At 35.6% G+C, this 60,948-nt stretch overlaps 3 protein-coding genes and 1 long non-coding RNA gene across 6 annotated transcripts; 1 reads left to right on the top strand and 3 right to left on the bottom strand.

The window, feature by feature from the left end:
• The first annotated feature begins 1,224 nt into the window (after positions 1 to 1,224).
• On the top strand, positions 1,225 to 7,160 carry LOC120262338 (elongator complex protein 3). Of its 2 annotated transcripts, none has more exons than XM_039270436.1 (9): positions 1,225 to 1,744; positions 2,409 to 2,478; positions 2,597 to 2,769; positions 3,050 to 3,224; positions 3,805 to 3,971; positions 4,296 to 4,515; positions 4,595 to 4,699; positions 5,463 to 5,615; positions 6,691 to 7,160. In XM_039270436.1, exons 1-9 carry the CDS (start codon positions 1,281 to 1,283, stop codon positions 6,844 to 6,846), a joined length of 1,683 nt encoding a protein of 560 aa, XP_039126370.1. In that variant the 5' UTR covers positions 1,225 to 1,280; the 3' UTR covers positions 6,847 to 7,160. The 2 variants fall into 2 exon arrangements, with proteins under 2 accessions (XP_039126370.1, XP_039126371.1); XM_039270437.1 differs by lacking the exon at positions 6,691 to 7,160 and adding an exon at positions 5,790 to 5,948.
• Positions 7,161 to 15,636: 8,476 nt separating this feature from the next.
• Positions 15,637 to 16,326, bottom strand: LOC120260045 (probable receptor-like protein kinase At1g11050). Its single transcript, XM_039267488.1, has one exon. It carries the CDS (start codon positions 16,324 to 16,326, stop codon positions 15,637 to 15,639), a length of 690 nt encoding a protein of 229 aa, XP_039123422.1.
• A 7,307-nt stretch (positions 16,327 to 23,633) lies between these two features.
• On the bottom strand, positions 23,634 to 25,802 carry LOC120262516. Of its 2 annotated transcripts, none has more exons than XR_005536790.1 (4): positions 25,729 to 25,802; positions 25,205 to 25,279; positions 24,618 to 24,843; positions 23,634 to 24,030 (listed from the first exon to the last, which is right to left on the bottom strand). It is a non-coding gene; the product is annotated as an uncharacterized LOC120262516 (long non-coding RNA). The 2 variants fall into 2 exon arrangements; XR_005536789.1 differs by having other exon boundaries at positions 25,218 to 25,279.
• Positions 25,803 to 27,384: 1,582 nt separating this feature from the next.
• Positions 27,385 to 28,045, bottom strand: LOC120260044 (uncharacterized mitochondrial protein AtMg00810-like). The gene is made up of 2 exons (XM_039267486.1): positions 27,549 to 28,045; positions 27,385 to 27,475 (listed from the first exon to the last, which is right to left on the bottom strand). Exons 1-2 carry the CDS (start codon positions 28,043 to 28,045, stop codon positions 27,385 to 27,387), a joined length of 588 nt encoding a protein of 195 aa, XP_039123420.1.
• Positions 28,046 to 60,948: the final 32,903 nt, after the last annotated feature.

Here is a 60,948-nt window from a genome sequence, read left to right as displayed (position 1 = left end):
TGTGGGTGCGGATATGAAAATCCTTATACGTGACCTGAACCCAAACTTAACCCGAAATTCAATTAACAAATAAACCCAATTATATATATTCAATTTTTTTGTTAGGGTTTTTAAATTCCTACTCTATGATGTCAAATTTGTCTATTTTGTGTTGTTTTAAATGTATATTTTCAATTCCTGGTCTATGGTGTTTATTCAAAAAAAAAAAACAATAATTTTTTATTGACATTTTTAATTTTTACTTGATATTTTAATTTTATTTTAAATATTTTTAAATAGGATCAAGGCCAGGCAGGTATCCCAGCGAGTACTCGATTATCCTACGGGTGTGGGTTGGGGTTTTAAAAACCCATCTGGTTTAGGTTCGGGTTCAGGAGTAGGGTAGCGGGTGCGAGTGCGAGTGCGGGTATGGCAAAACCTGCACTCGACCCGACCTATTACCATCCGTATTTCTTAAGGAGGGCATTTCCAATTTATCGTTTACATTAAGTGGTAGATGATAAAAAAAAATTGAAGTTTTTATTTTCATAGAGAGAGAGAATGACGTGGATGCTGACATGAATGTCAACTTAGCATCCTCATTATTTAGACTTACTTATTCACCTACCTATCTATTCCGTCTAAATATCATTATGTATAAAAAAATACCTAAAATAATATATTTATTTTAATTTCTCATATTATTAGTGCTTTAAAAAGATTGGTGTTTCCTATCTACCTTCCAATTAGTTATATATATTTTTATTTCATTTAAATTCAATAATCTAGGAAAACCAAATTATGTATTTTTTTTAATAAATAGTCAACAAGCGCCTCTTATTTAAAAGATTATAAAGGGACTACAAAGAAAAATTTCTCTACTATACAATTGTGGAGGGGGTGAGAACAATACTTGGGCCTAAATATGCAATATAGAAAATACAAAAAAATACTATTGCGAGAGAAAAGAGATTCAAACTCTTGACCTTTTCTTTGTACTCTTATTATATCATACTCTTAGGTTATCTATGGATTACAAATTTTATAAATTGTTCATACTCTATCAACAATAAAAACTAATTTTCAAGCTCAAAATATATTTTTTGTTCTTATTTTTAATTAGTTTTTCACATAATATAAGAATATTATAAATGCAATTCGGAGTTCTTTTTGGGTTAATTTGCAAAAACGTTTCTCAGTTTGGTTATGACTTATGAGTTTGGGTTTCGAAACTAGATGCTCAGCTTCGATCGCAACTCTACATCCAAAGCCCACTTCCCAAAACCCTCACTCTGCCGCCGATGTCCACGCCGGATCACCGGAAGAAGCCAGCCCCTGGCCGGGGCGGCGTCGAGATCCCCGTTGGCCTCTCCGACGAGGAGGCTCGCGTCCGCGCCATTGCTGAGATTGTCTCGGCGATGGCGGAGCGCTCGCGACGGGGGGAGACGGTCGACCTTAACGCCCTCAAATCCGCTGCTTGCCGGAAGTATGGCCTCTCCCGCGCTCCGAAACTCGTGGAGATGATCGCTGCCGTCCCTGAGGCTGACCGTGCCGCTCTCCTCCCCCGCCTCCGTGCCAAGCCCGTCCGCACGGCCTCTGGGATCGCCGTTGTCGCCGTCATGTCAAAGCCTCACCGTTGCCCGCACATCGCTACTACTGGTAATATCTGCGTATATTGCCCTGGAGGCCCTGATTCGGATTTCGAGTATAGCACCCAGTCTTATACTGGCTACGAGCCCACCAGCATGCGTGCTATTCGTGCGAGGTAGCAAAATTCTTGGGTTTGCAATCCTTGATTGTCGTGAAATTTAGTGTGGCTTATTGAGGCAAAAATTATATAGAGGGCTTAGGATTTCCTGTGGAAGTGAAACAAAACCTCAACATATAGTTTGCTGTTATTGATTGTGTTCTTTGCATACGTCTTGTATTTCAGTTTATGTCTTGCTTTATTTGAAATCTTTTTTTTTTTACCCTTGGATATATGAGTCAGGTAGTTTTTCTTGTCCTAGAAAATATGACATTATCACCTTTAGGCTAGTTTAGGGCTAATGTATGCCTGCTTCTTCATTTTTCTTCTTTTTTGTTTGCTTTGCCTTTGATCCATGCATTGTGCACATTATTTAGGTATCTCATGAAATCTGCAAGTGATCTTTAATGGGTTTGTTCAATAGTAGGGCAACTTATAATTCTTGTGTTTTCTTTGTGGGTTAATGGTTACCTTTCAAAGAAATAGTCTTTGTCAGCCCTCTTAATGTATGAATATATGCATTACTTAGAGATTCTCCTGCAAGTGAAATGTAAAATGCAGAGAAGTCCTTTTAATGTATGAATATATGCATTACTTAGATACTATGTGATCTTATTGTCTTTTCTACTGCCAGGTTATTTATTAGCTAATACTTGTATGATTCTTGTTCATATTATTACAGATATAATCCTTATGTTCAGGCTAGAAGTCGGATAGATCAATTGAAAAGGTTGGGTCATAGCGTGGATAAGGTGTGTGTGGTTTGCCTTTCAACTTGCATTTGTTAGGATTTTGTCGTGTAAATTGAGATTTTTTTCTTGTTTCTGCACAATTTGAGTTTATTTTTGTGTTTTTTTTATAATTTTGCAGGTTGAGTTCATTTTAATGGGGGGAACTTTCATGTCTTTGCCTGCTGATTATCGTGACTATTTCGTAAGGAATCTTCATGATGCATTATCAGGACATACTTCTGTTAATGTTGAAGAAGCAATCTGTTATTCAGAGCACAGTGCTACTAAATGTATTGGCATGACAATTGAAACGTGAGTTACTGAATTGAGGTTTCTCATATTTTACTTTTTGGAAATAAATCTTAACAGTGACGAACTCAGGTGAAAGCTTTTCTGTCAATGAGCTTAATACTAATCAAAGTATTAGTTACACTTTCTTCCTGGGCACACATTAAATGGACTGCTGTTACTTTCTCGCATCTGTCTTGTTTACAGGAATAATTTTATCAGTTACTAATCATTATACAACTCTCATGTCTTGTCATTAATTTTCACCATATTGACATATTCTCTTGCTTCTGGTGATAATTAGGAGACCTGACTATTGTCTAGGGCCGCATTTACGGCAAATGCTATCTTATGGCTGTACAAGATTGGAAATTGGAGTCCAAAGTACTTATGAAGATGTTGCTCGTGACACAAATAGAGGTCACACAGTAGCTGCTGTTGCTGATTGCTTTTGTTTGGCAAAGGATGCTGGATTTAAGGTGCTCATACATTCAAATACCTTAAGCTTCCATTCTGTCTGGTTGAATTGGAGTGCAACAACTTAACTTCCATCTAAAAGACTAAAACGGTGTAAATTTTGGATGTTTACTTGTTGCCATATATTGAACTCTGAGATTGTATTTTGCTGTGTAGATAGGATGTTCTCAGAAAGAAAAAGAGATCTTCTTCACTCTTTTTTGCAATTTGTGTAAAAATGATTGTAGACCGCATTTCCTATTAAAAATTTCAGTATTGGATACCAGGCCATTGATTGCACATCAGAGTCTGTTCTAGTGGAGAAATAGGAGATTCTTGGGCAACCAATATAATACTCAATAGCACAATTTTGAAACATGATCAACTGATCCTGAATCAAAATGTTTATTTCTGTTGATTTTTGTTGGACTGAAATTTTATGCTCATTTTTTTAGCAAGTAACTCATATTTGGTGACTGACACTGGGCTTTTGCTTTGCTTCTACCAATAGCACTCACTTGTGGCAATATGCTTGGGTTAATTGTGTTTGGATTAATTTAATATGAAATTCCATTTTGTTTTTCTTAATTCCTTATCTGATAGGTTGTTGCTCACATGATGCCTGATCTTCCAAATGTTGGCGTGGAGAGGGATTTGGAAAGTTTTAAGGAATTTTTTGAGAGCCCAGCATTTCGTGCCGATGGTCTCAAAATCTATCCTACACTTGTAATCCGTGGAACTGGCCTTTATGAGCTTTGGAAAACTGGCAGGTGAGATATTTCCATGAATATTTTGAATCTTGTCATGCTAGTTACCTGATACATGCTGTGATTTTTTCCCAATAATTCAATCATGTGTGTTATAAGCATGTATTTGTGCACTTGATTTAGGTTTTACTTTTTAGGCATTCATTTTACTGTGATAGAACTTGAACCATATATTCAATTGAACAAAAGCTTAACCCTGACAGGCATATACGTAGAATCTCTGTGCTTCCTTGTCCAGTGTACCAATTGATTATATTTCATTTCACTTGGTTTAGTATTTGCATATTGATTACTCGGATCTTATATTTCCTTTATGTTTCCCTTTAGGTATAGAAATTACCCACCAGAGCTCTTAGTGGACATTGTTGCAAGGATTTTATCTATGGTCCCTCCTTGGACACGTGTATATCGAGTCCAAAGAGATATACCCATGCCTCTAGTTACTTCTGGAGTTGAAAAGGGTAATCTAAGAGAGCTTGCATTGGCCCGTATGGAAGATTTGGGTTTGAAATGTCGCGATGTCAGAACACGTGAAGCTGGAATCCAGGTCTTTTCTTGTTAAATGAATTAAACTACGTGAATCATGTGTATCGCTTATCTCTTGACATATATGGACATTAATTCAGGACATTCATAACAAGATTAAGCCGGAAGAAGTCGAGCTTGTGAGACGTGACTATGTCGCAAATGAAGGTTGGGAAACCTTTCTGTCATATGAAGATACACGCCAGGTATAAAAATATTGAATGCTATTACACTTTTCAGTATGTCACAGTTCATACAAATTCGTAGTTTGATTATGCTTGTAGTCATACTTGATTGCTAAACATCTGAGTCATGGTTTTAGCTTACATGTATAATTCATTTTCAACAATTACAATGCTGAAGGTGGTTTTTTACCTATTAAGTGACCTATTTTTAAGTAAATCTACTATGTTTCTCAAAAGACTAATAAAAAATGATCTTTATTTATTTGTAAGGTTCTTGACAAATTTCCACTAATCATGTTATGTACGCTTCTCTTCAACGCAGCACAAGATAATCTTGTCAAGGATAAATAATAAAATGTTTGAATATATGATAAATGCAAAATTTTTTATTACCTAGTGATGTGTTGTTGAAACATGTGGCCATTAAGTACTACAAAAATAATAAATGAAGGTTGGATGAACAACAATGGTTCTAGTTAGCCATCAGTTGCTACAACACAAAATGGGTGTACCTGCTACAGAACTTAGTAAAAAATGACAAGAGCAAATCCATTAGGAAAAGACAAAGGAGTTGAAGATTATTTCACACAGATAGCACTCCTATTTGTTTCTTTCTTCATACTTAATATGCTTAAATTTTTACATGTTTTACCCTTGAGATAATCAACTATCTATGCATCCAATGTTAATGGAGCCAATGCAGTTCATTCTATTTTCCTGTTTCAAGTCTTGCACTGGCAGCCCATTTACTTTCATGAAGCTAAACTGTTGTGCATTATATCAGGACATTCTTGTTGGACTGCTACGCTTGCGTAGATGTGGTCGTAATACAACATGCCCTGAGCTTATGGGAAGGTGCTCTATTGTTCGTGAACTCCATGTATATGGAACTGCAGTCCCAGTGCATGGGCGTGATGCTGACAAGCTACAGCACCAGGTAACTTTGCTAATCCATCCGCAATTTTAATTAGTTCGACTGTTAGGTTAGCATTTACTGGTAATGTCTTTTTGGCAAATAACTAGTGGGAATGGCAATTATGGTGCTAGCATATCGTAGATATATGTTTTTGATTGTGTTATTTGGTCTCTTTAAATTGTGGGTGTACTGCAGCCTATAAATGCAGTTTGTCAGCATATAAACCAAAAGGTTTGTGCGGCTTGTGCCAAACTGAATGAGTGATGAATTGATCAGATGAGTTAATGCAAGTTCAGCTTTGATGGCAACTACTGTCAGAACTTGTCTTTAGGTACTGTGTGTCTTCACTTGCCATTTGGATAGTTTTCAGAACTATGCCATTTTAAATAAGGCACTTCTAATGAGTTGTGTCATTATAGATGCAGTTTGTTAAACTTAAACATGATTTTGCTTTTTATTTGCTAAAATCATTAGTGGTGCATTTGTCCTTCGTAAATTTTGTTCAAAGCTAAGTGCTTGTCATGCACTATTCTATTTACTTTAGTACAACTAAAAATGTGGCATTGGAGGCTAATTAAATAGACACTTGTTTTATCTTTGTTTCACAGAAACTTGTTCTACATGGCCTGACTAATATTTTGTTATGTTATACATTTTATTTTTTGGTGGTCCTCAAGTTTAGGTCTGGCATGTTTTGCAATCTTTTAATCTTTTCAACACAGCTATTCTAATTCGCATATTACAATTGTCAAATTTGCAAATAACCATAATAAAACTGACGGCCAATATATCAGTGTCAGAAGGTACTTTATCCTAGATTTTGTGTTGCTTGAAAAAACTAGGAATTCATTCATGAGCTCAAAAAATTAGCTTTTCTACTCTGATGTTACTTTTCCACTATGGTTTTGGTTCTATATTATCCTAATATGTATTCCTTTAGGTATGTTGAAAGATACCTTTTTAAATCTTATTTGTAACTAACGTGCTTTACATATTTAGCCACTTCACACACCTTAATAATTTATATTGATATATACCCCTGTTGTATTTCTTTTTAGAGTTGGTTCTAATCCTTTGATATTTGCCTTTGTTGCAGGGTTATGGAACACTCCTAATGGAAGAAGCAGAAAGGATTGCTCAAAGAGAACACCGATCGAAAAAAATAGCTGTAATTTCAGGTGTTGGTACTCGTCATTATTACCGCAAACTGGGTTATGAGCTTGAGGGACCATATATGGTCAAGTATTTATGATGCATAATGTATAAATAGTCTGAAAAGAAGCAGAAAGGATTGCTCGAAGAGAGCACGGATCAAGAAAATTAGCTGTAATTTCAGGTGTTGGTACTCGTCATTATTACGGCAAACTGGGTTATGAGCTTGAGGGACCATATATGGTCCAGTATTTATGATGCATAATGTATAAATAGTCTGAAATGGACCCCCCATTTTTTTTCTTTTTTGTAGCTTTAGTTTGATGTTGGCATATTTCAGTTTTGCTCACATTGTTGGTTGAAAGTTGTATAATTGTAATAAACAAGTTTTTGTAATTTATTTTTAATTTTTAATTACTATTCTTACTGATCTAAGCTAGAAAATGGAATGAAATCATGGTTCTTCTTGGAGCTGGTCTTAAATGGCAGGTGCTTTGTTGAAGTGAATAAGGGAGTTTTGTTGCATTTCAGGTGGGAAATGACTTAGGTGAAATTAGGTAGATGTAATTTGTGTAGTTCACCGTTAGATGTTTGACATATGTTATGAGATGAATAAATTTTTAGAAAAGATTAGGGGTATTATAGAAAAGTTATTATATTTTTATATACTCCATCAATTCTTTTTTACTTGTTATGTTTAGGACTTCTTGCTTTTTTTACTTGTCACATTAGAAATTTTGTGCATTATTAAATAATATTTTTTAAATTTACCTTTTAATTTAATGTACTAGTACAATTTTTAATAATTCACAATCAACTAAGCATTAAATTATATACTCTACTAATGGGAGTAAATTTTTTTTAGTGAGTACCTAAGTTTGACCCTATATTAGTTTGAGCACTAACTTTAAATTTATATCAATATGAGCACCAAAGTTTTAATTTCATTTCTCCGGTGGGTAATTGGGGGTTTTTGGTGAATTTTTGGTGATGTGGAAGCCGGAAAGCTTGCGTGGATGCCTTGGGTCCACGTCACTGACTCACCAACTCAGCCACTTAACCAATGTGGCTTTTTTTGGTCCATTTAGGACATACATGCCAGCTTCTACGTGGACAAAAAACTACGTGGACAAAAAAACACCATATTAGTTAAGTAGCTGAGTTGGCAAGTCGGTGATGTGAACCCAAGGCATCCACGCAAGCTTTCTGACCTCCACATCACCAAAAATCCACCGGAAATCCCCAATTACCCCGCTGGAGAAATAAAATTAAAACTTGATGCTCATTTTGATACAAATTGAAAGTGCTCAAATTGATATAAGGCCAAACTTAAGTACTCACTGAATAAAAATTACCCTAGAGTTTTAAATAGAAGCAATTTTGGAAAGTAATTGAATTTTTTATAAAATATAAGTAACCAACTAACTTTAACCGATTTTTTTAATAGGTGTGAATTAGTCAAATGTGATAACTAAAAAGGAACATAAGGAGTATTTTTGTGATGCGTGTCATAATATCAATGGTGAACTACACTAACTATATTTATCTAATTTGACATAAGTCATTCCCTTTCAAGTTAGTATCAACCAAAAATGGCCTGCGTGCTTTGCAAGGGTTGCAAATGTCAGTGATTTTTATTTTTAAAATTCCCAGTGATATATTTTTTTTCCCCTTCTGATCCTGCCAATATTGGCCAACGGTAAGGCACAAGGCAATTGGAAGGTTAAATTTTTGAGGCATGGTGATCGAGGTAAATAATGGTTTGCTCATTTTGTCAAGTAGTAAAAAAAAAAAAAGTCTTATCCTCATTATTATTATTATTATTATTATTATTTTATGTCTTATACCTATGTGTTTTGTTCTTTTTGCTCTTTCTATTTATATATATATATATATATATATATAAAAGACCATTTCTCTAAGGACGTCTATAGATAAAAATTCTATGGATGTCCATTATCAGTCGTTGGATCTCGATTTAACAGGCAACATTGATGAACAGTAGTAACTACAAAAATATATACACTAATCACTGTTTTAAACAGTGATTACTGTTTATCAAGATCCAATGGCTGATAATTGGACGTCCATAGTTTTTTTTAATCTGTTTTAGGACTTATGCACTTTCTTCTTTTTTATCTTCTTTTTTTTTCATATTTATGTTTTTTTTAATTTTTGATTTTTATGTTTTTTTTATACTCTTGTGTGTTCTTTTTCTATTTTTAATGGGAAGTTTTTTCCTTAAATTTAAGCGTTTGTGTGTTCATGCGTGTGTAAATTTTTGTATGTTTTTACTTTGTTTTTCCTTTTAAAATCTAAATAGGCGGTTGTGTATGTTTTTTTTAAAGCTTTATTAATTTGTTGATAATATTAATCTAATTTTATATTTAAATTAAATAAAGTGGTGCAAGACTTTATTCAATGTTAATCCTAATTAATTATTTTAGATAATGCTTTGCATTAAATTTTAGATTTTAAATTTTAAATTGAAATTAATTTTGAAAAGGTGGATAAAACCACGTATATTAAAAATAAAAAGTAACAAAAAGGTACAACAAACTTTCCACTAGTCGTGGAAACAAAAAGGCGAAGGAGCAATGGAGGAACAACGGGTCTCCTCCTAACCCAGAAAAAACACAAAAGCTACTCCTCACCACCGATCTGATCAACCTCAAGCATGGGGGTGCCATCCACCCCCCCAGAACGAGGTCCAACAAACTCTAAGCTGCGCCTGATAGAGGATATAGGATCAGCAAGCTTCGCTCTCACACCTTCAGGAGCTTCCTTCTGATTCGGGTCCTCCCCCCGGAACACAATTGGTCCTCTCACAATGATCACCCAGGGATCAATCAACTTTAAACTACGCCAAACGCTAGAGATAGGAACATCTAATTTCCCTCGTTTGGCTCCAGAGACCCTGGGCTCCAAGTAATCCCAACGGCATTGATTGTTGGAGGTAGCTACTACCAGTTTTGCCCTAGCGATTTCGAAAGACTTAGAAAAATCTATCAAAAGAGTAGCACATGGAAGCATTGGTCCATATAAAACATTTGACAAAAGATCTGAGGGCATATTAGCGAAAGATGCCAATAGTTGGCCAACAGAATGACCCACATCTTGGGCTTCAGCAAGACCCAAATCACCATGGCCCACTGAATCACCCATATCCAAGATGCATGAAGCAGTGTTGCCCTTTTTATCATAAAATGGGCCCACTAGATCAAATGAAACAATTAAACCAACACCAAGTTGAGTTAAACTAATTAAAGAAACATCCGAACCCTCATGCATGTTCAAGTCTTTATGCTCATTTAAAGCGTCAACACTTGTGAGAAGGTTATTCGTTCGCATGGTAAGATGTTTCTTCATTGTCGATTCCTGCACGTCAACTCTACCCAACGAATGAACGACACGCATGCACATGAAAGCATTTCTCCAATGCGTGACATGAGGTTTGATAAAAAACTCTGGCACCGTACAACCCACTGGAAAGCCAATAGTTTTTCCTTTGACGTGCAAATGTCCAATGGATAAACCAACGGTCCACTCCGATCTGGATGCCGACGAGCGGCTGTGGCCTTCGCCATGCTGGGAGGAGCCCTCCACCAGTATGGGAATGCCTCTACGAGGCATGCAAGCACCATCATCACCATCCCATATGTTTCGACAGGAGCTATGCTCCACCGTTGATCGGCCCTCAGCCAAGGGACTAAGACCGACATGCACACCTACATGCTCACCACGGGCTTCCTCTTTCCGCATGAGAATCCTCACTCGCAAATTGGGTCCATCTGTTCGACGCACCGTCACCCAAACGAGAGATATAGCCTCATCACCGCCATGGGTGCAAGGCTCGCCCATCGCCGACAGCCCACTGGGGCAAGATGTTATCCCTCCAGTCACCCCCAAAGATGCATCAAGACGTTCTCCGCTAGATCTCCATGCCGGAGACTCACGAGAACTTCTACTACTAAGGCGAGAGCCAAGCTCCACCGCCCTCTTGGCTTTCAAACATGCTAACGTTGAGCAATTACCGCCGTCGTCTTCCACTGCTGGGATATCACTCGTTAGGTCACCTTTCTCCTCAACATGGGAGCAGTGCTCGACCACAATTGGTATCTTCTCTGTGCTTGTTCCTACTCGACCGCTGTCCGCACCTTTTTTCCCCGCGTGAGAGCAGCGCTCGACCACCACCGGTATCTTCTCTGTGCTTGTTCCATTCTGGTCACCATCCACACACATCACCGTCGCTGAGCGACGACTTGATTCTCCTGGATGAGAGCTAGGCTCGACCACCCTCGAAAACTTCAGATTAGTCGTTGCCGGCGGGCAGAGCACAACCATCCTCGACATCGGTTGCTTCCTTTTTTCACTTGGTGCAATCTCATGCGTGGCTCTGCAAATCGCCGTCGGACAGAATACAAGCTCTTCTCGCCACATCGGCTGTGGAGGGGGAGCACCAGCATGAGGATAATTGGCAGAGACCGACACATATTCTGGTTGTCCATTGGTAGTGAAAATAAGTCTTGTTGCAAGCGACGGCAAGGTTGGCAAACCATCCTGTTCATCCGCCATCCAAACGTCCTCCCCATCTTCATCCTCTCCTTCATCCTCAAAGCCAAACAACCTTAGCATATTCACAGCTGAAATTAATTTTTTCCCCTATCCTTCTAGTGAAAAGGATTATAAATATGCTAGCACCACGGCCTTCAAATTTTGTTTTTGTGAATCCTCTTGATAGAATAGAACACTCGCCCAGTTCTGGCTTCCTCTGGCTATAAAGCTTTCAATTCCGCAAATCCTTGCTCTCATAGTTATAACAGGAGGTGAATGTAAAAATCTCTTTTGATTGCCTCATTATTGTGTATGATTTTATAACTCATATCTATTTATACAATATATTTAGATATCATGTATATATATTCTGTCAATTTTTAACATTGATCACTATAGAGCCTCACACCTTCATTAACTAGAGCTGCGAAGCACAAGCAACATAATTATGGCCATTGAAAAGTGGATGGGCTTTGTAACTTCTGAGCGCGTTGTGCTGGCACCACATGTGGGCTATTCTTTTTTTAATGTATTCAGATAATGTTTTTTTTTTCATGAAAGTGATAAATAAGTTTTGAACCTGAGGTATTTTCAATATCTCACCCTCAGTTTTTTCGCAAAAAATCAAGTATCGTTAGGTTATAAATTTTTTAGTAAATAATTTTTAAAATATAAATTAAATCAAAATTTTAATATATATGTTTGTTAGATTGGTATGAGTTGGATATTTCCATAATTGCAATGTCCCAATTCTAAAATACTTATTAAAATTTGTATAGGATTGATAATGGCGAAATTCATAGTATCAAGGTTGTCAGACCCGGACCGGTCCGGCCGGTTCAACCGAAAAAACCAAGAACCGGCCATGTGGCCCGTACGGGATATCCCCCATTGACCCGGGTATTAAAAAACCCGGTATACGTGACTCGGGCAGTTGAACCCGTGACCCGAGGTCAATCGGGCTCACAATGTTTAATACAATATTTAATAATTTATTATTATTTTTCTCATTAGAAACCACAAAATCGTGTATATTTATTATTAATTTATAATTTATAATCAATAAATAAAATTACAATATATATATCATAAACATACCAACACAAATTAACATTTAAAAATAAAATATATTAATGTGTCATGTAAATACTTTCTAAAAATTTAATTTATTAAGAAAATAAAATAATAAATGAGTGTAATTTTATTATAAAAATATAAAATTAAAGTATTCTAATTAAATAAAAAATATAAGAAAACTTAAAATAAAATAAAAAAAATTCAATTGAGATATAAGAATTAGTGAATTAATTTCTTATTTATTTTAACAAAATCAACCAATAAACAAATAAATAAATAACACCGAGAGAAGTTCGATAATTATATACTAATATATTAAATTTGCAAATATTTAAAAAATGTAAAAATAAATGACATAATTAGAAAACTCCATTGTATATAAGGTCATTATTAACCGACACAAAAAATATAAAAAATGGTGAGTAATATTTAATATAATGTTGTAAAAACACTTTCACATTATAATAATTATAATAATTAATAGTCGCTTTGTTAGTATAAATGACACAAAATAAATGGGTTTAATATTTTTTATATTTAATTATTGACCCATAATTATTATAAATGGGTTTAATATTATATTGTAATAATTAATAGTCGCTTGTGTCATTGATTAATATTTAATATAATGTTGTAAAAACACTTTTTATAATATAATTATGGGTTTAATATTATATTTGCTCATTATTAATTATTATAATATTTTTTATATTTAATTATTGACCCCGGTTCAACCCGGTCGAACCCATTGATCCCTGATCCCTGGGCTTAACCGGGTCATTGCCCGGGCCGGGTCTGACAACCTTGCATAGTATGATGAAGTTAATTAATTTTAATAAAATTCAAATTAACTAATATATATTATTAACATCATTTTTAACCCCATACAGATATAATGGGGTCATTTAATAACATCCTTAATATTATAATCATCAACAATATTGTTTATGAAGATTATTAAAGGACCTTGAATGAAGAGTATGAAAGGGCCAGAAGGAGAAGGCTATCAACACAACAAACACAGCAACCATCAGCATTTGTCCACCACAGCACTAGTCACTATTGGTCATGAAAAATCCTTTGAGTGCCTTTTTTATAACCTTTGACTTTATGAACATGCATGAAATTTTCATGCAATTTTGAATTGTTATAGTTAGAGACGGACCGGGGAGGGGGGTTGGCACGGGCCGTCTTTTGGCCCGGCCCGCCCAAATCCATCGGTTCAGCTGACCCGACGGGCGTGACTGTAAACGCCAGTTGCAGCGGTTACGAGTTGCTGTCCCAACCCTGCAACCCGGCGGGTTGAGTCCTTTTTTTATTTTTAAAAAAAACTTAGATTCAAAGCACCAAAAATTTGAACCCATGACCTTTTCATCCCTCAAACACCTTATCCACCAACCCAAACATTTTCTTTGTTTAATTAAAGAAAGGAAAAATATATAAACATACTTTAAAAAGAATAAAAAATTAGTTTTTCACTTTCTGTTTAATTATATATACCCTTTTAGATTTTATTATTTTTGCATTTTGTGTCAAATTATTTACTTTAATTGTTAGTAGCAACCATTATAAAAAAATGGTATTACTCACCCTTTTTTGTCTTACTCAATATTATAATCCATTGTTTTTATATGTATTACTTATCTCCGTTATTAATATTATTTAAAATAAATATAAAAAAAACATAATGTCATTGATGTGTAATAGTATAACCTTATTGTTAATTTAAAGAGTAATGCTATATGGGACGAATACTTCGTCCGAAACAATGGTCCGAATGACGTGGATGCCTATGTGGCATCCACGTCATCTCACTTTCTCTCACCTCTAAATAAACTAATAGCCAGTGCCCTAACTTTCACATTCTATCTTCTTCATCATCTGACCGCCAACATCGCACCTCCCACATCACCCTCACCATCTCCGACGTAGTCTAACGCCACTGGCACCGTCGCCGACATCACCGCCGCCAACGGACTCGAGATGATCATTAGTGATCTCCGCCACCGCAACCTCGTCCCTCTCAGCGATTGCTCCCCTGATGCCACCGCCCCGCCATCGATGTCGTTATCGCAACCTCGTGGTCAACTCGTCTTAATGGTCGTGGGATTCGATCCATCCCTTCCTTTTATTCCCTCTTGTTGGCAGAGAAGATGAGGCGGAGACGAGATTTGGGGACGAGAAATTTTTCCACCAATGTTTGATGTGCTTTATCTGGCACTCATAAGCTTTCTATGGCCTTGATTCTTTGCCTTGTTGCTTTTGATTGAAACCCTAATGTCAATCCTTGCCCTTTAACCGTAAATGGATTGATTGAGTGAATTGGATATTGTTGTTCTGATTTTTTATTTTATTTTAATTGAACATTTTGGTTTTAAGGTATGAGAAATTGTTAGGAATGATGGAAGTATTCGATAGTTGATATATGAGATTCTGTGCTTACATTGAGCATGGCATTGTTTCAAAAATTCTTTTGGATTAGGTATGAATGATAATATGTTGAGATATTGGATGATGGCCACCAAGGTGTTTGTTCCCCGGGTCGAGAGCCTGGCAAGCAGTGGCATAGACCAAATCTCCACAGAGTACGTGCGCCCAAGTTAGAGTGAGACCATCTCTGCGACGCCTTAGAAGCTGAGAAGAAATCAATTGACGGTCCACAGATACCTATCATTGACATTAAGATGTTGGACAACAATGACAAGGCTTGTGCGCAAGCAGTGCGTCGAGGAGGTGCGCTCGGCTGTTGTAAACTGAGGAGTCATGCAAATTATTGGACATGGCATTCTGATTGAGTTCATTAATAGGCTCCGTGAGGCTGGCAAACGGTTCTTTGATTTGCCGTTTAAGGAGCAGGAGAAGTATGCAAATGACCATTCTTCAGGGATGATACAATGGTATGGGAGCAAATAATTTCAGGATGTGCGTATCAATAGACACTTAGATAGAGTTCATAGGGAGTACTGAAATCACAGACTTTGGATATTGGCAGAATTTGGATTTAGCAAATATGTTTGTTCTTAAGTATTGGCAAACTTTGGATTCAGAAAGATTCATAAATATATCAATAGAAGTCAGCAAAAAACTATATAAACAGAAACACACCAATACAGTATCAAATTAACACAATAATTCAATTCATTGCTTTTAGACTGGAAAATGAGAATTGTTTTCTGCAGAAATTCAGTAAAAAAAATCCATAAAATTGTGAATATTTATGTAGTTTTTGAGTATCAAACAAACAACAAATTAAATTCATTTAAAGAATCCAGAGGGAGTACTGAAATTCCACAAATGTGAAATTCCAGGTCACATATTTCTGCAGAAATTCAATACATGAACGAGAACAGGAGCTAAGGCTCGTATTCCCAATAAACGCCTGCAAAACCGGCCCAAAGCCAGAGTCCCCATCAGCACCAACGCTATGCCAAAGCAAAGACCAAGTCATTAGAGAAAGAGAGAGAAAACAAGCAAGGACGGTGGAGCAGATAGATAGCATACTTGAAACATGGAGCAACGATAGGAGAAAAAAGGAGGAGAGGATGCGGGGAACAACGGCGAGGGCGGATAAATGAGACCGGCCTTCTCTGCTCTGCCTTGCTAATCCGAAGTTTGCAACTCTAGCTCTCATCTCTCCATCAAGCAAGATGCTCGTGCCTTTGATATCTTTGTCATATATGGTTGGCTTCACTCCATAGTGCAAGCAAGGGCTTTGGCAACATCTAGTATAATGTTTTTCCTCTGAGGTCGTAGATGAGGTAACTTTGGTGATCGTGGTCGTCGGTGATGCTATGCAGCAGCTGTGGAGATCGACGAGGTTGCGGTGGTGGAGATAGCTGATGATCTCAACTTCGTTGATGGAGATGACGTTGGCGACGGTCGTGGTGGCGTCAGGGGAGCAACCACTGAGAGGGACGAGGTTGCGGTGGCGGAGATCACTAATGATCATCTCGAGTCCGTTGGCGGCGGTGATGTCGGCGACGGTGCCAGTGGCGTTAGACTACGTCGGAGATGGTGAGGGTGATGTGGGAGGTGCGATGTTGGCGGTCAGATGATGAAGAAGATAGAATGTGAAAGTTAGGGCACTGGCTATTAGTTTATTTAGAGGTGAGAGAAAGTGAGATGACGTGGATGCCACATAGGCATCCACGTCATTCGGACCATTGTTTCGGACGAAGTATTCGTCCCATATAGCATTACTCTAATTTAAAACTATAATCTTTCATACATATTTTTGTATATTTTTGGGTGAAAATTCTAAAATTTTATGTATTTCTAGATATATTATTAACTTAAAATTATAATATTCACCAAAATCCTGATGAATAAATAACTAATAAAATTTTGTTAATAATATATTTTAATGTAAGAAAACTAAATTATGTTAAAAAAATATTTATCATAACATAATGTTAAATAACGGTAAAAAATAAACATTATTATTTTAATTTGTCAATTATATATTTAATTGTTTTTTATAGAAAATTAAATTTCGTATATAATAAGTTTTTTTTCAATTTCCATCGTCTCATGTTCCCTTTTAATCAAATCTATGATTCTTGAAAATATTTAAATTTAATCCTATACTAACACGTATCATCTTTTAAAACATTATCAAAATATTCAATAATAAGCATTTAAAAAAAATAAATTAATACTAAAAGTTTTTAAAATTTTAAAGTTTAGATTTGATTTAAAACAAATAAAAAACAACAATTATGGTCATGATTTGAACTCAAGACTTCATAAACCATTAAAACCAATCATATACTACTCTAACCAATCTACCAATAAATTTTGTTTTGACAAAAATGCTATACTAAAAGCTAGAATCAATAAATAAGTCTTTTACTATTGTAATTTAGTCCCACTTCGACTAATTTCAAACAAATTGCATAACAACTGCTTATAAATTCAGTCACATACCAACTTGTTTGTTATTATTTGTTTTGGATATTTTGTTTTATATTTAAAATTATATTAATAACTTTATAAATTTATAAATTTATTTAAAATATTAAATTTTTATAAAAAACTTGGCGGGTCGGCCCGTGAACCGGCGGGTTCTGGCCCGGCCCGCCGGTTTGGCACTGTACCCGGGCCGGGTCCGGGTTACCCTCCGGTGACCCGTGACTCGACGGGTTGGCCGGGCCGGCCCGGACTGCCGGGTTAGCCAAAGACCAACCCGGACCCGCCGGGTTGGGTCCGGAGGGTCCGATTAACCGGCCCGTGCCCATGTCTAGTTATAGTATATATTCATGCAATCTTCAGAATTTATATTCTCATTTTGGACTTTGTTTCACTTATGGTGTTAGTTTAAATTTGTTTCGTTTATCAATTTATGTGATGTGTTATATCAACTTCTGAAATTAATTAATAGAATTCGTTTCATCAAGTGATTTTCAAAATTTGTAATTATAGATTTAAAAGCTTATGGTACCTGTTTAACTGAAATAATCTCTGAATAAATTAATAGAAAACATTACATTGTCATGGTTGGGGTGACAAAAATAATTTTTCATAGTAAAGATAACTTTAAGATCACCTCTAAAAAAATTATTCAGGATTATGTTGTTATTTTTAAAATAATTTTAAAATTACTTTACCGGTATCGATGTGGCACTTGGGCCCACTATGGCCTGAACCCAATAATGTTGATAGATCATATGAAATTATATATTTAATTTTCAAATTTCTCCAGAGATTTACATATAAATATACAAAATTTTATGATTTATTTGGAAGGTTTTGTTTCCTTAAATGTTCATACTTTCATTTTTCACTTCACTCTTATCTTTATTTATTTTTTTATTTTTAAATTTTATTTATTTTTACAAACAGGCAATAAGTGTCCTAGACCCAATATGAAACATATTGACCACATTCAGTCATACCGGCCATGTTTGCTGCTTGAGGAAAAACATGATTAGTTTAATATTGCCACCATTAATGAAGGATATGTGAGGCATCACCATCTCATCATGCCCTCGACCCAATATGGGACATATTGACCACATTCATATTGGGAGTTAGCCCCAAGTTTATGCAACGTCTCAAACTTTCTTAATACAATCTTATAGATCCAAAATATAAAAACAACACAAAAAATAAATTATGAAAAAGCATCATCAATGAATGTTTTTATTGGAAAAAAATAATAATAACATTGATATTTGCTAACGACATAAGATTGTAAGAATAAAGACCAAAAAAACACAAACTAATACTAAACTCGTAATAGAAAGCTTAGTTACATCTCTCCAGTCTATTTTTTTTTATAACTTGATGCATATTCTCATATCTAACTCTCGTGATCTAAAAAATTAAAATAAAATAAAAAAAAGGGATGAATTTGACAACTTAGACCAAAACAAAAACCAATACTAAACTTGTAGCAGAAAGCTTTGTTACAGTCTCTCCCGTCTATTTTTTTTTATAACTTGATGCATATTTCTCATATTTAACTCTAATGATAAAAAAAGAAAAATAAAATAAAATAAAAAGGGATGAATTTGACGACTTCGTAAGTTCACAACCATTTAGGCATTGTTTGGATTAGCTTTTCAAAAAAATGTTTTTTTTTAAGTTTAGTAGAAGTGCTTCTCCAGAGTAAGTGAAGCATTTTTTTATATTTTTATTTGTATTAACTTTTCTGTATAAACAGAAGCTGTAAAATAAGCTAAAACAAGTTCTTTTTTTTTTCTTAAAAAAGCTGTTTTTCAGTTTTTTTACCGCTTCTGTTTTTGCAGAAAAGCCAATACAAATAATTTTTTTTGAATCTAGAAGTGCTTAACTTATAAAAAAAAGCTTTTGGGTTTTCCAAAAACTAATCCAAACAAGCCCTTAACCAATCAAATGATGCATGGTACACAACAAAGTTATATAATCAATATAGATGTTATGATTGCAAAATTATGCTATTTCAAGAATTACATTTCATCGTAGTATAACAATTTAATTTGACAAAATAAATAACACGTAAATAAAATAAGATTCAACTTTCAAAATGTCAAAATCTTCTTTTAAATACTACACCTATGAATTTCTCATGAAATACTAGAAAACATAAGAAATTTCGCAACACCATCACAATTCTGTAAATACACAAGTTTATGCCATATGAACTATAACCATAATTATCCCATTGACAAGGGTTACATTACATGATTAGTTAAATTAAGAGGAACTTGCCTTAATTCTAGTTCATAACTTAAAACCTTAAATCAAATGGAAATATAATCTAAATTACGTAATAATTACAATTAACATTGAGATCTAAAGAAAGATGTACAAATTGTACCTAATAGAATCTAATTCTTGTGTGCATTATCAACCCTCAAATTAATGTAAGAATTGAGCAGGTGTATGGTTTGACGGAATGGAATGGAAGTCATTACTTACACTGTGTAAACTCTTGTTTGGGTGTGGAGTGATGGAAGTGAAGGAGGTATGATGAAGGAGTGAGGATGTTATGGAGAAGGAGTCACATTCACTTGAATTTTGAGGGGATTCTTGATTCCTTTACAATAAAATGACAATACTACTCTTGCTTTAGCCCACTTTTATATATATATATATATATATATATATATATTAACCAAATTGTAATTAGTTATTTATATTAGTTAATTAATTGCTTATTATAATATTAACAATAAATTTGGACATTAATTAATATTAATAGTTAAAAAGTAATTATTATGGTTCAAAATATATTTATTTCAAAAATATATTTAAATTAGTAATTAGTTATTTATTATAGTTAATTAATTATTAATTAATGATATTAATAAAAAAATTGAGATTTGGTGACCTATTAAAGTTAAATATTAATTTATAATAATTAAATCACTTTAATACTTAAATATTTAAAAAAAAACAATTGACACAACTCTCATTACTATATATATATATATAGTGACATTCATATAAAGGATATAATAATCATTTTATCATGCTTTCCCTTTTTTACTTTTCACATTCCCAATAAACTACCTCTCAAATCCTTCCAACCAAATATAGTTTTCATTCCCATTACTTTTGCAATCCCCCTCATTATCATTATTTTTCCACCCTTCTCTATTCCATTCTTTGCAACCAAACACCCCCTGAAAAAGAATAACATTTAACGGCACACAAATCTTGAAATTCAAAATTTCTTTAAAATTGTGCAATCCCAGAGAACCGTATCAAAACTACATGGAGTAGAAAAGGGGAAAATATCACCTTTCTTTTCACTTAAATATATTTAATAATATTATTATTATTTATTATGACTATATTACCCTTTTTTTATTGTTGATATTCTTAGATTTTTGTTTTATAAAATATTATTAAAATAACAAACTAACAAACAAAACTTTTTTTTTAAAAACAAGTCGGACCTCAAAACTTAAAAAAAAATATGTTGCACTATTACATGTGTTACAAGTGACCTGAGGTTTGCACCTCATGTTATTCATGTTCTACGTACAACTTGCTAAAACAGGATCTATTCTTCTTCTTCTCTTCTTGTTCGAATTTCATTTGATAATTAATACCTTCAAGTAAAAAGGAGTGAAAAAAATCATTTTAGCACAAACTTTCTCCGCTACTTAATTTTGTTCTCAAATATCAATTTGGAGTCTTGAATAAATTTTTTTGGTAGATTACCAAATTTTACTCTTATTTTATTTTGGGTTCCATACTTCAATTTAAATCAAAATAGTTACGCAACTTTAATTCCGTTTCAATGGGAGATTACCCAATCGATTCCGGCCCATGTTTGGTGATAAATGCTTGAGTAGACATATTTTTTTATATGTTTTACGTGCATTGAGCATCATTTTTCTATTTGATGTTCTTTTGTGCAATTAGATTGTGAATGTCTTGAAGGGAGAAAAGGAAGCAAAGATAGGCTATAAAGACACATTTTGGGAGTTCTTGTTCAATCCAAGGATCAAGATACAAGAGGAGCTCATGAACATGGAGGTGTGTGCCAACTTCCAAGAGGATTCAAGCCAATTTGCTAGTTGAAAAGGCACAAAGGCAGTCACATCTCCATGATTCTTCTCTTTGTGAAGAATGCAAGACCTTTCAAATGATGAGTCGACGAAAAAAGATCTTATAGCCTACCACATGGACGTGTGCCTGACCATGTGACCCAAAGAGAAGAGTGTTTGAACCGTGTTTATGAAGAGGACCGCAGCTAAGTACTGTAGCAAAACATTGTAGCATTTTACTGCAGCAGTATTGTAGCAGAAAACTATACACGTGACTGCATGGAAATTCCTGTAGCTCACGCAGGCTCGTGGAAATTCCACTCGGGCACGTGGAGGCACATGACAGATGTAGTTTGTGCTTATAAATAGCCCTCTTGCCCATATTCTTTGATATCTTTTGTGTAGCTCTTGAGGTGTGAGACGGCTAGGGTTTGGAGAGGAGGTTTTAGTGAGATTGGGGACCGTTCTTCACCAACTTTGATTGATCTTCTCTTCGTCATAGCATCGAGGGGGCCTTCAGTAACCTAGCTTTGGAGGAGGATTCTTCAAGACGTTGAGCGACCCATCAAGACCATCATCACGAATTCAGGGGGATTTTTCTCTATGGTTTATATTGCTATTTATTGTATTAATCTTTGTTTTGTAACTTGCTCTATGGAGGGCTAAACCCTAGTAGGTATTTGGCCATGTGAACCCTAGGATCTTATCTTTTGTATTAATTTGCTTTGTGTTTGTATTTAATCTGAGTTAATTTGAGTTTTAATCTTGTGTTCCCATGGCTTGCATGTTTTATTGATCGTTATAGTTGATTTATTATGCATGATTTGTTATTTTGATGAGAGAGAGAGGTCTCCATTAGAGTTAGAATTCCAAGTTTAAAGAGGGTTGAGAGGGTGAGTCATGAGATAGTGGAGTGTCCTTTTTCCCTTCCGACGAGTGTTTTTCCTATCTCCGTATTCCCTAGACTCTACGCAACTATATTTGGTGTGAGGCGTGAGATTAATAGTTTTCTCCGCCGGGACCTTTTAGGAGGTTAGGGATCTTTCACCTAGAAATAGGGTTAGATCTATTTTTAGGAATCGATTTCACTTTTGGGTATCCCTAGAGCTTATTGCAGTCGTATGGGGTGTGAGGTGTTGAGATTGAGCGATTTCTACACCAAGACCTTGTAGGGGACTAGTACCGGTGACTTAGAGGTAAGGGCCGGTTATTATGGGATTATCTCGACTTATTAAACTCGGTTTAGAAGCATTTAGCAAGTCTTGAGCTTCAATTTAGATCCTAAGGGGAGCATTGCCCTAGTACCTCATCTTTATTGATTGAAATCTCCCTCTATTTTACCTTTGCATATTCGTCTCCGGTATTCAATTCTTTGCACATTAAATCATCACATATCCCATCTATCATTAGGCTAGATAGTAGAGAAGAAGTTAGTAATAGTAACCTTGTTCCCTGTGGATTCGACTACCCAACTCACGGGATATTTTATTACTTCGACACCCATGCACTTGCGGTTCACACACTCAATTCGGATATGTGTCATTTGGCTACGTGGAAGCCAAAAATTCCTCGTCAGCACCTGTACCACACATTGCCAACTGTCCATGCCACGCCACGCCACAACTTCTGCCATATCATCTTAATTGGCCACCTCAATGAACATGTGTCAAAAGAGCCCCTTTTTCTCGTCTAGTCACCATCAACACCTTTTCATTCTCATGACCGAGAGAGAGAGAGAGAGAGAGAGAGAGAACCAAAGAAGGAGAAGGGCGTGGGAGCCAATGAGAAGAAAAACATCAACAACTCGAGGGAGTGCGATTTGTAGCTGCAAAGGTTAAGGGCTTGCGCCAGCGAACAAGAAAAGCAAGGGGGCTCACAGGAGACATAGTGAACAGTTACAATACCCTAAAGTTTTTTTTTTAAATTTTATTGTATTTTTCTCCATTTGGATGATTTGGTTGTATGATTCACATCCACGCTTTGGTTTGAGTTCCATATTTATTTTGTGACCTTAATTGCGAATATATTCTCAATCAGTTATTTTGTGTTCTCAAATTTTTGTATATTTTGTCTTTTCAGTTATATTATCAATTTTTATGTTATATTCTTCAAATCATAATGAGAAACAATGAAACAAAGCATACACTTTTCAATGTGCAAATTTTCAATTAAAATAAAGCTTCTAACCCTGATATTACATATTATGTGAAAACAATAATTTATCATATTTAATTTCTATGTAAACATGGAGAAACAATGAAAGTAAACTGACTCCATCTATCACGCTCCAACCCGCTGGCCCATGGGACGCAACAACCACTGCGACAAACCCGAGGAGGGATACCCCACCACTCAACCCTCGGGTTACCACAAGGCTGACAAAACAAACCTGGAATCAACAATAATAAACACAAAGTGCTGGGTGGAGGAATACAAAGACACTTAGGGAAACAACAACAACAACAACAACAACAACAAACCGTAGTTATACACGAGAGTTTAAGATGTGTTCAAATACACACAACCATGGAACATAGTTTTCAACATACTAATGAATCCATGACCCATATAACATGTTCATGACCAAAACAAACATACATGAATGAAAATATGAACACATAAGGTAGGAGACTAGCAAATGCCTTGCACGCAACCACACTACTACCTGTAACCTGGGAAGAAGAAAGATGGGTGAGCAACCTAAGTCACTCAGTGAGTGGGTTAGCACATCCCTACAAGGATATACCAAAATCCAAATAAGGTTTTATTGATAATACAACTAGTTTAGAAAATAAATACATTTTATAGTAATCCTTAACACAATAGATAGTGCCAAGAAAGTCTTTTCCCGAACTAAGGTTTTTCAACAATAAATCCATGAAATACTAAATACAGGTTTTACTATAAACCAAGATAATCATCAAGCCAAGCCTTTTCCAATAATACATATAGATCAGCGCAATTCCATGTATATATATATATATATATATGTATGTATGTATATATGTACACACACACACACACACACACACACACATAACAAACTATATAATACGAGCTTCAAAATCCATAAAACATAAAACTCGTTGCTAAATTAAATTTGGGAGAGACTGGCCTCCTAAGAGCGATAGTTGGGCTTCACCTCCTCACTATAAATTCAAGATGACTAAACAAAAGAAATGCAACAAATTACTTCTCAAAGCTCAACTATGTGAAACAAAAAACACAAACTCTTTCAAATACCCAAATTGCAACGTACCAAGCAAGTAGTGGTTTAGAAAACTCTCTAAACTTTCGATGTGCCCTCTTCTAGGTTCACAGCCGTTAAGGTACTCATGCCGTTGACGTTGGCCCATCAGTTCACCGTATGGTGACTCCGGCTCCTTGATGACCGTTCAATCAGGGTCCTACGCCCTCTCCTGCATTGGTCGAAACGATTAGCCAATCTTTCGCGCCACCTCAAAAGGCTCGCACTAGGACCACTACTGCAGTAGGGTAACACCATTTAAGCCAAGTAATACAAGTATAACACCACACATAATCCAATAGCCTGTACAATAATCAATATCCTAGAATAACTACCATTTTCACAAGGAAATGATGAAAACAGAAGCATATCCAAGTTTGTGAAGCAAATTAATTAACAATTTACAAAACAAGTATCATCTTGAAAACCTTTCCTTTGAACAACAATATTATGCAAGTATGAAGTATCAATACATAAACTCATTTCAAGTCAATCAAAGCCTCGATTCAAATATAAAAGCCAATAGAACTTAACTCAAGTAATAAAATATAATTATAGGTATTCTCCTAGTAGAATTATGCATAATTAATTCCACTCACAAAAATAAATCACCTAGGCTTTGGACACGATTACTCCTCGGCGATCTCTTTTCCCCTTGGAAGAGGTTTCACCACCTAATTAAGAGAATGCAAACCTTGAATAAAATACAAGAATGAAAGGATGGAAGCGTAAAATGCAAGAATGCATGCTCTAATACACTAACCCTAAAACTATAGGGCAAATGGCACAAATTTGGGACCCAAAATACCTCAAAATTAACAACAAACAATACCAAGGAAGTCCAGGCATCAAGATTTATACTTTGGAACAAGAATTTTAAAAAAATGACAATTTGCTCTCGTTACTACAATAACCCAAAAATTCTAAGCATAAGGTTTACTCAAGATGGCAACAAATTTTTAGGAAACAAACAAGGGAATCATATTCCAACAACCTTCTACACAACAACAAGAAGGTAGTGCAAGAATCAAAGCTCAAACATGCTCATTTACCACAAGCACTAGGTTTATCTAGCGAGGATGAAGAAAACAAGGAGAAAACATGAAGGAATGGGGACGTTTACCTTGCTAGCTTCAAGAGAGAAGGAGGAAGGAAAGATGGAGCTTCAATCTCTCAAGGAGAGAAACATCATCCAAGTCCTCTTCATCTCCAAGAGAAAACCTCTTCTTCTTCAAGAGAAAAGCAGGAATGAAAAAGGAAAAAGCATGGCCTTGAAAAAACAAGCATGGCCTTGAAAAGATATGGCTTTGAAAAAACAAGAAGTATATGACCTTCAAAAGACAAGCATGGCTTTAAAAAAAACAAGCATGACCTCTCATTTCAGCCCTTGCGACCATTTCCGAAAGCTTCTACACACGAAATATATGCACAAGTCGAATGTGATGGAGAAGTAAGAAGGAGTCGAAATACCACACCGTCGCTCTAATACCGGACCTCTTGACCCATAATTATAAGCATATCCAAGTGAAAAAGTTCATGGAGTTCACAATGAAACTAAATATTTTTTTAACTTATTTAAAAGATGAAAAAAAACAATTATCGCAATTTTAGAGGCATTAAAAATATATTATGTCCATCAAGCTCACGTCAATAATCTTTGGGTGTAAATATTCCAAATTTAAACTCATTTATAAAAGTTCAATGGGCAAGTGCACTTCCTAGGTTTGGTGAGTTTTGAATATTTGGTAGAAACATTAAATGGTAGTAAAATAAATCATCATGAATTTAAATTTTTGAAGTCTAATATAAAATATATATATATATTTTTTTATTTCAACACTCAATAGTATATTTAAATATAAAAATAATTAATAAATATGATAATTTTTATAATATTAATCTACATAGTTATATTTCAAATAATATATATGTCCCACTCTCTTATCTTCATCCAAAAGAATGACTTCAAATTATACTTAAAATTTTAGCTATTGAAACTCGACACATTTGTTTACCAAATTTTGGAGAGTTTGACAGCCAAAGCCAAAGCATAGGACTTGGTCATTTTCTTACATTTAGACCATTTTTTTAGAAATAAAAATTTACTACTTTCACGGGTTCTATGTCATGTGCTTACAAAATTAAAAATTAAAAAATTAAATATAAATAAACATATCCCAAGAATACTTTCAATTGAGAAAAGGTAGTTGAAGTGACAAAATAGGATAGAAATCCAAATTCCACGATGATAATGCAATTGCATTCATTTTCATCCAAATGGGAAATCCAAAAATATAATTTTATGTTGAGTAATTTTTTAAAAACTATTATAATGATAGACAAAATATGAGAAAAAGAATGAGTTGTATGTTCATTAGATTAAAACCAACCCATATAAATATAAGAATGATGCATACAGGAGTATATATACTTAAAGGTATATATGTATAAGTATACAATATATATACAAGTAATATTATTACTCTAACACACCCCCTCAAACTCACGGTGGGTCATAAACCGAGAGTTTGTCAACTAAAAACTGAAACCAAGAGACAGTATGTGCCTTAGTAAAAAGATCAGCAAGCTGCTGTGTGGAAGCAACATAAGGAAGAAGAATATTGCCAACAAGATAATGATGACGAACAAAGTGAAGAGTGACCTCAAGATGCTTTGTATGTTTATGAAATATAGGGTTGGCAGCGATTTTAATAGCACTTTGGTTATCACAGTGTATAGGAGTAGGGGCAGAGATAGAAACACCAAAGTCCATCAAAATCTATCGCAACCAAAGAACCTTCTTAGCAGTAAAGGACATACCACCATACTCAGCCTCAACAGTAGAAAGAGCAACAGTAGATTGTTTCTTGCTTTTCAAAGAGATAAGGGAATCTCCAAGAAAAATGCAGAAACCAGTAGTAGAACGTCGATCAGAGGCATAACCTGCCCAAATCAGCATCACAATATGCGCGCAACTCAAGAGAAGATGTGGCAGAGAAAAGTAAGGAGCGAGATATAGTACCACGAAGATAACAAAGAACTTGTAAGAGGGCAGCGTAATGAGTGGAGCGAGGAGCACTCACAAACTGACTAAGAACACAAACAACATATGTAATATTAGGCCAAGTAATAGTCAGATAGACAAGAGCACCAACAAGTGCACGATAGCGAGTAGGATCAGATAGAGGCTCACCATCAGAAGAAGAGAGTTGGTGATGTAGCTCAATAAGAGTAAAGGCAGTGCGAAGATCCGTGATATCAGCTAGTTGTAAAATAGTAGATATGTACTTCTGTTGAGACACCAAGTAACCTCGACGAGAATAAGCAACCTTAAGACCCAGAAAATAACGAAGAGGGCCAAGATCTTTCATCTGAAACTCAGTGTGTAACTGTTGTTTCAATGAAAGAACATTATCAACATCATCACCAGTGATAACCATATTGTCAACATAAAGAAGAAAAATAGTGATGCCGCGAGTAGTCTGCTGAGTGAAGAGGGCATAATCATGAGAGCTCTCAGTAAAAACAAGAGTGAGAACCACATTGCTAAATCATTCAAACCAACCACGAGGAACCTGTTTGATTTATAGATAGCTTGGTGAAGATGAAAGACATGTTGAGAAGGATGAGGGAAATCAGGGGAGGAGTTATATAAACGTCCTCAGAGAGATCTCCATGTAAGAAGGCATTGGTCACATCTAACTGATGAAGTGGGCAGTGGCGAGCAGTAGAAATAGCAAAAAGAAGATGAACAGTAGTCAACTTGGCTACAAGAGCAAATGTCTCCTCATAATCAATGCCATGCTCCTGAGTAAAACCACGAGCAACAATACGCTCTTTGTGGAGCTCAATACTACCATCCAGCCTGGTCTTGACTCGATAGACCCACCGATAGCTGATAGGAGTAACACCATATGGAAGAGAAACAAGATCTCATATATGCATGTGTTGAAGAGCATCAAGTTCCTCTGACATAGCCTGTTGCCACTTGGGATGTTTTACCGCTTCATGATAAGACTGTGGCTCAGAATACGAGTGAATAGTAGCAAGAAAGGCTTGGAAATCAGGGGAGCAGGTAGATAAGAAAGAAAGGGCGTACCGAGCAGGAGGGCGGCAAGGACGGTCTGGATAACGACGGGGGACAGCAGGAGCATCTTCATGAGAGGATAGGTCGGCGGAGAGAGGAGATGAACACTAGAATTATCAATACATCCAGAAGAAGGAGAAAGAGGAACATAGGAAGTGTCTATGAAGACATTTGGAAGAGGCACAGAATTGGTAGTGGTGGTGGAACTCGGAAGAACTATGGAGCGGAGAGAAGAAGATGCAGTAGCGGAAGACTGAAGAAAGGAAAGATTTGGGAAGGATGAAGAGAAGTAAGAAGTATCTTCAAGAAAAGTGACGTTACGGGAAATACGAAGACGGTGAGAATGGGGATCATAACAGTGATAGCCCTTATGTTCAGAGCTATATCCAAGAAAAATGCATATTGCAGAATGGGAAGAAAGTTTATTTCTCTTAACAGTGGGCAAAAAAACAAAATAGGTGCAATCGGACGTGCGAAGATAACAATAGGAAGGAGGAATGGAGTACAGACGCTCATAAGATGGGATACGAGAGAGAGTGGAAGTGGGAGTACAATTGATTAGATAGATGGATGTAAGAATGGCTTCAGCCCAGAAAGATTGAGGGATAGAAGAGGTAAAAAGAAGTGCTCGTGCAGTGTCTAAGATATGACGATGTTTGTGCTCAGAGATACAGATTTTGAGCAGGTGTATAAGGACAGGATTGCAGCGGAAGAGTGCCGTGAGTGGAAAGTAATGTGTGAAAGGATGTAGAGAGATACTCCCGCGTGCCCCATCGGAGCGAAAAATCTTAATGTGTTTACCAAATTGAGTATATACCATTTGCACAAATTGAGAGTAAATGGCAAAAACCTCATATGGGGAACACATTAAATAAAGCCAAGTATAACGCGAGAGATCATCAATAAAAGATATATAATAGAAGAAACCACCAAGAGAAAAGAATGGTGCAGGACCCCAAATATCATAATGAACTAGATCAAAGGTAGATTCAAAGATAGATTCTCGTGAAGAGAAAGGAAGAGTAGTAGGTTTAGCAAGTTTATAACCCAGACATGGATGTGAGGGAAGGAAAGAAACAGAGCAAAGATTACCTGAACTGGCTAAAAGTTTCAGGTGAGAAATAGACAAATGACCGAGTCGACTATGACAACGATCAAGAAAACATACAGAGGCGACAATGTCAGAAGATGGAGAAGTAGGAAGATGAAGAGAGTCTAAGTGATAAAGGCCGCTAACTCTACGTCTGATCTCAATCCTCTGGCCTATAAGTTGGTCCTGCACGGTACAAGTAGAGGAAGATAAGGTAACTGTGAGACCATGATCAGTGAGCTGACTAACCAGAAAAAAGGTTAAGAGCTAGGCAAGGGACATGATGAACGTTAGGAATGTTAAATAAAGAGGACTAAAGACGACCACATTGCGTGACAGAATGAAAGACTCCTATCAGTAGTGCGAACACTAAAAAAGGTATGAGGCATAGTAATTAGAGACTAGGCTAGATGTATCAGCAGTCATATGATGAGTGGCACCAGAATCTAAAATTCAGGAAGAGAAGACATACCAGACACAACAAACATAGCAGAGAAAAAACTGGAGGGCATAGCGCGCCGCATGGAATGAATCTGTTCAGTGAGCTGAGCAACCTGAGAAAGAAGATCAACAGGAGCAGGAGAATCCGAGACTGAGACAGAAGCAGCAAGAGGGGAAGGAGTAGGAGATCGAGGTGAAAGATGAGGCTGTGATGACTGTTGTTGTTGTCATTACTGAAGCTTTAGACACTGATTCTTCATATAACCAGGACGCTTGCAAAAATGAAAGATAACAGAAAGACCGAGAAGAGGTTAATGAAGCAGGAGCTGGTGGCCCAGAAAGAATGGAGTGTGCTCGAGTGGAACGTGGAGAGGTCACAGCAAGAACTATGTCTAGAAGGATAAGCCGTGGAGATAATGTTCTGAGACGAGTTTCTTCAGCAATAACAATACGAATGACATCGTCAAAGGATGGAAGAAGGTCTCGATTGAGCAGTTGGCTGTGAACAGCTTCAAAATCAGGATAAGACGCATCAGAAATTCGAAGGTACACTGTGTTAGGCGAGATTGAGTGCGAGTTTTACAACATGTACATGTTAGACAAGTAGACCCTTCTAAAGAATCAAGCTGACGCCATAAGGATTGCAGGTCACTAACATTCTCCCTGACGGAATGCTCATGTTGTCATACATGAGTAAGATCCGTAAAATGGCATACTGACGAGCAGAGCTAGAATGCTCAAACATATGCCCCAAGTGTTCCCACATTGCATGAGCAGTGGGAAGATGCCCAATTTCCATACGAATATCAATCTCACAATACTGACAGATGATGGTCATGGTACGATGATCACTAAATGTCCACGATGCATTAGATGTAGATGGTTGGGGAGAGGTACCACCAATATGGCTAAACAAATCCAAAACAAGTAAGGCAATGCGAACAGTAGTAAACCATTCTTTGCAATTGGTACCATTTAATTTAATATCAATTGGAGCTAGAAAATGTGGAAAAGATTATGCCATTTTTTTTTTTTTGAGTTATATGTCTATATAAAATAAATAATAAAAGAAAAATTAAAAAAAAAAAGCAAAGAGTCAGGGAGAGAGAGAGAGAGAGAGAGTAAATGCTAAAACAACTCGGATAATGAGCTAGATATTTTTTTTTAAAATATATGTATTTATATAGATATAGATATAGATATAGATATGGGATAAGTATATATATATATAATATGGGTATTGTGAAGTAGAATAAGGATGGGAATCAAACGAAGGAGATAAGGCCAAATGCTTTGGGACTTGAATGGGTGAAAATGCGCACCGGTCGGGAGTTAAGGAAAAGTTGATGTAGATGGATTCATCCAGCGGGAGAAAAATAATTGAAGGTGTGGACTGTAGAGCTCATCGGTCGCTGGCTGAAGGTGTGGGTGTTGGCAACGGCGAAGCTCGTACGGGTGTAGGATCGCGACGGCAGTAGACCCGACGATGGTGAAACACAAGTTTACAGGTGTAAGATTGCGACGGCAGTAGACCCAATAATGGTGAAACACAAGTTTTTCAGGATTTTTTTTTAAAGAATACTAGAAGAATGGTAGTGCTTCAAGTAGACCGAGCTTTCAAGGCTCGTCGGAGGACAAACAAAACTCGGTGACAAGCTAACAAGGTGGTTGTGGGTTGACAAAGTGGCTTACAGAGATCTAACAAAACAAAGAACATCAAAAAAATGATGCTTACAGAGCTCCGGTAACACAAAGAGAACCAAACAAACGACTTCTCGTCAAAGGCTGAAACGGAGCAAAGTTTCGGCAAGATCGACAGGCGTCTGATACCATGATGGACAAAATATGAGAGAAAGAATGAGTTGTATGTTCATTAGACTGAAACCAAACCCATATAAATACAAGAATGATGTATACAGGAGTTTGTATATTTAAGGGTATATACATATAAGTATACAATATATATACAAGTAATATTATTACTCTAACATATAATTTATTATATGTTTAAAAGAAACTCCTTAAGTTTCATTTCTTTCCATTAAACTCCAAAATTAATTTTCTCTTAACCACTTTTTTACTTTAAACTCACAATTATAAAACTTAAAGATGCACAAAATATTCTATTTTTTTTAATGACTTGAAGCAATTTTTACTTTTTTTTAAAAATTGAGTGAGAATTTGTTCATTTTAAATTTCAATAAGAGTATTTAGAGATTGAATTAAACTTTCCATATTTTTTAGAAAAATTAAATTAAGATTTTTAAATTAAGACAAGCTAAGGGTTTAATAAAAGAAATCATGGGTCTTCCCCATTTCAAGTCATTTTATAACAAAATTGTTCAAAAATAAGTTGGATTAATGAAATGGATTGTGCTGGATTAGCATAGCATAGCCTGCCTTTCAACCTTGTTGAGCCAATATGACCCACTAACCCTAACCTTTTGTTTAGTTCAAAATAACAAGGGGTAGAGAGGAGAGGAGAATGGAGGGTTTTAAAAACATATTATGTTTTGTATAATGGAGGAGTGTGGATGGATAATTTTTTTATTATTATTATTATTATTATTATTATTATTATTATTATTATTTGTTTGTTTGTTTGTTTGTTTGTTTGTTTGGTTGGTTGGTTGGAAGGAAAAGTGAGGAGGAATGAAGAGAGGTGTGACTTATATTTTTACCAATTTACACTTTTATATAAAATCGACCATAATTATTTTTATATAGATATTTAGGATAGTTTTGTACCAACTTTGTTAATATTAATATTAGTAATATTATTATTGTACAATATTATTAATATTATACAAATAATATTATTATTAGACTATACTATAATCACTCAATTTTTTTATATGTTTTTACATTTTTTTCATAATTTATATATTATTAATCTCAATAAATTTGTATTATTATTATTATTAAACTTAAATTGACACATTAAAAAAAAAAGAGAAAACAAAAATTATATGAGAGAGATGAAATTAGATTTTTAAAAAAATACATTATAGTAATTTCTCAAATTGATAAAACACAATTTGGTTTTCACATAAGTGTTTAAGTTTAAAAATTTTTTAATAACCCTACCCCTCCAAAAGACTCTAATTTGGAGGGTGTTGGAAATATAGTCCCACATCGGTTGTGTGATAGAAGTGTAATTGGTTTATATATAGGTATAAGGGTTGAGAGCCACTAAGTCTTGAGACTTTTTGGTGTAAGACCGGCTAAGCCCATATAGAGTCCATATAGGGCCTACTAGTACCAAAATATAAAAATCTAACTTGGTATCAGAGAAATATAGTGGAGCTCAATATATATTAAAAAAAAAGACCTCTAAGGCACAAGTGGTGTACAAGTCCATGTGAGTTTGACCTCTGAGACCCAAGTAGTGTACAAGTCCATGTGTGTAGGACCTCTGAGACACAAAGTAGTGTACAAGTCCTGGTAAAAACAGACCTCTGGTGTACAAGTCTAAGCAAGTTCAAATTGACAAAAAAAAAATGACCCAGTTGAACTTGAGGAAGGGTGTTGGAAATATAGTCCCACATTGGTTGTGTGATAAAAGTGTAATGGGTTTATATATAGGTATAGGGGTTGAGAGCCACTAAGTCTTGAGACATTTTTTTGGTATAAGATCCCTAAGCTCATATAGAAGGACCCATTAGTACTAAAATATAAAATTCTAACAGAGGGGTGGAATGAAAAAGTCCCCTCCAAACTCCTCTTACTTACTCCAACAAAACACTCATAACTCCTCCTTAATCTTCACTACCTTTCCAAAATCCCCCAACTAAATAAGGTGTAAGTGATAGGCTAAGCACGTATCACAACATAAACCCACTTAGGTTATGTTGTTTTGGGTTTGCTATCAAGGCAACACGTTTAATTTCAAATTTTTATTTAAAATAAAAAATATTAAAAGCCAAGAAAAAAAATAACAAATGACAAAAAAAAAACTCCATAATAAATAAATTCAACGTCTTTTAGAAACAATCCTAAAACAATTATGTACCTATGACTAGCACAACTTTGTAAATAGTATAAGTCATAATCGAATAAAATATCTCATAATTACACACATACATATATATATATCATTTCAAGATTTTAGATATACGTGTAATAATTTTTACATTTATTTTATTTAAAAATTACTTAACATATATATATATATATATATCATTTCAAGATTTTAGATATACATGTAATAATTTTTACATTTATTTTATTTAAAAATTATTTAATTAAATTAGTTGAAAAGCATATCCACTCATAATTTCAGATTTGCTCATTTATATATACACTAGTATTGTTATAAGATTTTAATTAATTTTTGACTGTTATTTTCTATATCTCATTTACTTTATAGTTGTTTGGTCCCTAAACAAGAAAAATGGATTTACTAGCTCTTTATTCATATTAACAAGATAATTGGCTTTACTAGCTCCATATCAAGGTCATCATCGACATCATCACTAATGATTTGGATATGTTTCCCAACCCTAATCTCTGATGCCAGGTACATAACCGATGTGGGATTAAACTTGGTTGTGGCCTATGACAAGCTCCCCCGATCTCTAACATATGCACTGACCCTGCTCTAACATGCGCTCTAACATGTGGGATCTCTAACACTCTCATTAATGGTCATGATGCGGGCCCCCATCTCAACAACCAGTGTACAAGCCCCTTGACCTAAGAAAACCTTGCTCTTACAAGGTCCCCACATCTCTACAACCCCCACACCCATTCCAATACCACTTGTAAGAGGGTTAAATCGGCATCCCAAAAGACAGGCATGGTTGGGGGAGAGAGGGTTATCCAACACCTTATATGCCCAAAGGCATTCCTATACATAATTGATGTGGGAGTACTAGGGGCCTATGATACCAACTAGCCCACCAAGCAATCAATGTGGCCAATATGAAGCTAAAGTCTCATACTGTACTGGTTCGTGAAACCTAGCCCATCATGAGTTTGGGTTCATACCATGCCTGTCACAGGCCTAGCAAAATAGCACTGGACCATACCATGCACAACATATCTCCTACCATCCCACCTTCAGCGTCTTTGACGTTGACACTTCCAAAGTGGGACAAGTCACCCAAATGAACACATGGTAAGCAGATGAGGAGCAAAGCTCCGAGCTTGAGCAAACACACTTGATCTAATTCTGAACTTATCCAAACTCAAACTCAAATTTAAGCAATTTCAACTCGATCAAGCAGTGGTATTTTCACAACCCTAATTATATATATACATAATATATATCAATCAAACCAAAGTATATTTATTCAGCTCAACATTAAACAAACAAGCTTAACCAATGGCAAAACAACACATTGGTTTAACCCAACCATCACAAAACAAATCCCAACATAGGTACACTAACATCTAAAAAGACATTTAAAGCTATTACTGTATAATCATAAATCTCTCTCCTTTCCCACTGCCCAATCATACACTTCCTTTTCTCCATCAGTCAACATCTAATATGCTTGGCTTTATCCAAACTTTCTGCCACTTGTTCCCCACTACACATTCTACCAAAAACAGGCAAACTTCACAACCAATTAGCATCATCATACCGTTATAACGGCTCTCATTTAGCAAAAGAAACCCATTATCTTTGTATACTTGGCTCTACCCAATCTCCACCTGCCACCTATTCTCCATTACACGCTCCACCAATCACAGCCAATCTTCACCAGTAATTAGCATCTTATTACCATTATAATGGCTTTTAGTCTAGCAAAAAAGGCTCTGTTTGCCATCTTCCTTAATACAGAGAACCCTCTTCATATAAATTTCTACACAAACTTCAGCAAAAAAAAAAAAAAACCCAAATCTTTTCCATTATTTCCTCTCCAACCTCCTCTTGAACAATTTGCTCACCTTACATTCAATCAGGAAGAGGAAACCAAAAATCTCATCATATTCCAATAATCAATAGAACCATTAATCTTGCATAACATTTCTATTTCCTTCCATCTCCTTGGGCATTTGATTTGAGTATTTAAGCATGACAATTTCCCTGATCTGTTGAAAAGCTTCTTCCACTAAAATACTTTTATTTTGAAATACTATGCCATTCCTTGTTCTTCATATTGTATAGATACTAACCTGCCATTGTCATTCTCCTTATCTTTGCTATCATAGACTTGCCACTTGCCTTTCTTGTGAACTATCTTACCTCTTTGTTCCATAATAAGGGATTCCTCTTCACATTAATTGCAACTAAAACACGTTTCCATACTGCTTTAGAATAAACACATTCAAAGAACAGATGTTCAACATTCTCCCTTGCATATTTACACAACACACACATATTTGAATCAATGACCTTCCCCTTAAACAATTTGTTCTTTCTAAGTAGTCTCTTTTGTGGTGTTAGCCAGAATATAAAAGAATGTCTAGGTATATTGCTGGCTGACCATACTAATCTTGCCCAATTAATTTTCATCTGAGGACTGTATTATTGATTTCAAACCAAGTTTGACACTAAAAATCCCTTGCTTCTCCAATTTCTATATAATACAATCCTGCTTTGGCTCATCCACTAAAAAATTTCTAGTAAGGAAATCCCTTTTTCTAGAATTCATACACCATAGTTGTTTTAGAGATATATGGTTCTACGAAATTCAATTATGGAAATATGTCTGCAAGAGATTTTCCATTACACCATGGATCAAACCAAAATGAGAATTTCTTCCTATTTCGAAGTTGATAGCTAGCCAAAGGTTTAGCTAACTTTCTTAACTTCAGTAAATTCCTCCAATTCTAGCTATTATCAGTAGTCTTTGTAATCCCCAAAAACTGAGTTTCTTTAGTTTTGTCTTGATTGATTACCAATGTAGCCCATAGGGTTTGCTTTTATTGAATTAATTCGCAAATATGTTTCAACTACACTGCTTGATTCTAGTACATTACTAGTTTAATTCCCAGTCCACCTACATTTTTTTGTTGACATACTATGCCAAGCCATTAATTTCTCTTCTTCTTTCCTCCTTAAAACCATGCCATAAAAAAAATTCTGCAAAGTTTTTCAACCTCAAGAATAACTTTCTTGGGTAGTACAAAAACTGAACACCAATATATATGCATACTTTCTAAAACAAAGTTCACTAATTGTCTCTTCCTGCATAAGAGAGTGTCTTTGCAGTCCAACTTAAAATTCTAACAATGATTTTGGATATTAACTCCTGGTAGTGTTCATTCTTTAGTCTAGCAGATATTAATGGTAGACCTAAATATTTGATTGGAAGAGTTCCTTCCTTGAATCACAAAATCTCCAAAATTTGCAACCGCATATCCTAATTAACACCAAAAAAAAAATACAATATTCTTCTGTAGGTTTGGAATTAATCCTGAGACATCCTGAAAATGCTGCGGAACCTTTTTTTATCAACATTAGAGAATTAATGTCTCCATTTGCAAATACAAACAAATCATCAGCAAAACAAAGATGGCAAAGATTCATCTCCTCACAATCCTTGTGAAATTTGAAATGATTCAAGGTCATCTTGTGGAAATTCCTGGTTAGGTATTCCATACACAATGCAAAAAGTAATGGTGACAAAGGATCACCCTGCATGATCTAATAGAATTCATGATCAGTTTAATAAAATGGTTAGGAAATTTGAAAGCTATCAGTACCTCCTCCCAAAAATTCCAAGAGATTGAGTCATAAGCTTTTTGTAAATCAATTTTCAATGCACAGTAGCCAAGCTTATCTTTATGGTATCCTCTAAGTAACTCATGGACCAGCATGATGTTATCAACTATCATCCTACTGATAAGTGTCTAAATACATCACTTTTATAGCATATATTTTATACACTTTCATGCATACTTCTATGACTCCGATGCCCTTTACATGTTTTATTTGTTATAATTATTTCAGGACATTGAAGGACCATAATTGCAAGGATGAACCACATTTGAGCCATTTCGGAAAAGATTAACAAAGAAATGAAGTTTACACAAGCTCCGGACGCAAACCGACGCATGAAAAGAATTTCACAATGCAAACTTTTGTGCGGCCATTGTGTGAGCCGCACAGTGCCCGCACAACCCAAGTAGTGATCTATGTGGCCTGGTGTGCGGCCCACACACCAGGCCGCACAGGGTAGCTAGAAGCATGTGCAGGCACGTGTGTGGCCCGCACACCACCCGCACACACACGGGCAGAACCATTATTTTGAAGTTATATAAGGCAACCTAGGGCTTTTGGGAGTTGTCTTTGGCCACCATCTATTCCACCTTTCTCCACCATTATCTCCATCATTCTCCACCACCATCACCAGATTAGAAGACAATTTGAAAGCAAGAACTCAAGGGAAGAAGAAGGTAGCACTCAAAGAGGTCATCAAGGAGCTCACCGATGCAGATCCGACGAGCCTTTCGTCACCACCTTATAGCCTACATCTAAGGGTGATTCATATTGGCTTTGTCATCGATTATATTTTGTTTTCTCTCATTATGATGTGGAACTAGCCTCCCAAGGCCACCGGGCTCCGGTGAACGTTGGGAGAGGAACTTGTTTGTATGGATGGATGATATTTGTTAGTTTTAATTGATTGTTGGCATGTTTATTGGTTTCAATCCATTGTTTTGATGTTCAACCTACAATGGATGGATTTCATAGGTTTTGATTCATGAATTGTACATGTATGGCGGGATGCTTGCATGTATTAGGTTGCACAATGATTAAAGGGGGATTTAATGTACTAGTACACGGGAGGTTCCGGGTGTCGGTAGCTCCCCGCGTGCATTAGGGTAGTTCTAGCTGAGAGCTAGCATTAGAATTACCCTATGCAAGACTCCCTATTCCCAAAGACATCGTAGGGGTATCTTCCCGAAGGAGGAACCCGTATTGGATTAGAGCTACACTATGGAGGTTCCGAGGTAGTTGACATCCGAGTCTAGAGGACCAACTCTAGCCAACCTTGTGCTTAATTTCCCAGATTCATCCTAACTTGTTCTTCTCCTGAGAGGATCCTCGCCCGAGGCCTCTAGTTCTTATTGCTACTTGCTCCTTAGATCGATTGCATAGTGTGCCTTAGTCCATTCTGTTTATAGTTCTTTCTTTTATTTATTTATTTATTTATTTATTTTATTTGAAAACAACAATCTCTTTGTTTGGTCGACTAGATAGTGATACCTAGGAGAAAGTAATAGCAGATCTTGGGTCATTGGGAATACAACCCTCTCATGCTCGTGAGAAGTTATTACTTGACAACCCGTGCACTTGCGGCCAGTGAGTCGTATGCTCTCTTTTAAGAGTGTCGTGCGATGACTCATCACCTACACGGTATAAAAGTTGATTGATTTTTATGTATAATAGTATCCAAAACCACCCTTAATCTGCTTGCCAAGATCTTGGACATTATCTTATATATCACATTGCAGCATGCAATTGGTTTGAAATCAGTGATTGTGATATAATTACCTTAGTAATAAGTATTATCACAGTAGAATTAGCTTGCTTTAGCATCTCCCTCATTTGAAAAGAAATCTTGAATGGCGGTACAAATTTCTTTTCCCACAATATTCCATACCTTCTTAAAGAAATAGCTATTATATCCATCTGGGCCAAGACGTTTGTCATTTTTAATTCTCCATGATGCCTTTTTAACTTCTTCTTTTGTCACCTTCTTATATAAACTCTCTCAAGCTTCATTAGGGATAGTCATGCTTTGAAATTCAGAATTATCAAACATATCCTTCTTAGGTCTTTCAATACCTAGGAATTCTTCATAGTTCTTCAAAATTGCTTCTTTGATTACCTTTGTGTCTGTGCATATCTCTCCATTAGCTAGGGTCAATTGAGAAATATTATTCCTTGCTTTCCTTTGCTGCAACATTTTGAAGAAAAATTTTGAATTCTACTCACCCTCTTGAACCCAATGACATCTAGCTAGACTTCCTCCCAGTTAATTAATTTCTATAATTGAATAACTTTTTTCCTTCTCTTCCTGCTGGATTCTTATATTGAAAGGATCTACCATTAATCTGTTTTTAATTTCCACCAATTCATTCCTACATTGTGATACATTCACTGAAACTTTATCAAAATCTCTTCTATTGATAGCCCTTAATTTCACCATTAATAGTTTTAGTCTATAGTAGACCTTATAAATTTGGCTTCCACTTATTGGCATCTTCCAGATTTTTTCCACTATCTTGAAGAACTAAGGGTGGCCACACTATATGTTAAAGAATCTAAAAGGGACTTTGATATTCCTTTCTAAATTTTGTACATCAACAAGGAGCCCACAATGATTTGACACATTGCCATTGATCACAGAACATAATGGTTCATTCCTTTTTTGATACCAAATCTAATTTGCAAAACACCAATCTAATTTTCTATAGATCCTTCTTTCATCATCCTGATAGTTAGTCCATGTAAATCTTTGGCCATTACATTTCACTTCCACCAAGTCTAAAGACAGGATCCAATTTTGAAAATCTCTTGTAGCCTCCTCATTGATAGGTATCCCTCCAATTATGTCTTCATTACTGCATACTGAATTGAAATCACCTTGTATAAGCCATGGTGAATTCAAATCACTCCCAATTTTCCCCAACTCCTTCCATAGTTCCTTCCTTATTCCTGGATCATAAGACACATACAGAGATTTATAGAAAATAAAATCAATGCCCCAACTTATTTTGTAGTGTAAGAATTGCAAATTCATTTCCAATACTTCCACATTAACCTTCCTTGTATCAAAAAGGACCCAGATCCTTCCTTGATCACTTGTTTAATAATTATGCTCCATGATCCATTGATTTAATTTTAGTTTTGCCCATACCATAGACATATTATCCTTCTTAACTCTATTCTCCCAAACTCACAAAATAGTAATTTTATATCTAGCAATCATATATCTAGCTTTTGATTGCTTTAGAGGACTATTAAGTCCTCTAATATTCCAAGACATAATCACTTTTGAGTAGTTTTGGTTGGCTGGCATTCCTACCCTTCCTACCATCTTCATCACCTTTTCAATCAATATGAGAAAATTTTCCATTTCTCTCATCAGTTCCTTCCAGAATAACAAAGCTATTATTACAACTAGTATCATCTTGAGTATTTTCCTACTCTTGCTATTTAATTGGGGATTTCCTACCCACAATTGTACTAACCTGTAAATTATCACCCAATCCATTACTATTGGATTTACCAGACTTCTACTGAAGCACCCTCTGATCACTATTTCAGATACATTTTCTTGTACACAGACTGCTTTACCTTTGACTATCTCTTTCCATGTTTTTCCCACACCATCATGTACCATAATACTATCATCACATCTAGCCTTTAAATTTAAAACTTTCTTAATAGTTTATATCTCTGTCTTATGCCCAAATTTGATTTGTCCACCACCAGAATTTGGACCAAATGTAGTTTTCATTTTCCATACCATTTTTTCTATTTTTCCTTTATTGCATTCATGTTTTAAATGCCCGAATCTCTTACAATTTGTGCAGATAGTAGGCTTTCATTCATAGACTACCCTTTGTTGTATCACCATTCCTTGCTCATCCATTAGATCAATTCTATTAGGGAAATCACTCGATGAGTCCATTTCCACAAGTAATTTAGCATAGCCCAATTTCTTCTTCAATATAGTGCATTTATCACAATATAGTGGTTTCCCACAAATGCTTCCATTTTTGCTCAACATGTTTACTGTCCAAAACTCCCATGGTGTACGTACAACCCTAATTATATTGTTAACAAATAAAAAACTTCATAAGGAGTAAAGCTCTAGTTCACCTTAACAATCCTTAGCTCATATTGTATGCCCAGTCCCATTGTCTACTATTTGCATTAGTACTACTACTACTTGTGTTATATTAATTAATGCATTAGATCAAAGGTTTTTGATTATGTAACAATGTGTAAAAATGCAATATTTTAACTCTATAGAAAACAATCAAGCGATATTTTTCTGCAACTATTTTAGAGTACAACATTCAAGGTCCGTAGTGAGTCTGTCCAAATTAATAAAGGGGGGAAAACACATTTTAATACAACTATATTTTACAATTAAAAGAGTCAAAAACTCAAATTTATCATACCTTGGATCATGACGTTAAATTTTCCAAAGCTGATAGATTCTTCAAATTAAATCGCATGAAAATTTCATGCATATTCACAAACTCAAGGGTTCTCAATAAGGCTCTCAAAAGGGATTTTCAGAAAAAAAAAAAAAATGATCAATTGTGACTTGTGTTGTGGTGGTTAGTACTGGTGGTTGTTATGGTTGTTGTGTTTGTGGTGGAGGTGTTTGTTGTGTTGATAGCCTTCTCCTTCTTGTCTTTTCATAGTCTTCATCCAAGTTCCTTTGATAATCTTCATGAATAGTGTTGATACATTTAGTATGGTATTAAATGACCCCATTTATATCTATATGGTGTTAAAAATGGCATTATGTTAATAATAGGTTTAATACCCTGTTGAGTTTTTCTATTATAATGAATCTGCCCCTAAACCTTTAGTCCCTCTATCATAATTTATCCGCTGTCAGTCCATCTATTTTCACGTTTGGAAAATGTCAACCCCTTACTTAGATGGCCATCTCTTTTCCTGTCCAAGATGTTGATGTGGGGTAGATTACTTCTAAATAAGATATTAACCTTGGATGGGATAAGAGACAGCCGTCTGAGGAAGGGACTGACATTTTTCTAATGTGAAAATAGAGGGACTGACAACGGACAAATTATAATAGGGGACTAAAAGGGTAGATTGACTATAATAGAGGTATTAAATAAGATATTAAACCTTATTTTATTTTATTTTATTTTTTTTTATATATTATGATTTTTAAATATTAATATCTTCATTTTTACTCCACACTCTTCTCTTTATTTATTTTTTTATTTTCTTTTGACAAATAGGCAATAAGTGCCCCCCATTAAAGAAAGTCAGGGTATGCATAAAAAAAAATAAGTTAATCCCTCAACCCTATCTGTACTCTCACCTTACAGATCTTCCCCTAAACAACAACCGTTAACTTATTTTTGTGTCTATAAAATTAAATTCTTAGTAGAGAATGGGAAAGAAGAAAAAAACAATAGTGCCTTCTTTTTTCCCGTCTAATTTATGGTTATGGTTTGACCAAGAGTGATTGTATACACATATTTCAAATTACATACTCTTTAGATACTTAAAATAATTTTTTGAATGACCACTAATTAGAATTTGTATGAAGCCAAGATGGTCATGGTGCACATTAAGATGCATGCAATCATTGCCCGTGCTCACGATGACCGCAAGTGCAATGACGAGTCTAAACATATGGCTGTGGATGCCGCCAGCATTGGGGTTGCCTTGTGGGTTGTTATATTTTATTATTTTATTTTATTAAGTGAGCATCTAGGTTGCTTAAAAAGGTAAAGACGTGCATCAACCTTGTCGGAGCAAGTGAGAGCAGGGTCAGTGCACATGTGAGCTCTAGAATCACCCAGATACAATCACTACTCACCCTCGAACTCTCATCACTAACGAAGAGTTAAAGTTATAGTGTGTTAAGGGATGTAACATGATGTGCATGTGAAGCATTCACTAAGAAACATCAACTGTAGACATTCATAAAACAGTTGGGTTGATTAGTTTAGTTTGATTTTTAGTTTTGTTCCTGTTGGTCTAGTGGAAACAGGATTTAACTGTTGAGGTTGATTAAATTACTGTTAATACTATTTATCTCACTTATCACTGTGCTACTATTTATAAGTACAATAATATTGTTCATTGAACAATATACAATCATTGGATTGAAATCCAATGGTTGAAACCAACATTCGTAGATTTTAATCTATGAACGTTCGTAGAAGATCGGTGCTCTATATATATACATATATATTGGTAGTTTAGGTAAGTGACATGTTTTCATTGCAGTAAATTATATTCATGAAGAGTTTATGATATGAAATATCAATTATTATTATTATTATTATTTTTATTTTTATTTTTATTTTTGACAAGATGGACAAGCCACCTATTAAGGCAATGTCCCATAGCCAGAAATTTTGTTTCGAACCATGAACAATGAAACTCTCTATAAAATACCATTCACAATGGAATCACTACCACTAGGTTAAAGGCCTTTTGGTTATGTAATTATTCCATGAATCAATTTAATTTCTTAATTCACAACAACAAAAGTACCCGTTTTGCTAAGTATAAACTATTCATTCATTCATGCATGCATAAAGAACTAAATATGCCATCTCGTCATTTATATTTAGTTAACAAGTGAATACAGGCCATGTTTGCGCTTGAGGGAAAACATGATTAGTTTAATATTGCCACCATTAATGGAGGATATGTGAGGCATCACCATCTCATGATGCCCTAGGCCCAATATGGGATATACTGGCCACATTAATATTGGGAGTTAGCCCCAAGCATATGCAACTCCTCAAACATGCTTATTACAATCTTATAGATCCAAATTATAAAAAAACGCAAAAAAATAAATTACAAAAATCTTCATTAATGAATGCTTTATTCGACAAAAAAAAATAATGATAACATTAATGTTCACTAACGACATGAGATTCTAAGAATAAAGACAATAACAAAAATCAATAGTACACTTGTAACAGAAAGCTTTGTTACCATTTTTTTATAAAAAAATTCGATGTATATTTCTCATATCTAACTTTTGTGATCTAAAAAAGAAAAACAAAAAAAATAAAAGGGATGAATTTGACAACTTTGTAAGTTCACAACCATTTAACTAATCAAATGATGCATAGATGGGAAATCCAAAATTATAATTTATGTTGAGTAATTTTTTTAAAACTATTATAATTTATTATATGTTTAAAAGAAACTCCTTAAGTTTCATTTCTTTCCATTGAACTCCAAAATTAATTTTCTCTTAAACGCCTTTTTGACTTTAAACTCGCAATTATAAAGCTTAAAGATGGCACAACTATCCATTCTTTAAGATAATACTCTTTTTTTAATGAGTTGAAACAATTTTTACTTTTATTTAAATAAATTAAGTGATAATTTGTCCATTTTAAATTTCAATAAGAGTATTTAGAGATTGGATGAAACTTACCAGATTTTTTTAGAAAAAAATAAAATTTAAGATTTTTAAATTAAGACAAGCTAAGGGTTTAATAAAAGAAATCATGGTTCTTCCCCATTTCATGTCATTTTATAACAAAATGGTTCAAAAATAAATTGGATAAATGAAATTTGAGAAAAATCAAATTACTAAATGGATTGTGTTGGATTAGCATAGCCTTGACTGCATACTCATTGAACTCTTGCTTGTGTGTTTGACTTCTTAGATTGATATAGAAGTAAAAGCATATTTATCACTGTCATAGAGGTTTGGAATTTTATTTAGTTATATAGTAACATAGTTAGAATCCCACATTGCAAGTGATGGCAATGCATGTTCTTGCTATGATTAAATGGTTTAATTGTTTTACCTGAGCTATGCCTACATGTGCTCTGACATGATTAGTTGCAATAATTGGAGACTCTTGATTGCATAAGAGTTCAACTCTTGCATTTGTTTTTGGTTTATTAGATTGATATGGAAATAAAAGCATGTTTATTTCTTTTGTGGATAGCGGTTTGTACTTTTTTTAAACATATAGTAACAGGTGTTATAATCTCACATGTATAAGTGATGGTGATGTACATGTATTCATTGGAGCTTTATTTATTTATTTATTTATATTATGGAGTTGATGTATTAGAATCATATTAATGTTACAATTTGATCAATTTGTTAATTATAAACCTTCAAATGCTATGGTTCTACACTAATAATGCATTATTCTTGTTAGACTATCATAATACTTGTATTCGTATAGTATATTTATATGTATATACATACTCATGCATACATCATTTGTGTATATATATATGGGTTGTTGCTCTAATGAAATTCATTCCATTCTTTCATCCTTTATCTATCTATCATGGTATCAGATGCCGGCCGATCTCGCCGGAATCTTGTTCAGTCCGGTCTATGACGTCAATATGCGTTTGTTCTGCCCGGAATTTTGTATGTCCTCCGGCGTAATTTGGTAGCTCTCCGACGAGCTTTGTCCAAGCCTTGCAACTTTTGTCTGAGCTTTGTCCGACGTTCAGCTAACGATCTCCTCTCCGTCGTTTAGCCACACTTTGTTTGAGTGTTAATTTGTTATTTCTTGCAGCTCTTCGCCGACGATCTCCTCTCCGCCATCTTGCCTGGGTTGTTATTTCTTGCAGCTCTTCGTAGATGAGATCCTAACTTCCTGCAGCTTTTCGTCGACGATCTCCTTTCAGCCATCTTGCCACCTTTGTCCAAGCATTATTTATCTTATTTCTTGTAGCTTGCCGACGAGCTGTCTCTCTTCGCCAACAAGTTTCTCTCCTCCGACGAGCATCCCTCTCAGCCGGCGAGCTTCGTTCAACGTGCTCATTCCCATCTCAATTAGTTTCCCGACCAAAGGACAGACATGACCTACAAATTCAAGTCCCAACAACTTCTCATTGATTGTTTATTTTGTTTCTAATCTACAGTACAAATATATTATTAAAAAAACAAAACAAAAAAAAAACATCAGCTCAAGTCCTGACTATTTGACGTTTTCCCTGCCCTTATTCTTTTCAACAGTATCATTATTCTTATATATATATATATATATATATATATATATATATATATTTTACCAACCTCAAATCCCGGAGCACATTTTCCCATTGCTCTGTTTCCCTGCTTTTTTTATTTCCATTAAACAGTATCCATTATATATATATATATTCCCTGCTTTTGTTTAAAAAAATGGCAACCTCTTCTTCTCCACATTTTCTGGCTCCAATTGATGTTAAATTAAATGGCTCCAACTACAAAGAGTGATTTACTATCATTCGCATTGTTCTACTTGGGATGGATCTACTTGGCCATGTTGACGGTACTTCTCCCCAGCCCTCTACACCCGATGCATCATGGACACTTGCTGATCATCGTACCATGACCATTATTTGTCAGTCTTGTGAAATTGATATTCGTATGGAAATTGGGCATCTTCCTATTGCTCATGCAATGTGGGAACACTTGGGTCGTATGTTTGAGCATTCCAGCTCTGCTCGTCAGTATGCCATTTTGTAGGATCTCACTCACATCCAGCAATGTGAACGTTCCATCAGGGAGTATGTCAGTGAGCTGCGGTCTCTGTGGCGTCAGCTTGATTCTTTAGAGAAGTCTACTTGCTTGACATGCAACTGTTGTACAACTCGCACTCAGTCTCGCCAAACACAGCGCACCTTCGAATTTCTGATGCACCTTCGACCTGAGTTTGAGGCTGTTCGCAACCAACTGCTCAATCGAGATCCTCTTCCATCTTTTGATGATGTCATTCACAGTGTTATTGCTGAGGAGACCCGTCTCAGCACACTATCTCCACGACTTGTCTCCACCGACACAGTTCTTGCTGTGACCACTCCACGCTCCTCTCGGGTACCCTCTGGCCTTTCTGCGCAACCACCTTCTGCTTCACCCACCGCTTCTCGATCTTCTATTATCTGTCACTATTGCAAACGTCCTGGTCATATGAAGAGTCAGTGTCTCAAGCTTCATCATTGACAGCAGCATCAATCCTCACAGTCTCGTCCTTCGTCTCGATCTTCTGCTTCTTCCCAGCAAGCTTCTTCAGTTTCAGCTTCTGTTTCTCCTTCTTCTGATGATCTTCTCTCTCAAGTTGCTCAGCTTACTGAACAGATTCATACTATGCAGCGCGCTCTGCCCTTCAGTGTTTCCTCTGCTATGTCTGTTGCTTCTGGTATGTCTTCCTCCTCTTGGATTTTAGATTCTGGTGCTACTCATCATATGACTACCGACATCTCTAGCCTAGTCTCTATTTCTACGCCTCACACCCTTTCCAGTGTTCGTACTGCTGATGGGAGCCTTCATCCTGTCACGCAGTATGATCGTCTTCAGTCTACATCCTTTGACATTCCTGACGTCCATCATGTTTCTGGCCTAACTCTCCACCTCCTTTCTGTTAGTCAACTCACTGATCATGGTCTCACTGTTACCTTTTCTTCTTCTAATTGTTCTGTGCAGGACCATCTTACAAGACAGAGGATTAGATCGGGCGTAGAGTTGGTGACCTCTATCACTTAGATTATCTTCGTCTTCCCGCTCTTCCATCTTCTGGTGTTGCCGCTTCTGTGTGTTCTCTTGATCGTTGGCATAGTCGCCTTGGTCACTTGTCTAATTCTCGCCTGAAACTCTTAGCAAGTTCAGATAGTCTTGGTTCTGTTTCTTCTTCTTTTTCTCATCCATGTCTGGGTTGTAAACTTGCTAAACACACAGCTCTTCCTTTCTCTTTCCGAGAATCTATGTCTAAATCTACCTTTGATCTTGTTCACTCTGATGTTTGGGGTCCTGCCCCTATCTCATCTCTTGGTGGATTCTTCTATTATATATCTTTCATTGATGACTTCTCGCGCTATACTTGGCTTTATTTAATGCGTTCTCGATCTGAAGTTTATACCATTTACTCTCAATTTGCGCAAACATGGTATATACTCAGTTTGGTAAACGTATTAAGATCTTTCGCTCTAATGGGCACGCGAGTATGTCTCTACATCCTTCCTAACATTACTCTCCACTCATGGTACTATTCCTCGGCAATCTTGTCCTTACACACCTGCTCAAAATGGTGTTGTTGAGCGCAAACATCGTCATATCCTGGATACTGCACGTGCACTCCTTTTTGCCTCTTATGTTCCTCAATCCTTCTGGGCTGAGGCCATTCTAACCTCCGTCTATCTTATTAATCGCACTCCTTCCTCCCCTCTCTCTGGCATCACACCATATGAACGTCTTTACTCATTATCTCCCTCTTATGGCCATCTTCGCACTTTTGGTTGCACTTGTTTCGTTCTTTTGCCCACCATTGAGTGGAACAAACTCTCTCCATATTCTACAATGTGCATTTTTCTCGTTTACAATTATGAACACAAGGGCTATCGCTGCTATGATACTCGTTCTCACCGTCTTCGTATTTCCCGTCATGTCACCTTTCTTGAAGATACCCCTTACTTTTCTTCATCATTCCCGAATCTTTCTTTTCTTCAGTCTCCCCCTAGTACATCTAATTCTCTCCCCTCCATAATTCTCCCGAGTTCCACTACTACTGCCAATCCTGTGTCTTTCCCTGCCATCTCGACAGAAACTTCCTATGTTCTTCCTTCTTCTGAATGCATTGATGGATCTGGTGATTCACCCCATCTCTCCTCCGGCCCACCCTCTCCTGAAGATGTTCCTACTGTATCCCGTCATTATCCAGACCGTCCTCGACGTCCTCCTGCTCGGTACGCACTTTCTCTCTCCTCTACCTACTCTCCTGATTTCTAGGCCTTTCTTGTTATCATTCACTCATTCCGAGCCACAGTCTTATCGTGAGGCAGTAAAACATCCCCAGTGGAAACAGGCTATGACAGAGGAACTTGATGCTCTTCAGCACATGCATACATGGGATCTTATTCCGCTTCCGTCTGGTGTTACTCCTATCAGCTGTCGATGGGTTTATCGTGTCAAGACAGGAGCCGATGGTTGTATTGAGCGTCATAAAAAGCACGTCTTGTTAATCGTGGCTTTACTCAGGAGTATGGTATTGATTATGAGGAGATATTTGCTCCTGTGCCCAAGTTGACTGTTGTTCGACTTCTTTTCGCTATTGCTGCTGCTCGTCACTGGCCACTTCATCAGTTAGATGTGACTAATGCCTTCTTACATGGAGATCTTTCTGAGGATGTTTATATAATTCCACCTCCTGGTTTTTCTCATCCTTCTCAGCATGTCTGTCATCTTCGCCGTGCTATTTATGGACTCAAACAGGCTCCTCGTGCTTGGTTTGAGCGTTTTCACAGTGTGGTTCTTGCTCTTGGTTTTACTGAGAGCTCTCATGACTATGCCCTTTTTACTCGACAGACTTCTCGAGGTCTCACTATTCTTCTTCTTTATGTTGACAACATGGTTATTACTGGTGATGATGTTGATTCTATTTTTTTTTGAAACAACGGTTACATACCGAGTTTCAAATGAAAGATCTAGGTCCTCTTCGCTATTTTCTAGGTCTTGAGGTTGCTTATTCTCGTCGAGGTTACTTGGTGTCCCAACAGAAGTACATTTCTGACATTTTTCGATGAGCTGATATCACTGATCTCCGTACTGCTTCTACTCCTATTGAGTTACATCATCGACTCTCCTCGTCTGATGGTGAGCTTCTACCTGATCCCACTCGTTATCGTGCACTCGTTGGTGCTCTTGTCTATTTGACCATTACTCGGCCCGATATTGCATATGCTATTCGTGTTCTTAGTCAGTTTGTGAGTGCTCCTCGCCCTACTCATTATGCTGCTCTCTTACGAGTTCTACATTATCTTCGTGGCACTATATCCCGATCCTTACTTTTCTCTGCCACATCCTCTTTTGAGTTGTGCACCTATTGTGATGCTAATTGGGTAGGTGATGCCTCTGATCGACGCTCTACTACTGGTTTCTACATTTTCCTTGGAGACTCCCTTATCTCTTGGAAAAACAAGAAACAATCTACTGTTGCTCTTTCTACTGCTGAGGCTGAGTACGGTGCTATGTCTTCTACTGCTAAAGAAGTTCTCTAGTTGCGTCAGATCTTGATGGACTTTGGTGTCTCTATCTCTACCCCCACTCCTATATACTGTGATAACCAAAGTGCCATCAAAATTGTTGCCAATCCTGTCTTCCATGAGCGTACTAAAACATCTTGAAGTCGCTCTTCACTTCGTTCGTCATCATTACCTTGCTGGCAGTATTCTTCTTTCTTATGTCCCATCCACACAATAGATTGCTGATCTTTTCACTAAGGCTCATACTGTCTCTCGGTTTCAGCTTCTTGTTAACAAACTCTCGGTTCATGACCCACCGTGAGTTTGAGGGGGCGTGTTAGACTATCATAATACTTGTATTCGTATAGTATATTTATATGTATATACATACTCATGCGTACATCATTTGTGTATATATAAGGGTTGTTGCTCTAATGAAATTCATTCCATTCTTTCATCCTTTATCTATCTATCAATTCTTATGATTATTTTTCTAAATAGATCTTGAAATGCTTTGATCCTAGGGATGAGTACATTGTTAAGTATCATCATTGGGGATATTAGTAAAGGAAGGAGAGGTTAAATATGTCAATAAATCAGTGGTTGAATTTGTTGTTAATTTTGACAAGGCTTATAACTAAGATTTTTTAGGAGATTTCAAGGTGTTATAATATGACATTACAAATTTTGTTAGTGCATTTTTTTTATGGATAATGAGGGAACATTGAAACAAATTTGTGATGATGAGGGTATTACAGTCTTAGTTGATCAATTAAGGAAACAATCGATAACATGTATTTATGTGAAGTTTTCAGTGGTTAAGCATGACAAAAGAATACCACAAGCTTTATTAGTTGGTTTTGAAAGTGATGTGGAGTTGGATGTGAGAAAGACGGATGAGAGTGATAGTGGTAATAACTTAGGTGAAGATAATGAAGAGAGACTGCTACATGTCTCATTTATCAATTATAGCTCATATGCTAATGAAGAAAGGGAGGAGGCAAGGGTTAAAGTGAGAAAATATATTTAGGTCATGTTTTGTTCGCCAAAGTAGACACCGAAGTGACTGAAGTGGTGGTTTCTGGGTGACTTTGGTGTGCTTGGTTCCCTGAAGTGAGGATTGAAACATGAAGTCCCACTTCCAAAATACCCCCCACTTCAGCATTCATTCTGACTTCGGGATAAAATGGGCCGAAGTGGGACTTCGGCGAGTTTCGCTGATGTGGCCGAAGTCCACTTCGACCATTAATGACTCACGTGGTATGAACACCCCCCCACTTTCGTGATTTGCCTTTGGAAATCCCGTGATCCCTCTCCCATCTTCTTCATAAACCACTAGGGTTTTTACCCACCTCCTTGTGCGGCATCCTTCCGATTATCTCTATCTAAAGATGTTTTGGCCTTCCGATCATCTTCATCTCCACTCGCAAGGTAACATGCTTTCTTCTCTCTCTCTCTCTCTTCCGATTATCTTCATCTCCACTCGCAAGGTAACATGCTTTCTCTCTCTCTCTCTCTCTCTCTCCATCTAGATCATTCTCTGAATCTTTAGAGGTCTAATGCCAGATCTGCAAGGTTTTGCCTTGCATATCAAATCCTCTCTCCTTCTCTCCCTCTTTCTCTCTCTCCATCTAGATCATTTTTTGAATCTCTAGAAGTCTAATACCAGATCTACAAAGTTTTGCCTTGCTTATCAAATCCTCTCTTTCTCTCTTTTTAGATTATTTTTTGAATCTCTACCCTTGTAGTTATATGAATTAATTTTGTTTTATAATTCAGATATCTGATGATATTTTATTTTTAAATCTTTTTCTTTTGAAGAACTGTGAGACTTGGGATTGTTGAAGTCATTGCATTTTGTTTTTTATTTTTTATTTTTTTAGCCATTTGATCTGGAAAAATGAAGATATTTTTATGTGTATGATGCTTTGTTATCAGTAAACTCTATAAGTTTCTCTTAATGCATTCCGTGTTTTGGATGTGCCAGTATCATACCCAGTGTATTTATTTACAAATTATGATGCTTGAATATTTCTTGAAAAATTAAAGGAAAAAGAAAATCAAATTTTATGTTGCTTGTTTATTATTCCATTAGATAAATTTGAAAATTGAGATTATCAACCTACCAGATGTTTCTTAATAGATATTTTCCTAAAAAGTTTACTTTTATATCCCGCATAAAACTAGAATGAAGTTTATGAAAGTTGCTTGTTGAATAGCTGCAGGTTTCCTTGTTGAGATGACAAGTAATCCAAGGCTGAGAAAGTTTGTCTATAATCTATAAAAACATGCGCATTCCTCAGTAATCTAGTGGAGCTAGTCTTGGACACAACTTTGAAATCTAATTCCTACAGCATTATTTTAAATAGCAATTGATAATTTTATAGGTATAATAATGAATATAATCTTTAATGTGAACTTTGCATTAGAGATGTTAATAATCTCCTATTCTCTGCTTAACTAAAATTTGTGAAACATAATATAGGAAATTGAAGTAAATGGCCTAATGCACTTATCATCTCTTGTTCATGCATATGTGTAGATGGACAGTTGGGCATTAGGTAAGCCTGTTAAAACACTTGCCACAACATTCACCACAATTGTCGTCATTGTTGCATATATAATTGAAGAAATGCATACAAGTAGGAGTTCTAGATGTGCCGAGTCTTCAAAATTCTAGGACCTAACTAGAAGAAAACTCATAAATCATATTTTAAGAAGTGGTCGAGACTATTGTGTAAGCTACCTTAGAATGGATGTAGGACCTTTCATGCATTTGTCCCAAATAATGCGTGACAAAGGTCTACTTGTCAATACTCACCATGTGTCCGTTGAGGAGCAATTTGCAATATTCCTACACATAGTTGGGTATAACACAAAGAACATAACAATAAGGTTAGAGTTTCTTCGGTCAAGAGAAACTATCAGCATATATTTTAACAATGTCATTCATGCTATTTGTGTTGTACGTGATGACTTTGTCCTACCTCCCAATAGCAATTGTCACCTGAACATAGAGAATAATCCTAATTGGTATCCTTTTTTAAAGTAAGTATAAATAAACTAAAAGGAGTTTTTTTATTTCTCAAAATCCAATTTGAAAATGTCAAAAATGTTTTGATTGCCATGTAGGATTGCATTGGGTTGTTGGATGGCATGCATATTGAAGCATCCGCTGGATAGGAACTACTCAAAATGTGTACACATGTTTGCTGTGGTGAATGTAGACTTAAAATTTACCTATGTCCTAGCTGGATGGGAGGGATCTACACTGTCTTAAGGGATGCGATATCTCGACCCCAACCATAGGGGCTAAAGATTATAGAAGGTACACTATAAAATGTGGTCATTTCTAATATAAAAAAACACTAATGCTTGATCATACTCGGTGCATATAGGGAAATATTATCTCGTTGATGCCGAATACACCACTATGAATGGTTTTACCTAGCATAAGCTTGTTGTGGTATATGATTATCTTCAGTCTAGGGAAACTGAAGCACGCTTCATGGTGAGAGGAATTGTGTCAAGATTGGATCAGGAGCTTTCTTTCTCAGATGATGTGAACCACGACATGAATGGTTCAATGTTGCAGAGTTGTTCGTCTCCCATGGGGATTGTTTCAACTACTGCTTGCATTATCTGCATTTCATGTTTTTTTTGTGAATCCATGTGTTGGTTTCATTATGCCAATGATGAACATTATGTGGCTTGTTTCCATCTTTTAGGTTTGCCTACGTTATATTTTGTTTTAGTAGTATGCATGTTGCATCTAAAAAACTTTTATCTTGTTTGCTTGTATTTTGAACTATTTGCACTTATATGAACTTATTAGTGGTTGTTATGTATTAGATTAATTTTTATCCATTTGATGAGTGTTTTATTTTCATTGTTATTCATGCCTCAAAGTTTTTTTCAATGTTATCTTTGAACTTTTATTTTTCTGCTTATATTTCTATTAATAGTGCCTTGTTAGGTAATTCTCATTTCTTGAGAGGGCATCTACTTTTGTTGTGTTACCCATTTTCTTGAGGTTTTGGTTTTTAACTGTAAGTGATTACGGGCATGAAATGGTATGTATAGTGAGGCAACTTGGAGGTATGTGTTGCCACGTTGCAGCCTACTTGATCTGCTGCCTTTTTTTTGACTAAAATTATTTTGATGTTTCCCATTGGTCATGGGTTTTGTTTGCTATTCATGTGTGTTGGTTTTGGAGGCACAAGGGATCTACCAATGCTAATGAAGTGATGTATGTGTTTACTTTTTTTATGAGACCTGAGCCATGGCCGAGTATCAACTGGTGTTTGCTTACGAGATGGGAGTGCTCTGTGGAAGCATAGAAGTGCACATGCGATTTCTCTCCTTCCATGCAAGTAATGGTAGTTGTATTTTATTCTACAAGTGAACAATTTGTACTTTATCAAAAAGGGATGTCATGTATGTTTACATTCTAAACTATTGTAATTTGGACTCTCTCTAACTTTATTAAAGAATATTACCAAGTCATGGTCCAATGGTTGTAGCAAATAAAGCATATATTTATATAATGTTGGATGTTTTTTTGTGCATTTTTATGTTTTGTAGGTTTTCATTTTTCCTCCATGGTCAAGTATGTACATGTTAATTTGAAGGCTATCATGCATCCCATTGAAGTGATTAAGTTACAATCAAAATAGTTGTTGGTATCACTTTGAACTTGATTGTTGTGTTAGTTTTATTTGTTAGTCATTAGGTTTTTCAACCTTGTTACTTAGTCGGCCATGTGTAACAATCAAGGAGGGAAAAGCCCACCGAAGAAGTAACATAAAAAATGTTAAACTATTCGCTAACTTTAACTTTATTGTAATTACTAAAATTTAATAATTATATTATTAAAAAAATTGTTAAGATATATATATATATATATTTAAATATTCCAGAAAAATACTCGAGTGTTTACATTTTTCTTATACTAATTAAGAAAATAATATATAATTAATTTTAAACTAATCCTAACAAGTGCAAGGGGGTAACCTCACATTTTGATTGAAGTGGTGAGTGGAAGTCAGGAAGTGGGAGAAGTGATTGTTAGGTTTTAGACAACACATCATATAGGGATCTAAGGATATATGTGCACAAGTTGTGTAGACGTACACAAATAATATTTATGATTGTATATATTTTATCATATTTAATTTTGAATAGGCCTAATTGTGGTGATCTAATTAAAATTTGGATAAGGTCATAATTATCTAAATTAGATATGTAGATTTACATAATAATAATAATAATATGGTGTGTAGAATTCTTGGGGGCAAAATCATCAAGTTTATGATGGGCTGACTTGTAATTATCCCTATAAAGATTTCTTATAAATAGGGCGCGGTCCCTGATTGAGCAGGAAATGATCTGAGATTCAGAATTAGGGTTTTCTGAATTAGGGTTCCCATCTCCCTTCTCTGCGTTTGATCATTTTGAAGAACCATAAGGCTTAATCATCATCATCAATATATTCAAGTGCAGGTACGCTTCCGCTATTTTATGTTACCAAATAATTTTCAATCAAGAAGATCCTGGCTTTTCATAGGGATTTTTCCCATTGTGAAATCCATCAAGATCCATCAGTGATATGACTTCTACCATTTCATGTGTTTATTTTTCAGGAAGTGTCACTTCCATGAAGTATTCAATTTTTCACTTACGATGTTCATTTTGGTGTAAGTGTTGTTACTTCTGCAGTGACTTCCATAACATGTTCATTTCAATGAAAGTGAAGGAAGTGTATAAAAATAAAAAGATTATAATAAACTTATAATTAAAAAGATTAAAAATCTAGATTTTACAAAATCAAAAAAATTTTTCAATTTAAATAAATTTTTATGTTTTATATTTTATTTTAATTTTTAAATCCACAAGTTTAAATAATTATACATGTTTAAACATTATTTATTAAATTTTCATATGTTTTCTCTCTTTTGTAAATATTTTAATTTTATTTACTTTTAATACGAACTCAGGTATTTTAATTTAAATAAAAAGTTTATTTGTTTTTAATTTTATTTACTTTTTAATATTTGATGTTTAACTTTTTAAATTTTATTGAATTGGTAGGCATCAACCTGTATTCCCAATCAAATATATCCAGATTTTCCTACATTCTTTATATTTTGAATGTCTTCACAATGAAAGCTAATAAAACCGCCTCAAACATACCTACAATAAAACTCCATCAACCTCTTTTGTTGCCATAAAGGACTCATTTCAACCTACACATACCATATTAGAAATAATAATTTATACAATCATACAAATGTTACCTATACATACATACAAATAAAGTACAAGCACAATTTTTTTTTAGTTCATAAGTACATAACACAAATCCAGACAAAAAGCATAATAATGCATGTCAAACTTGAAATCCATACAATATTCTTACAAATGCATAACAAAAAATAATTGTCTCATTCAAGATTCACTTCCTTTAACAAAAAAAGTTTGCCATCTACCACTCCAAAGAACAGCCTCTGCATTCATGACAAAGGCAATAAATAACTCATTGAGTATATAAATTTTAAATAAAATAATTTGTGTTGTATGACTACAAACTGAAAATACATACCTAGTGTGATGACCTCCTCAAGGACTAGAGCTTCTCATGGAAGCAATAAAATTATCCATCCATCTTTTTCGGAGAGATGGCTTCCTAAAGTAGAAGTTCTCGGCCTCTATTTGTTGTCGATTAAGCTATTGAAGAGCATTTCCATTTCATCATCACTATAACCCTCCATGTCTCACAGCGCATCGGAGAGCTTTTCTTTCCATGTCCTATTTCTGGTCCTATCTATTGATGCCTCCAACTCACCTGTCTTTTGTCCAATGTTTTCTCTTAAACCATTTTCACCATTGGTCCTTGTTCCACGGGTAGCCCTAGCAATGGTCTTACTCATAAAAGACCTTAGTGCTTCATGTCTTTGGTTTTCTGTATCCATAGGTTCACCGTCTAATGGTGCATTAGGTTGAGGTGCACTGTCATCCTCACTTTGTGTACCACCAAACTAGTAAAAGATGGTCTGTGCATAATCACCAGTAGCATGGTCATCTCCAGCAACCAAACATAGATCATAAGAAAAAAGTATAGGCTTGTTTAAATACTCCTTAGCTTTTAGTTGTCCCTGTGTAAATTGAAAGATAATGAAGTAAATAGTAGTGTTAATAATCATGCCAAACACAATAAATAAATAAATACAAACATAACTCCACATATGTACGATAGGTCTCATCTTCTGGGACTAACTTATTTTCTGTGTCATTCCATCCAACACCACTGAGGTTCATAAGCTTTCTAATATCTTGATATTTTTGTTTTAAAGTGTGCATGTGATTCTCCACATTATCGGCATCCATGCAAGCAGCAGGGAGCCTACTATTCATGACATTCGATGCTTCTACAAATGTCTGGCATTTGAAAGATTTGTCAACTTTTAGGCCACTTCTTACCATGTTTGCAAGTAATGGTATCAAGACATTATCCATTTCTTTTGTCCATCTTTTGTTTGGTGTTCCTTTCTGCTTCGCACCTTGTGCACCCTTGGTATTGTTCATCCTACAATAATAAGTAATCAAACCAATAAAAAAATCCATACACCAAGTAAAAAGTAAGCAAACCATTTGATACAAACTTGAAGTTTCATAACCACAAAAATTTACTGCAACACGAAACAAAACAAATGATAAAAATACATCCATATTTGAGTTTTCATAATGGTGCCCCGAAGGCATGACCACTTGATACATAGGTATGCCACATGTCATCTTTAATTTTCTCACGGAGTTCCATCCATTGAACCTGTGGCTCATGTTGTTCGCCTAATATGATAGGTCTCTCGTGCATGGGTATTTTATCTTCATCTCTTATATGTTGTTCTGCCACAATGTTGTCCGAATCAACCTCCCTCACAAAATTATGTAGCACACAACAACCAAGAACAATTTCCACTTGTGTTTTGAAAGGATAGAATGGCCTTGAGTCTAAAATCCTAAATCGATTCTTTAAAATCCCCAACACTCTTTCTATTCTTGTTCTAAGTTGAGAAGGCCGAAGATTGAATAACTCTTTCGTATTTTGGGGTCTACGGCCTGCTTGATATTTAACTTTCAAAAATGGAGATATGAAACCATATGTTGTTGTGTACCCGGCATCAAGAAGATAGTATTTTCCTAGCATTAAATATTAAAGATATTGAGTTCACTTTACGAAAAAATATATGAGAAAAATATAAGTAGTATTGTAATATGAAACCTGGAGGTATATGCAATCCATATGGTGGTGGTCGGGATAATGCATCTTTCAAAACTAAGTAGTTATTTGCCGAACCTTCCCACCCAACAAGAACATATGTAAATTTTAGATCCAAAACACATGCGGCAAGAACATTTTGTGTGATGCCCTTGGGCCCCGAAATTTACTCATTAGATTTGCACTTACGCTTGCGTCTATATGAGTGCCATCAACAAATCTAATGCAATCCTGAGAGCTAGAAATTAATTTAGTTGGTCAGATAAAATACTTACTAATTTGAATTTAATGGGAAAGAAATACATCACACCTTGAAAAAAGGATAAAAATTTGGGTTGAATTCTATATCAGGGTGTATTGATGTGCACGGTTGTTTCACAAACAAATGTCGGATGCTATAAATAGTTTGGAGGACATCATTAAAATATATGCTCACCTTTGCACCTGATCTAACAAAATCAATTTTCATTGCCCTATTCTTTGCATGGTGCCCGACTATGTGTAAGAACAATGCCACTTGTTCCTCTACCACGATGTGAATGGTATCCCTCAAGCTACCACGCTCCCTTAATATAGTGCAAAGTCTGAGGAAAATATCCTTGGACATCCGTATGTATTCAACACAATTATAAATACCTCCATCTAATATTCGGGCCATGTGTGCGTTTTCGATGAATATCTCTAATGAAGGAAGGTTCTCTAGGTAGCACCTGTCGTCTTTATCGGTTATAGAACATTGGTAAAATGATGGCCATGGTTACGAACACAGGAGTGTTTATATAGATTAATTCGGATAGATTTTCATTGGGCCATTATAAACCTATATTGATATAGAAATATTTTTTTTGGATGTTATCATAAGTTTTATGTTAATAAAAAATGTCAATAAAAAATAACCTACTAATTCAACTGAGTACATGCCACCCTTCAATATATACAGAGTGAGTGCCATACTAAAAATGGACAAAAATATTGTGTGATGACAATAATATGATAAAAAGATAAAGCGGGCCAAGGCCAATGCATCAAAGACATATATTACTAAGTCCATCTGATTTTACAAGTCAGAATCATGGCATGACAATGGGACATTAGTCAAGCAGGATTGTTATCCTATCAGACAGTAACCATACTCTATATATACAAATAAAGTAGTCTAACAATTTTCTATCATAAAGTAACCATAATTTAACAATAAATTATGGCTTAATATCTACTTGAATGAGAAATTATTTCTTTGAGTCTGTATATTTTGAATCTCATGATTTTATCACGCAAAAAACCTTTCCATTTATTCACTAATTCATATTTTTATCCAAAGCCTTTATGTATTGCCAGACCCTATGAAAATGAAATATGATGAAGAAGATGATGATGTCTAACATGGAAAATATAGGTACTAGAAATGGCCGGAGAGGGCATTATTAGTCTAAAGGGTGCAACATTCTGATGATATTGTTGAGCTTATGCAAAACAATGAATACTAACACCTGAGGAAAAAGTATGCCAACCTAATAGAGGGAGATAAGCTTTATGCTATGTTTGGATTAAGGGCCAGCGAGGGAAAGTAAAGTAAAGCGAGGGTTTTCGAGGGTCAGAGTCGGCCCTTCACTCGTTTGGATAGATATTTTTAATTTCATGAAGGGAAAAGGAAGGGTTAACTCTGGCTCCCGAAAACCCTCCAAAATCTTACTTTTTTTCCGGTCCTCCCCTCCCCTCCCCACGGAATTTGGCGGGGAGGAGAACCTCCTAAAAATTTTAATTTCCTTTAAAAGACCTTAATATCCATTATTTTTTAAATTAATTACATAATGTCACTTCATA

This window comes from Dioscorea cayenensis, chromosome 5 (genome assembly GCF_009730915.1).
Source record: "Dioscorea cayenensis subsp. rotundata cultivar TDr96_F1 chromosome 5, TDr96_F1_v2_PseudoChromosome.rev07_lg8_w22 25.fasta, whole genome shotgun sequence".
Lineage (NCBI taxonomy): Eukaryota > Viridiplantae > Streptophyta > Magnoliopsida > Dioscoreales > Dioscoreaceae > Dioscorea > Dioscorea cayenensis.
This window is presented reverse-complemented; position numbering and strand designations above follow the sequence as displayed.

Excerpts from the sequence above, each read along its gene's own strand:
- LOC120260045 (XM_039267488.1), bottom strand. The coding sequence starts at position 16,326 with ATGATCATTAGTGATCTCCGCCACCGCAACCTCGTCCCTCTCAGTGGT.
- LOC120262338 (XM_039270436.1), top strand. The coding sequence starts at position 1,281 with ATGTCCACGCCGGATCACCGGAAGAAGCCAGCCCCTGGCCGGGGCGGC. Across the intron at positions 2,770-3,049 it reads ATTGGCATGACAATTGAAAC|GAGACCTGACTATTGTCTAG; the intron begins GTGAGTTACTGA and ends GGTGATAATTAG. Across the intron at positions 4,700-5,462 it reads CATATGAAGATACACGCCAG|GACATTCTTGTTGGACTGCT; the intron begins GTATAAAAATAT and ends GCATTATATCAG.
- LOC120260044 (XM_039267486.1), bottom strand. The coding sequence starts at position 28,045 with ATGGTTATCACTGGTGATGATGTTGATAATGTTCTTTCATTGAAACAA. Across the intron at positions 27,476-27,548 it reads TGTGATGCTGATTTGGGCAG|CAAGAAACAATCTACTGTTG; the intron begins GTTATGCCTCTG and ends CTCTTTGAAAAG.